The sequence below is a fragment of the Camellia sinensis genome, chromosome 8, assembly GCF_055761805.1.
Source record: "Camellia sinensis isolate YWXY chromosome 8, ASM5576180v1, whole genome shotgun sequence".
NCBI classification, from domain to species: Eukaryota; Viridiplantae; Streptophyta; class Magnoliopsida; order Ericales; family Theaceae; genus Camellia; species Camellia sinensis.
Genome location: NC_138968.1, coordinates 70,889,870 through 70,961,958, shown reverse-complemented (window position 1 = coordinate 70,961,958; position 72,089 = coordinate 70,889,870). Strand labels below are relative to the sequence as shown.

At 38.5% G+C, this 72,089-nt stretch overlaps 1 pseudogene; it reads left to right on the top strand.

Annotated features, from left to right (window-relative positions):
• The first annotated feature begins 33,779 nt into the window (after positions 1-33,779).
• On the top strand, positions 33,780-45,324 carry LOC114268020 (equilibrative nucleotide transporter 3-like; annotated as a pseudogene).
• Positions 45,325-72,089: the final 26,765 nt, after the last annotated feature.

Genomic DNA, 72,089 nt, shown 5'->3' with positions numbered 1-72,089 from the left:
GAGAGGAAAAGTGAGAAAATAGCTTTTTAGAGACAAAGAGATTGAGTGCCAAAATGATGTGAGAATCACAAATAAGAAAGGGTGGGAAACCATACCCGGAGAACCAAGCTTCTCGTAAACCGAGAGGTCTCTTGCCTTTGTAACACATTCGAGTGTTGTGCTTGTTGTTTTTGTTTGTCCCAATTCTTGTTTTGAGTCATTTTGAGTGTCAATGTTGGTGTTTAGGTTGTTTTACCTTCGTTTTCTCTTTGTTGAGTCGTTTTGACTGTGGTCAGTCGTAGGCTCAATACCCAGTTAAGAACTCATTTCTCAATTTCAATTTCAAAATAAATCATTTTATGCTCATAGTGTTGTGCCATTCTCCACATTTGTGCAAAACAGGATTTGTTCTTTCATAAAACTGTAGGGTTCAACCCAGGTCATGTGAGAACAATAGAACAAGGACCTATCTGAAGCTATATAGGTTCCTGACTGCGAAGCAAAAGAAAAGAGGGAAAATCAGAGCATCTGAGTTCATTTTACCTTCAGAAAAGTTTCGAGATTGCATTCCGAATGTACCTCATCAGGTCTTGTCAATGCTCTGAAGTATGAGTGTACCTCTACCTCAAGCTCAAGCTCAAGCCTGCTTCAAGCTAGAATGGCGATCAGAAGTGCTCTCCCTGAGTTCCATTCCATGCCAAGGGCATCTTGGTGTGTTTGCAATGAGTTCCTAAAATATCAACTACGACAGTGGAAACTAGAGTTCGAATGGCGATGCCTAGAACGCAAAGGTTCGGAATTTCGGAGACTAAAGTTTGGTTTAAATACCCAGGGGTGTATCCTCAACTTGAAATCTATATGACAGCCCCGTAGATTGAGATAACATGTGTGCGCCTCAATTCTAGATACTGAACCAACCTAGTCTGTCACCCCATTGGAGAAGAGAGAAAGTTGTGAATGTGATCATGAAGAAAAGTGGGATCCAAAGTGTTCTATGTAAAGAATCCTTGTCAGCGTTTCAGGGCCTTCGAACTATGAGTTGAAGGTAAGCGTTCGAAGAACACAAGGGGAGATCTCTGTTAGAGTAGTGCGGTTCATTGCCACTCACCCCGTGAGGTGCTTTTTAAAGCGCCGCTTTATTTGTTTATTGCATTTGCTAAGCATCATGTACTACATTGCTTGTAACATGTATCATATCATCGCACTTATTGCATTTATTTGCATCGTGTGTTATTTGTATCATTTATCCTTTTACGCTGAGTAGCATTTACGATCGTTGTCCCCGGAGCTATCTCAGGATGCGTAGAACGCGCTCCCGACGGCTTGTTTTTGGACATTTTCTCACGATTTCAGCGTGGTTAGAGTGTTCTTTTCCTCACACAATTTCAGTGTGTTTGGAATTTATCTCAGGATGCGTGGAACGCGCTCTTGATTGGTTTTTCTTTGAATCTCTTCTCACGATTTCAGCATGGTTAGAGTGTCCTTTTCCTCACACGATTTCAGTGTGTTTGGGATTTGTTTGTCCTCTTCTCACAATTTCAGCATGATTAGAGTGTTCTTTCTTCACACAATTTTAATGTGTTTGGGATTTGTTTGTCCTCTTCTCACGATTTCAGCATGGTTAGAGTGTTTTTTTCCTGACACGATTTCAGCGTGTTTGAAATTTATCTCAGGATGCATGGAACGCGCTCCTGATTGGTTTTTCTTTGAACCTCTTCTCACGATTTCACCGTGGTTAGACTGTTTTTTTCCTCACACGATTTCTGCATGTTTGAGATTTGTTTGTCGACTTCTCACGATTTCAGCGTGGTTAGAGTGTTCTTTTCCTCACACAATTTCAGCGTGTTTAGAATTTATCTCAGGTTGTGTGGAACACGCCCCTGAGTAATTGTTTTTCGGTCCTCTTCTCACGATTTCAACGTGGTTAGAGTGTTCTTTTCTTCACACGATTTCAGTGTGTTTGGAATTTATCTCAGGTCGCGTGGAACGTGCCCTTGAGTAGTTGTTTTTTGGACTTCTACTCACAATTTCAACATGGTTACAGTGTTTTTTCCCCCACTCGATTTTGATATGTTTGGAATTTAGCTCAGGATGTGTGGAACACGCCCCTAAGTGGTTATCTTAGGATCTCTTCTCACGATTCCAGCGTGGCTTGAGTGTTCCTTTCCTCACACGATTTCAGCGTGTTTGTAATTTGTTCATCTTCCTCTCACGATTCCAGCGTAGTTGGTGTATGTCCCCTTTTGCATCTATTGCACTATCTGTTACGTCCATTACATCATACCATTTTATCGCCTGCATCCTTTCCATGTTAAGCTTAGTCTGGCATGTGCTCATACATTTCCTTTGTTAAAGCATGGTTCTGTGATAGTGTGTACGCGCCTATTCCACTAAGAGAGTTGTGGTCTGAGGGTTTCGACACCTTTTCTGTGTTAGACATGCTTTGTTTTGTGTCCATGCCTTTTCTAGGAAAAATGCGGTTCAGCCTGCGTCTTATTCACTGCATCCATTGCATCGTATTTTGTTTTGTTGCATTCAGCATGTAGGATCATTATTTTTCCTCAGCAGATCATTCCTCACTTATATCATCCCACCCAATTACTTGTATTCTTTCTGCGAAACACATAGTTCTGCATGTGCACACGCCTATCCCATTAAGAGAATTGTGGTTTGAGGGTTCCGGCACCTTTTCTATGTTAACATAGTTTGATGTTGCATCTCCATCCCTTTATGATATTTGTGTGGTTTTGCACTGCTTGTGGTGTGATGATTAAATTACATACATTGCATATCATTTGCATTGTTTCGTTGTACTGTATATCATTGCATTGTTTTGTTATATTGTATCATTTTGTATCTTGCTCCGGAACTACGCTGGTTTGATTCCTTGCAAAGGGATACGTAGGCAACCTTCGGGTTCCACAAACTGCATATGTATTTTGTTTGTTTGCCCAAGTCTTAAGGCCTTGTCAAAATGGGTTGTCTCTGGGCGTTGACATTCACTCACATTATTTCATGACTCTGAGATCTGTCAAAGAGGAGCAACTGTCGACACCCCATTTTTGACCGCCCTTAAGACTTGGGCGCCATTGATTGCTTACTTGGTGATAAAAGTCATGCAGTGCAAAGGTTCGATTTCTTCGACAAGAGGAGCTTCAAATCCCAACCTTACATCCCTTTTTGGACCAAAGCTATTTTCACCAAAATGATTTTAGACTTTAAAACCTTCTCTTTCAAAATACTTTTAAAAAAGTTCCTACGATGTTCCAAAGCTCGCATTTCGTTAAATGTTGCGCTTTTCGGTAAACTGAGAAAGGACAAAGTGGAAATAGATGAAAGAGAGATGAACTCCATGAAAAATCTTTCAAAACATCTTATTTAGGGGTTTGGGGTTGAAGAAAAGAGGAGTGGAGAGAAGAAAACTAGTTTGGAAGAAGTTGGGCGTGAATCCGGTTAGGACCGAAGCTGAGCAGTCTTCACTAAAAGGAGCATATCTTTTTTCACATTTAGAATTTTTATGTGAAGTTTCCACCATTGGAAAGAAGACTTCCGGGGTTTCAATTTAGGCTCAAGAATGACCTGCAAAGGAGTCCAGATGAAAAATATATGCCCATTTGAAGTTTGACTCGGAGAGCATATTTTTCTACTGGCCACTGGTGAAGTGTGCCGGCCATAGATGATGCATTGCCGGCCATTGATGATTAGTGCTGCCCACAAATGATCCTTGCCAGCCATCCATGATCCCCTACTGGCCACTGGTCTCAAAAATTAGATTTTTGTAGATTTTTACCTCCAGTTGTGTCCAGATTGCTCCAGCTATCCATTTTATGATATTTTTGACTTGAGGTCATATATTTCTATATATAGAGGCCATTCTCTATTGTTTTGAGGGTTGGAAATAATTTTGGGAGCCTCTCTCTCTAGAATCCTCTCTCTATACAATCCCCTCTCTCTAGATTTCTCTCTCTCTCTTGAGCTTTTGTGCTTAGAAGCTTGCATACTTCAAATTTTAACCTATCAACCCTTAATCAAAGAGGTTCATCTTTCGGCTGAGATTCCTTGGGACCTTCTTTGAGCTTTATAAGCTGATTTTTGCTTGATTTGGTGCCTCATTTGTGCCTAAAGTGTGCTTGGCTCCAAGAGGTATAACCTTTACCCTTTAAGCTTGTCTTTCATACTTATTTTTGCCATCATTTTGTACTATTTTTGGGGTGGTTTTGAAATGAAAAAATCTCTATTTTTATGGTTTAAAAATGGTAGTTTGAGGTTCCTTTTGAGTTAGGGGTGGTTCACCTTTTTGTTCCTTGGTTTGTTAAGCTTTTGTGCTATCTTTCCAACACTTTCAAATCAACTTTTTTGGACCTTTTAACCACTGAATTTCAGAGGATTTTCAATGGTATAAACCATGTTTTGAAGTCCCAAATAGGAGGGGTTAGCCTCCCCTCTTTATGTCTTGTTTGCATGCCTAGTTAACTCCATATGTTAGCATATTTTTGTAGCTTAATTTAGCTTATTTCCTGTATGTTTTTGCCTCTGATTTGGGCTGCTTGAGCTCTGTTTTGAGCTGTTTGTGTTGTATGAGTAGTCTTTTGCATGGTTGTAGTGTAACCCCATGTTTTAGCTTATTGTCTTAGCTAGTTTTGTCTTCATTTTAGCATGTCTTTCAATTGATTTTGGGCTATAAAAACTCTGTGTTTTTGGGTTGAAGCTTAGGTTCGAAGGCCATTAAAGATTGAGGGGTTGATAGCTGTAGACATCCCATTTTTGACCGACCTCAAGACTTAGACGTCATCATTTGTGCACTCGATGATTGTGTGCTTGTTTGTGCTCGTTTTGAGTGCCCGAAGTTCTCAGCGAAATGCCTTGTCTTTGAGCCTCTAAACCCTCTTTGTTTTGTGCTTGTTTTTGGACCAAACCTTGGTGCCTTTTGCCTGGAAGGAGGAGGGGGCCTTGTCGGCCACTTATCCTCTTTGTCGACCACTTTGTGTGGTCGGTCCACTAGGTAAGGTGGCCGGCCGGCCACCTAAACTGGCCGACGGCCATTTTTCTCCTTTTTCAGATATTTTCTTAGCCAGTTGTGCTAGCTATTGTTCAATGAATGCCATCTCCATACACGTGTATGGAGGGATGAATGCAAGCCTTTGGCTTGGATTTCTATATAATGGGGGTTCTCTCCCCCATTTGAAGAGGTTAGATAATTACTGAGCAAATTTCCTCTCTTTTTCTAGAATTCTCTCTCTCCCTATTTTGTGCTTGAAAGTGAGAATTCTCTACACTTTTGCACTAAGACCCTTAACCAAACATCTTCATCATGGAGCTGAGTTCTTTGAGGCTCAGTTTGAGCTTCTAAGGGTGGTTTAAGCTCAGAATTGTGACTGATTTTGTGCTGTGCTTCAAGAGGTAAATGACTTACCTTGTAGGCTTTGTTTTAGTCAATTGAATTGCCAACTTTTTACACTATTTTTGGTCTAGTTTTCAACTATAAAAAACTTTAATTTTTCTACCTTAACATGTTGGTTTGAGATCATTTTGTGCAAAGGGGTAGTCCACCCTTCTTGTTGCCTAATTGTGAAGCTTCATGCATAATCTTTTAGCATATTCAAGCCAGACCTTTTGATCCTTTAAACCACTGAAATTTAGAGTTATTTCAATTGTAAAAAGTATGTTTTGAAGTCCAAAAATGGAGGGGGTTGCCTCCCCTTCTTGTGTCTCACTTGTATGCCTAGTTAGCATCCTATGGTAGCATGCTTTTATGGCTTAACCTAGCTTAATTCAGGCATGTCTTAGGCTTTGATTTAGCATGATTTAGCTCTGTTTTAGGTTGCTTTGATCATATGAAGCATGTTTTGTATAGTTATAATGCAAATGCCTTCACTAGTTTAGTGTTTTAGGCCTCTAAACATGTTTTGCTTGAGATGATTGCATGTTGTAGTGTCATTTAACATGTAATTTCAGTGTATATAGCTCTGTCACATGCTCATTTGTTTCACTCTTTCATTGCTATTGAGAGTTGTGTTTTGAGTCTTGTTTGCAAGCTAACATGTGAGCATGTTTTTCTAGCTTGTTGTATCTCAATCTCAACAAGTTTTAGCCACTGTTTTGGCATGTTTTAACTTTCTTTTGAGTTGGTTTGATCATATGAGACTTGCTTTGTATGCTTGTAGTGCAATAGTACTTGATAGCCTAGTTCGTGCTATGTGTTAGCCTTTCGTTCTAGCTATTCTTGGCTTGCTTCAAGCATGTTTTAGGATTCATTTTAGGCTGTCTTAGGACTGTTTTAAAGTGTTTGCACCTTTTGAGCGTTGTATTGCATGGCTATAGAGTAATTGGCTTCACTAGTTTGGTGATGTAAGGCCTTGGATACTACTTGCATATGTTGGCTGCATGCTTTAGTGTCATTTTTCATTCCATATCAGCACTGAAATGTCTGCAACCTCCCTCTATTCTTAACTCTTTACTTTGTTTTGAAAGTGGCCTTGAGCCCCTTGTTGGCTTGAGTGCGGAATTGAGGCTCTCATGTCTAATGGTTTTAATCCTCCCTTGAGGGTTTCTACTAACCAACAGGATAAGGCCTTTTCCATGCACAAGGCCCTTGTGGCTTAGGCCCTCTTTCCAATTAGAGGACTCTTACTTTGGACTAAATCAATTAAAGGACTAATCGGTAATGTAAAATGTGTAAACAAAACATAACAAGTAAAACTTGAACAAGTTAAACATGTTGTGTTATATTGCATGTATTTGGATTGGACGTTAATCCAAACATAAGAAAAATGGGATGTGTCATACTCAAAGTGATGAAACGTGGCATTTTTCTTGGTCACTATCACCCTTGATCATGCATGATAGGGTGGTGGTCCTTCGAGTCTTATTTGTGCATTCATTAAGCTTGTGCAAGCTTGACTCTTTGGCCATCATGCATTGAAAATGCTTGATTGGTGGCTTGAGAGCCAAGTACTACACTCTTTTGAGCTTGAGAAATGGCAATGAGGGTGGTAGTACACACATCCCTTGAAAAATGCATTACTTTGCCTTTGTTGCTCTCTGTTGCAGCAAAAACAGAAGTCTGGAAAAAGGGGTGGCCGATCGGCCTCCTGAAGTAGCCGATCGGCCATTTAAACTAGCCGACCAGCCAGTTAAGGTGGCCGACAGCCACTTTTTGTGGCCGACCGGCCACCAGTCAATTTTTGTGCAAATGTGTTCTTGTGTTGGAGCAGAGGCAATCTAGAAGTTGGTGCAATGTTCAAAAGATCACAGTAAGTGCAAACAGAGGCAACCAATGGCAAGGTGATGGATTTTCGGGGAGGAAGCTAACCGAGTATGCATGTCTCCCTTGCCTTCGAGGCCATTTACCTGCTTTATTTAAATTGCTTTAGTTAGTTAGCGTAGCTAATTATTCAATTCAAGTGTTGTACTTAATTAGCTTAACATAGCTAGTTATTCAATTCACTTTGTAATAATTAGCTAGAATAGTTAATTATTGTGACTTTGTTTGGTTCCCTATAATCAATACATAATCTCATACACCCATCATTCTTCTTCACAAACAATGCAAGTGCTCCCTAAGGTAAGACGCTAGGCCTAATAAAACCTTTGTCTAGAAACTTCTGTAACTGAGTTTGTAACTTTCCCAACTCTAATGGTGCCATTCTATAGGACGCTTTAGAAATAAGTGTTGTGTCAGGGATCGAGATAATGAAAAATTCTACCTCACAATTTGGAGGAAGACCAGGTAGATCCTCTAGAAAAACATCAAAAATTCCCTCACTACAGACAACTCTTCTAACCTCTACTCTGGCTGTTCGGTACTCACCACACAAGCTAAATAACCATGACACCCTCTTCTCAACATTCAGTTAGCCTGAAGGGAATAAATAAAACTGATAGAAGACCCTTTCCTATCTCCTTGAAAGAAAAATTCATGTTGTCCCAGCACAACAAAAACTACCATTTTTCTAAATAATCAACAGAGACATGATGCTTTGTCAACCAATCCATCCCCAAAATCACATAAAAATCCTTCATCTCTAAAGAAATCAAATCCACTGCAAAAATCATATTATCCATGTTTATCTCACAAGATCTACAGACATCTCCCAACACTACTGTTTCTTTTAATGGATTACACATGGTAATACAAACATCAAAGGCTCACGAAGAATAGACAATCTGTGTAAATATCTAGGTGCCAACTATTAACCTTTAAAATGAAATTAAGAAAGATTCAACACTAATTGAAACAAAATAACTTAACCACACACTAAGAAGGACTCAAGGGACTCGAACCTCGTCTAAATGATGAAATGCAAGATATGTAACTCGATAAACTACTGCTCTGATACCACAAATGTCACACCCCAAACCCAGGAATGACCGACCGTGGTCCACAGGGACTAAGCCCAAGGCACACGTAAGCCTAAACATGAACCTAAAATCGCAAAGAATAAATGTAATGATAGCCCATAAATAAATAAATCAAAACCCAATCCAATGACATGTCACAAGTATAAATGGTAAAACTAGCCATAACTAACTTCCAAAAATATATGCTAAATGGGACATAAATTGCCCACAAAATAAAATAATTCTAAATCAAACCCAACCACAATGTATGCATAAAACCCAACATAACAAGCTAAAACAAAATAAATGAATGTCCTAGAGGTCCATGCAATTGAGTCCTTGCTACGCCATAAGTCCACTCTAAATCCTTCTAACACCTGGAAATGATAAACAACTAAGTCAGCTGATAGCTCATTGAGTAGCAACATGGATAATAAATACAATTTTGAAAACAGGGTTCAATTCCAAAATAAGATATATATCACAGAAACTAGATTGGCATACAGTTTGGTAAAGACAATCTGTTTCAAAAAGAAGGTTCCGCAGTTCAACAGTTAAAATACTCATGTCTCTCAAGAACATGATAAATGATATTTTCTACTTAAAACAGATTACAACATGAATACCAATAATTTTCTGGGTACCAAGAAAATAACAAGTAATATGCCACACAGTTCTCAAGGCTATAAGCCCTGTTGGATCCAATACCGAACTAAGAGTCATCCTCAGGGTGGCAACCAGGGTCTTTTCTCTAAGACGATCCGATTAAAGGTCACCTAGCTTAACCTAGGTCTTTTCCTTACAATCGTTGAGCACTAGAGTCATCACGGCCCAACCCGGATTTGTTCCCTAGTGGCCTGAGTCACCACACACAGTGGAATAATTTCCCTGAACTAAATACACATATGGTCCCAATAATCATTACACATCAGTTTCGCAAAACATGGTAGTTCATCATTATAAACGTGAGACCAAAACAAATAGTTTGCAGTATGCCAAGTTCACACATGTTTTAGAAATAATTTGATTCCATTGATAATATAATAATTTATCAAAACAGTTTAGTCCTGAAACAACAATTTAATTTTCCAACAGTTTAGCGTAGGAGAACATTTATAAAAATATGTAGCATGAAACTACTCACCTGAGAACGGAATAATGTTATCCTCGAATAAAGTATAAAGTCCAACTAGTGCCCTGAGCCAAGTATGAAAACTACACGTCACTACTAATTTAAAAATACTAAGGAATAAGAACTAAGTAACCCCAAACTAAAGCGCACTAACACGGCTTAACCCAACTCATTGTTACTCTTAAATAATACGTAAGTTCATGTTCTTCAAGGTCTAAAATTAGCCAAGACATGGGTTCCGACCAAAACTTAACTAAAAGGGACTTTAAGATAAAACAGAGTTTTAAACAAGTTTTCCCAATCTATTCGCTAACTTTGAAAATTACAAAACCCACTCCATGCTATTCGAAAAATTCCGAAACCCTCCAAATATCAACTAATATATCCTAAGTTTCAAACCCAATTGGTTTTAGTTGATTTGCTTATCAAAATAATTATCTATAATTTAATTATACCCAAACAGGTTGTTTTCTGCAGCACTTTAAAGAAATTAATGGTTCTCTTACTATCCATGAGCAATCAAAGCAAGGCCAAAAATGAACGAAACTAGACTCGTAGCCAGTTCTAATGATGCTGATTTGATAATTTTCGGATTTATACCCAAAAAGAACAACACTCCCGAATTTACTGTTTAAACTAGTTTTCTGGACAGATTTGAACGCATCAGTTTATATGGATTTTGACTCCCAAAAATTATGAAAAAATTTAGATATGCAATTCAATATGTAATTGATCTACTGTAAAAATTTCAATTCAAAATTCATTCATTTGATATGGTTTCTTGATTTTTAAAGTTTGTGGTTCTGTACAGAATTTTTAAACTAAGAACTTCTCCCATTCTTTATACATAAATTTAATTCCTCAGGTTTCTTAACAGTGTATATATGCGAAATAAATAAACCTACAACCTCTCCATCAATGAACTAAATAATAATAGAGTAAGGATAAAGAACAAAAACAAAAGGAAAAAGAAAGATAAAGACCTACCACACACCCAAAAATCCTTCCTTGTTTGCAACCCTTCTTTTCCTTCTTCTTTTCTCAAACTCTCTCTCTCTCTCTCTCTCTCTCTCTCTCTCTCTCATGTGGCTGTTGATGCTGCTATATAAATTGTGTTAGGCTGCTGCTGCTATAGTGTTGTTAGGAACCCTAGGGTTGTTATATATATATATATATCTAAACAAAACTCTAAAAAATTATCCTTTGTTATATATATATATATATATTTTTCTCTCACCATTAATTTAAATAAATATGACTATTATTATATCTAAATAAACTTACTAACTTGCCCCTTATTTTTTTTTTATAATAAATCTTGCCTCTAAATTAAAGACTTCCACCATAAATTTATTTTAGGTTTAAAATTAATTAAAAGATCTTCCAAATATTTAATTTGCACTTTAGGATTCACCACCAAAATATTTGAGATTATAATATTATTATTATTTAATTATTTACTTAATTTTTATATTTGGGTTCTCACATTAGGCATTTTGTATAGTTAGAATCATGCATAATTCTAACTAGCGTTTGTTTTGGCTTAGAGTACTCGGTAAGCTTTTTACACTTTAGTATATTGCATGAGTGTAATGGCCATAATACCATGTTTTGCATGCTTACCATGATGTTATGTGCTTATTTGCTTAACTACATGAATGCCTGTGGATGAAGGCTTTGTTGCTTGAATTGGAACAATTCATCAAGTGTGAGTTTTAAGCCCACTTTGCGAAGCGGCAAATCATGTTTTAAGCCCATCATGTTTGATGGCAAATCCGCATTTTAGCCCACTTGAGGGTGGCAAATTCAAACCATTTTTGAAAACAAACATGAGTTGATTTGTTCCAAGTCTTGCAACTTAGTCTACATTTGATCGTGTGTGCGTCACATTGTAAAATTAGCTAATAATCGGAATAAGAACACATGAGGTTTATAAAACAACATATCATGTTTAGTAGAAACCAATCTTTTGATCGGGTGAGCGGGGGGACTCATTTTAAGACCTTCCCCTCTCGTAACCAAGTTCCCGATCTAAGGTAACTTTGGTGATGACGGACAAATGGCCTTTGGCACGAGTTAGGGTTTCCTAAATTTCCTAAAACAAAATATTTAGGTGGCGACTCTGTAATCTGGCAAAGCAGTGTTTTGGCATTATTTTACTTAAAATTGATTTTCCAAAATGATTTGCCGGATTGGACTTTTTGGTGTTTATCAGTCTCACATTGCACTTTGTGAGATTAGATTCAGAATCGTGACAAGAGTCCGAACTGTAGGACCAATTCGAGCTCTCCGAAAGGGGGCGCGAAGAAAGTCGAGCTACAATAGCCTTTCTTTGTACCTTGTTTTGGAGGCCTTTGCCCTTGTGTTTCCCACCCTTGCATCATCTTTTTAAGAGCTTTTAAACACTATTTTTTAGAGCTATTTTAGTGGCTAAAAACATGTTTCAAAGTCCAAAATTGGAGGAGGTAGCCTCCCCTCCTTGTGTCTTGCTTACTAGTCTAGCAGCTTCATGTTTTAGCCTATTATTCTAGCTGGTGTTAGCTTAATTTCAGAATGTTTTAGGCTATATTTTGGGCTATTTTACCTCTGTTTTGGGCTAGTTGTTGCTTTTGAGCCTTTTGTGGCATAGTTGTAGGGTTAATTCCTTCACTAGCTCATTGTTTTAGGCCTTTAAACATGAGTTGTTTGAGTTGGTTGCATGTTATAGTGTCATTTTGCATGTAATTTCAGTGTACATAGCTTTGTCACATTCTCATTTGTTTCTCTCTTTCAATTGTTTTTGAGAGTTGCTTCAAACTTAGGATTCTTTAAGCTTGAGATTGAGATTTGTGCTTAATGGTTTTAATCCTCTTTTGAGGGTTTCTACTAACCAAGGGCATGATCTCTCTCTTGCCTTAAATCATCCTTTGGTTGATGCTTCTTTCTCTTTAGAGGACTCTCACTTTTGGATTAACCGGTTAAACAATGGATCGGTAACTAAAATGAGTAAACAAAAGTGATAAGTAAAACTTGAGCAAGATAAGCATATTGTGTTGCATTGCATGTGCTCGGATCAAACGTTAATTCGAACACAAGGCAAATGGTACATTTCATACTCAATAGTGATGAAATGTGCCATTTTCCTTGGTCTCCATTGCCTTTGATCACTCATGATAAGGTGGTGGTCTTGAGTCTTGTTTTTTCACATACCATGAAAATGAACTCCTTGGTTCCTTGGCAGTCATGCATTGAAAATGCTTGGTTGGTGGTTTTGGATCCAAGTGTGCCACTCCTTTGAGGATTTGAGATGATAAGGAGAGGTATAGTACAAATAAACCCCTAGAAAAACCTTCATTTTTCTCTGTTTGTGCTCTGTTGCAGTGTGGTGACTCAGAGCACCAGTGGCTGGCAGTGGCTTATTGGTGGCCGGCAGGGGGCCGATAGCCACCATTCATGGCCGGCAGGTCACTGGTTCAATCCTCAGCAAGTTTTTGGTAAGGTGGAGTAGAAAGATTCTTGAGTATGGTCAACCCGACAAACAGATCCTCTCAAGAGCAAAACCGGAGAGCTTTTCGGGGCGAAAACTGAGTGCATGCATCCTCTACTTCTCAAAGCAGAGCTGAGGCAGTGTTGTTTAAATATTTCGCATAATTAGTTAGTGTACATTTGCTTCAATTAACTAGTTTGCTAATTAGTTAAGTGATGTAATAATTAGCAATTAGTTTGCTAGTTATTCATTTGATTTGTAATAATTAGTCTAATTAGTTTAATTAAATTAGTTTGATTAGCTTAGCTTAGATTAGCTTAGCTCTTATTCATTCGGACCCTTCTTCGCGAGGGCACAATGTCGTAATAAGTGTGCATGTGTGTGTGCATGTCTTCCAATCCCACGTCTTTCTCCCTTTTATTTAACCGCTTTTGATGGTTAGATTAGGGACATTTTCAATTAGCATACCATATGCTTGCAAGTTTGCATCATTCATTTGTCTTGCATGCACCGAGGCTCGACGCATCATTCAAACTGCATTGTCAATTAATTACTTCTTTGAATACGTGTTTCAAAGCATGCTATCAAAGTGTTGCAAATGCCATATTAGTAGCCGAGCCTATTAATTTCATATTGCATGTGTTGCATTAGGCACTTTGTATAGTTAGGATCACGCATTTTTTCTAACTAGTTTTTTTTGTTCTGGCTTGGAGTACTCGGTGAGTTTTATGTTTTGGCATACTTGCATGAGTGTGATTTCCATGTTGCCAGGTTTCGCATACTTGCCATGAGACTATGTGCTTATTTTCTAAACTACATGAATGCTTGTAGATGAAGGCTTTGTTGTTTGAATTGGGACGATTCAACAAATGTAAGTTTTAAGCCCACTTTGCGAAGTAGCAAATCATGTTTTAAGCCCACTTGAGGTGGCAAATCCGCACTTTTAAGCCCACTTGAGGGTGCCAAATTCAAACCATTTTCAAAATCCAACATGAGTTGAATTCGTTCTAAGTCTTACGACTTAGTCTATAATTGCATGTATGCGTCACATAGTAAAGTTATCTAATAACCGGAATAAGAACACATAAGGTTTATAAAACATCATATCATGATTAGTAGAGGCTGATCTTTGATCTGGCGAGTGGGGGTGCTCATTTCAGGACCTTCCCCTCTCGTACCCAAGTTCCCGAGCCAAGGCAACTTTGGTGATGATGGACACGTGGCCTTTGGCACAAGTAAGGGTTTCTTAAATTTCCCAAAAATAAAATATTTAGGTGGCGACTCTGGAATCTGGCAAAGCAGTCCAGTTTTGGTATTATTTGATTCAAAATCGATTTCCAAAATGATTTGCCGGATTGGACTCTTTGGTGTTTATCAGTTTCACATTGCACTTGTGATACTAGATTCAGAAGCACAGGTAGAGTCCGAACTGAGAGGGCCTTTCTTTCCAAACCCTTTCTAAAAGGTGCGGGGGCACGAAAAAAGGTGAGTCCTAAATATCGAAAAAGACATAGATCATTATTAATATCATTTCCCTAACATTGACTACATGTATCTCTCCATAACCTGTAGAATTAAAGAAAAAAAGAGGAAAAAATCATTGCATATAATTAACAATACCTATTCTTAGAAATGCAGTAGCACATCTTTATATATAAAAATAAAAAACCACTGCTTGTAATATAGTACAAGATACACATCTTGGAAATAAACAAAGGTACCCATGTTGAACAAGACACATATGGGCATGGATGTTTAAAAAATGTCCATCCAATATATATTTATTAGGCATGCTTAAGAAAGGAGGACATATTCTTGGGTGTACATAGTAAGTTCAAAGAATCCCAAGCAAAATTCCCATTTTTATATTATATTGAAACTAAGTAGGAAACACCTATGTTCATTGTGTGCTACACTGACATTTATTCTTAGGGCACACACAAGAATGTGTTATATGATGGTAGGTATTAGGCATCACATTAAAACTGTGTGGATCATGAATTGAGTTCTTTTATAGCATAAATGATTGTTCTTTTCTGTAGCACTACCTAGATAAAGTCATTTTTGTAAGTTTAATAAGTGATTTTGTTTTAATTATCAATTTTATCATTTTGGAGATGCCTTCGTTTTACTTGACAAAGTGGGATGAAAATTAAAAAGAATATCTTCATGAATTACATGGGATTTAAGACAAATGAGGAAAAATATATCAATATTGCAAAATGAAGACATCATATTCAAAATAAAAATAAAAAATCATCATCATTGATTAAATGCCTTTAGGAAGTATTATGAGGAATAAAGTCTTCTTAAATGTAAAATTGATATAGAAAAATAAAAAGAAAAAATGAAAAAAGAGGGACCTTCCTAGATATTATGCAGAATAAGAAGATCAGTCCTGTAGCTCAAAATTTTCACAAAAGTTTACAAAATTCAAGTTTCACCACTCCAACAAACAATTGAGTGCATGGGTACTATTTGTTGGGTATTATAGCAATAGTCATAAGCAAATTAGCAAACAAAGGAACACAAAGAATTACAATGTATTTAAGTTAGGAATCATAGAAATAATATAGTAATAAAAAAATTACAGATGTTTCTTCTCATTAAATTGCCACAAACCCTTGATTAGAAAACCCTTGAAAACCTATAGACTTATTAGAGCTCCACTGCCAAAGGGGAAAGAGTCATTAATTGGAAATGAGATGAAATCAATGAAGTAACAGTAGATTAACTGAGCATAAGAAGAAACCTGGGTAAAACTATGTTTATGTTGAAAACAAGTTGGATATATAAACAACAAAAACTGTGAAATTGAACCAAAAAAAGAACAAAAAAATAAAATAAATGGTAAGGCAATAGCAAATAGAGGTTCAAATCATAATGAACCGTCACAAATTTACCTCAAACTCTGTCTTTTTCCCCTCTCTCTCTCTCTCTCTCTCTCTCTCTCTCTCTTGGTTTGATACACTCGTTTGATCGATCTCTATTTTGGTTCTGGTTTTGGTTTGGTTTCACACTTTGTAGAGAGAGAAACTTGTTGGTGACTCAAACCAAGGGTTGTTCTTGTTTTTATTAGGGTTTGTGATTGAGGGTAGAGATTACCGGGGATCGATGCCTGATAATCGATAGGTTCAGAGCAATGGAGTTGTTTCCAATTCTTCACCAAATAACCAACAGTGCTGCGGACCCCCAACACCCCCACCTCCACGTGGGGGGTTGTGAGAGCAAGACTAAAAATAAAAAAAAATAATAATTTTTGAGCCAATCAAAAAACAGTGGGGGTGGTGGGGGTCACCCTCACTGGGGGTCCAAGGCATTTTTCACCAAATAACCTTGAAGGTAATAATATATGCTTGAGTTTCAAGCAACAATGATCTATACACTATAATCATCGCTTTCTGTTTGTTTCGGGAAAAATGGATATTGAGTGAAAGGAGAGAGGGGGAAGAGCTCTTACGCTCCATCGATAGAGTGAGAGAGAGAGAGAGAGAGAGAGAGATAAAAAGCAATAAGCGAGTGAGAGAAGAGAAAAGACATACCTGGTGTTGGTATAGATGGTTGCTGGAGGCTGAATCGGTGTGTGACAAAAGTGGGCAACGGTGAGCGACAGAGCTGAGAGAGAAGGAGAGAAAAATGGACCTTTAGGTCTGACAACTTTTTTCTCACAGTTGAATGAAAAGGGTTGGTTGATGTTTGGCTTAAAAAATGACAGCATTTTTTAGGTAAGAAAATGATTTGGTGACCAATTTTGGCTTATTGCCAAAGATAAATTTATAGTGACAAATATATTGGTTGCCAAAGATAAAAAAACAGTCACCATAAATTTTCCCTCTTCCCACGCTTACTTTCGCCCGGCGCCAAAAATCTTTGGTGACCAAATATTACAATTCGTCGCCAATTCTTCACCTTTGGCGACAAGTTGTAATTTGGTCACCAAATTGCTATCATTGGCAACTAAAACCAATTTGGTCACCAAAAATGTCGCCAAATGTGCTTTTTGTTGTAGTGTGAAAAATCTAGAAATCCCCTAGATGTTGATTTGTGATTATGTATCAATTGTAAGAGAATATAACAATCCCAATCAAACAATCAAGACAAAGAAACACAAGCGATTTCACGTGGAAAAAACCACAATTGGACACCTCCAACTGTGATAAAAAAACCACGGGCAACAGCTACAAAAACAATCCACTAAGAAGATTTAAAGGAATTACACAGGTATACTCTCAATTACCTAGCGAATCCACACCTAATTGAACCAACCTCTATGTGTCTCTTCCAACCCCGTCTTCACCTCGGAATTGTCTTTACGATGAGCCACTCCGGAATCCACCAAAGCTTCAGGCTCGAATTCTTCAGAATCCACCGAAGAACAACTCTATCTCTTCTGTAGAACTTGTAGAACAAACCAAACCTTTGATGTACTCTCTTTAAACCATGAGTTGAATACTCAATAAAAACATCAAAGAAAACTAACAAAATATCCCCAGATATAAACCCTAGAAACCAAAAAGAAGATCTGGAGTAGTCCCTCTAGTGTTGGGAGAAAACCAACTATTTATAAAAAACCAAAACAATCCTAGTTTCAAAAGAAAACCAACTCCTTAACAAATCTGGAAATCTGGGATCGCGGGGTCCGCTCGAGCGTGGGTCTTCCCACTCGAGCGGAGACTTCAAATTCTGTGATTTCATACAGGCTCCACACTCGAGCGTCGGTTTTGACGCTCGAGCGTCGAATCACACCATCCAGTACTTTTTCAGGCATAGTAGATATACTGTGAGCTTGTAAACCCCGCTCGAGCGCCCTTTTCCCCGCTCGAGCGGGAAGGCCAAAATTGGAAAAACTGGAAAAATATAACATGATCGGACAGGCAACTTTGAATGCATTTTTGCATTTTGCTTCGGGCCGCGAGCTGACCGAGCAGCTCGACCCCTGTAATAATCAGCGAAGTGGCAAACTTGTATACATTGACATCACAAGCTTCTCTGCAAAGCACGATTCGGGTTGGATTCACCTCTAACAACTCATAGCCTCACTAGAATATAAATGCGAATAAAATTACAACTCAAAGGAGTTTTGTCAAACGGGATTGCCAAGAAATAAAACCTAACAATCTCCCCCTTTCGCAATGCCGTGACAAAACACACCTAACAAATAAAATCCTAAACACCCCAACCCATTACAGCCAACAAAAGCCAACTTCTTTCTCAAGGTCATGATCTGCAAAACAGGCATTAGTGCCACAATCTCCAAAACAACTATTAGTCCCACAAGAGTATATGAAAAAACAATAGACATATGACACAGTTATCTTGAAACAAGAATAGATGAAAACTAAAACTCATGAAAAACACCTCTCAAACAACAAAAGCTAGATCATAAACCACACAAGTAATGATATGATGATGTAAATATCCGGAGCATGCAAGAAGGAAATAATTAGCAAACAGTGCATAGCAACTTGCAAAACAATTAAAGCCAATCTCCCTTACCAAACATAACAAAGTGTTCATGCTAACAAACTCTTACAAGGATAAACCAAACTCCCTTACCAACCCAAAACAAGATGAACCAAACTCCCCCTCACTAAAAGCAACCACAAACACTGAAAACAATGAACAAGAAGAAAACGACAAAAATAATATGGTGGAGCAATCCAGAAATTTCAGATTAGTACCTTAAAACACAGAAGACTATCCAAGAAGCACAATTACTAGTAAACACAATGTGCACAGTCTGTCGAAGATTCCTCATGAAAGAAAGTGATGCATTATGTGAAAAGCATAGATCCCATGAGAAAAGTGTGTGTGTGACTCTTGGAGTTCGACAAATACTAGATTCAATCCTAGTAGTGATATGAAAGCTGGACCTCCGACAAGAGAATCTTAAGCATGACAAAGGAAAGTCAAACCACTAGGAATCAAGGGGTATTTGGTGAGTAAAGGCGGAGGCTCCCCCTCAATCAATGAATCTTTTCCTTATTTTTTTCTTTCTTTTGCACATTTTTTTTTCTTTTTCTTTTGCATATTTTGTCTTCTTCTCTTTCTTTTTCTTTTTCCTTTTTTTTTTCTTTTTCTTTTTCCTTTTTTTTTCTTTTTCTTTTTCTTTTTCTTTTGCACAATCATTGGTGGCTGACACGCTCAAGAGTATGGAAACCGAACCAGAGAAGCATGGATATAATAAGGATGGCCTGGTTGGTGACTCTGAGGTAGCCTTTTCCTCATGGCTAGACTGCAAAGAATTAAGGGGAAAGCCATGGAGATGCAAAAGGATGGTAGGTGGTTAAGAGACTCAACATCACCCAAGATATGCTAGTATAGGTCAATTCCTCTAGAAAAGCAAAAGATACAATGACAGAAGTCCATAGAGAAAAAATAATCACTAAGGCGGAAGACTCCAAAATTTGCTAATCCAAGAGTGTGTACAGAATGAGACATACTAATCAAAAAACACACACTCCAAAATGAGTAATGACCACAAAAAGCACACATATATTAACATGTAATGGATATTCTCATCAAATCCAATATGCACCAAGGACCACTCAAAAATTTCAAGCTTGCAAAACCATACTAAGAAAATCTTTTTGGGATTTTTATTTATTTATTTATTTATTAAAAACACCACACAAAAATCCAAAAGCTAAAACAAATAAACAAATTAACACAAGTCAAGTTTTCTCACCCAAACTGCTTTAGTACGAACAGAGTTGTGAGAATTGCAGTTCTTGGGTGGTGTCTTGACGTTGTGGTTCCTTTCCCCTACAATAGGAACCCGTCTCGACATGGTTTCCAACTTCCTATTCCTAGGTCTAAGCATATACACTCTCCCATGCAACTTGTAACAATAAGGGCGAATATGACCATGCATACCACAATGATAACAAATAAAAACAGGTTGTACCTTCTTTTCTTTTACCTTACCAACTCTAGAAAGTTTGAGAAGTCCATCCTTATGTTGAATTTTTTGTTCTTCCTTTCCTTGAGTTCTTGTATCATGAGATGTTGAAGCACTCTGTTTTTGCTCTTTCTTACCACCAAAACCAATTCCACTCTTGTCACAACTCATTTGTTGAGACTCAATGATATACTCTAAAGTCTTTGATCCTTTGTTCCAAAGACCAATGGTAGCCATAGCACACTTGAGCTCTTCTTCTTTCTTGATCATTAGTTCTTCCAAAGCAACTTGTGACATCTCGAGAGATTCAATCTTTTCTTCATACATGGCATGGGTTTGCAGTAGCTCATTCCTTTCTGTCTCACAAGTCAACAGTTTTGCAAAAAGAACTTGTCGATCATCAGCTACCTTGATGGCATCAATCCTGGCCTCGGAAATCTCCTCCTTAAGTTTGACATTCTCACTTTCACATGCTTTGAGTTTCTTTGTGAGTTTGTCATTCAATTTGAATAAGTTAAGAGATTCCCTATACAACTTTTCATAAGCTTGCTCAACCTCTTCATGATCACTCTCCGAGGATTCATCATCAGTGATATTCTCAACTGACATCTTCGGAGAATCTGTTTGTCCTTTAGCTTCAGAAGCCGCCATGAAAGCAAGAAATTGTTTATGTCCCTCTTCACCTTGATCTTCATTGTCACTTTCATCTTTATCAGATTCTGATTCATCATCCCAAGTGATAGCGAGGGCTTTCTTCTTCCTCAACCGAGTGGGGCATTCTTGAGCAAAGTGGCCAAATCCTTGGCATTCATAGCATTGGAGTCTTTCAGAGTTCCCTTGTATCTTTCCTTTCGCCTTCTTGGCTATGGAATTAATTTTGAGTTTATCTTTGCCTTTAGATTTAGGAGAATGAGTAGATTCCAAAAGATTAGGATTCTATTTCAAAAAAGATTTTTTAAATTGTTTAACAAAGCAGCCGTAATCTTGGAATCTATATCACAATCCTCATCAGAATCCTCTCTAACTTTATGAGCACTACTAAAAGCAATATCTTTTTATTTCGTTTTGAAATTCCTGTGTGCCTCATAAGTTTGGAGATTTCCAACAAACTGATCCAGCTTGAGGTTGTCAACATCTTGAGCCTCCTCAATAGCCGTAACTTTTGGTTGGAACCGATCGGGCAAGGATCTCAAAATTTTTCCCACAACTTTGGATTCTGGAATTTTTTCACCTAAATTGAAGCTGGAATTTACAATGTCACTCAACTTTGCATAAAATTCATCAAAGGTCTCACTATGTTTCATTGAAAGGTTTTCGAAACTAGATGTGAGTCTTTGAAGTTTTGAGCGTTTAACAGAAGGAGTGCCCTCATGAATAGTTTGTAAGATATCCCAAGCCTCTTTTGCGACTTCACAATTACAAATACGACTAAATTCTTCAGGTGTGACAGCGCAAAAGAGAGAATTGATGGCTTTACTATTCCAGCTACTATTTTGGTAATCAATTGTGTCCCACTTATCAATTGGTTTGGGGATTGTAACTCCATCAACGGTAATTGTTGGTTCAGTCCACCCATTCATGACGGATTGCCAAACTTTTTCATCAATAGATTTTAAAAAAGATCTCATCCGAGCTTTCCAAAAGGAATAATTGGATCCATCAAGAAGGGGTGGTCGAACCATCGAATTTCCCACACGAATTGAATCCATTATCACAAATCAAACAAGATCTCGTTCTAAAAGAATTTTTTTTTTAAAAAAAAATAGAACGACCTGCTCTGATACCAATTGAAAAATCTAGAAATCCCCTAGATGTTGATTTGTGATTATGTATCAATTTTAAGAGAATATAACAATCCCAATCAAACAATCAAGACAAAGAAACACAAGCGATTTTACGTGGAAAAAACCACAATTGGACACCTCCAACTGTGATAAAAAAACCACGGGCAACAGCTACAAAAACAATCCACTAAGAAGATTTAAAGGAATTACACAGGTATACTCTCAATTACCTAGCGAATCCACGCCTAATTGAACCAACCTCTATGTGTCTCTTCCAACCCCGTCTTCACCTCGGAATTGTCTTCACGATGAGCCACTCCGGAATCCACCAAAGCTTCAGGCTCGAATTCTTCAGAATCCACCGAAGAACAACTCTCTCTCTTCTGTAGAACTTGTAGAACAAACCAAACCTTTGATGTACTCTCTTTAAACCATGAGTTGAATACTCAATAAAAACATCAAAGAAAACTAACAAAATATCCCCAGATATAAACCCTAGAAACCAAAAAGAAGATCTGGAGTAGTCCCTCTAGTGTTGGGAGAAAACCAACTATTTATAGAAAACCAAAACAATCCTAGTTTCAGAAGAAAACCAACTCCTTAACAAATTTGGAAATCTGGGATCGCGGGGCCCGCTCGAGCGTGGGTCTTCCCGCTCGAGCGGAGACTTCAAATTCTGTGATTTCATACAGGCTCCACGCTCGAGTGTCGGTTTTGACGCTCGAGCGTCGAATCACACCATCCAGTACTTTTTCAGGCATAGCAGATATACTGTGAGCTTGTAAACCCCGCTCGAGCGCCCTTTTCCCCGCTCGAGCGGGAAGGCCAAAACTGGAAAAACTGGAAAAATATAACATGAACGGACAGGCAACTTTGATGCATTTTTGCATTTTGCTTCGGGCCGCGAGCAGACCGGGCAACTCGACCCCCGTAATAATCAGCAAAGTGGCAAACTTGTATACATTGACATCACAAACTTTTCTGCAAAGCACGACTCGGGTTGGATTCGCCTCTAACAACTCATAGCCTCACTAGAATATAAATGCGAATAAAATTACAACTCAAAGGAGTTTTGTCAAACGGGATTGCCAAGAAATAAAACCTAACATAGTGGATACTAATAATATCAGCAAGTTGAAATTTAAAGTGATACCAAACCTGTATTCATAGTCACCAATAGAAACCAAAGAAGGGAGGGATAAATCAAGCACAAGAAAAAAAGAATGCAATTGTTTGCCATCTCCCACTACTATAAACGTGAATCATTTTGCCATTCCACGTTAAAGCCTGACAATTTTTCCTGCTAATTTTCAAGTTAGAGGTCACAACAATTGTATGTTAGGATGGATACAATATGATAGATAATTATGTAAGCAATTACAACCTAGAAGTTGTATAGCATATCAGGCTCAACACACAAAAAATGGAACCCCAACCATTCGGTAAATGTAGACGTCCCCGAACGTCCCGGGAAAATCTCGTTTTGTTCATTGGGCTTACTACAGTTTGGACTCAAATGTCACGGTTCAGGATCTAATCCCGCAAAGTGTAATGCGAGACCGATAAATTACCAAAGAGTCCAAATTCGGCAAATCGTTTTGAAAAATAGATTTTTAGAAAGAAGTGCCAAACATGGACTGCTTTGCCAGATGCAGAGTCGCCACCTAAATATTTTGTTTTGGGGCAATTTAGGAAACCTTGACTCATGCCTGAGGCCACGTGTCCGTCATCACTAAAGTTGCCTCGGCTCGGGAACTTGGGTACGATTGGGGAAGGTCATGCAATGAGCACCCCCGCTCGTCCGATCAAAGATCGGCCACTGCTAAATATGATATCTTGTTTTTGAAAACACATGTGTTCTTATTCCGGTAATTAGCCTAGAATTACTATGTCATGCGCACAAGTATAGACTAGATCACCTAAGTTGGAACAAAAAATCTCATATCCATTTATTTTGAAAATGGATTGAAGTTTGCTACTCGCAAGTAGGCTAAAACGCGGGTTTCGACGAATTATTCCAACTCAAGCAACCCAACCGTCACCCACAGGCATTCATGCAGCTATATCACATAAGCACATAGCCTCATGGTAAGCATGCTATCATGGCAATCACTCACACACATGCAAGGATGTGAAAGCATAAACACTTACCGAGTATTCCGAGCCAAAGAAAGAAGCTAATTACAAATCATGCATGAATCCTAACTATGCTAAGAATGCCTAATGCAACACATGCAAAAATTCAACTACAATAGGCTCGGCTATTCTAAGATGGCATATGAGATGCAACAATCGATACATGTATTCAACTTGGAATTGAAATACAATGCAGTTAGCATGATGTGCCGAGCCCGGCGCATGCAATACAGATGAATGAATGCAAACATGCGAACATATAGATGTTAATTGAAACATGCCCTAAAACTAACCATCATAAGCTGGTAAATAAAAGGGAGAAATATGTGGGGTTGGAAGACATGCATCACACACACGCACACTTATTACAAAGTTTGCCTTCTCGCGGAGGGTCCGAATAAATAATACAGAACCAACTAGCTAATCTAAGCTACTTAAACTAGTTATTACACAACCGAAATGAATAACGAATTACAGCTAAATATTACATAACATTAATTAATTAACAAATTAAACTAAGGAAGCAAATAAATTAGCATGCAAGCTACATGAAATGGACTGCCTCAGCTCTGTTCCGAATGATAAAAGATGCATGCATGCTCGAGTCGCCTTGTCGGGAAATCCATCGCGATGTCTCAGCTCGCCTTTGTTTGCAATTGAACTCAGAAACTTGCACAAAGCTCCAAGGAGATGAAACTCCACCTTGGGAATCTAGGGGAAGGCTACCGACCAGCTATAGGCATTGGAGACCACCTATCGACCACCCTTGGTGGTGAAAACCAGAAAAGGTGGTCGGCCTGCCAGAAAACCTGGTCAGCCAGCTTGTTTCTTCTCCTGGTTTCTGCATTTTCTGCAACAAAGGAAAAAGAGAGAGAGGCAAAGTATTTTCAACATATATGTGCCCGACCACTCTCCCCGTCATTGCATAAGCTCTAGGGAGTGTAGTCCTCGATCCTCGTGCCATCAATCACGCCTCTCGATGCATGATGGCCGAGGAGTCGAATTGCACGACTCAATGTGAAATGAATGCACATGTAAACACCTAAAGCCAACAACTCTATCATGGATAGTCAAGAGTGTCGGTGACCAAGAATCGAGGCACGTTTCGTCACTTTGAGTACGAAATGTCCCTCGTTTCTCGTGTTTGGACTAAACCCTATTCCGAACACAATGCAACAAACAATGTATGGACAAATGCAACTCTAGCACGCGATCTAAATGCAATATGCAACTAAGTGATGCGAAGATGCACGGAATGACATGCAAGCATGCAAATGGCATACACAATGCTATGAACTAATCAATGGCATACTCAATGCACATGGATTATATGGCATGCATACACAATGCACTAGCATACGCAATGTTATGAACGAGGCATACGCAATGCAATGATCAAACATGCGATAACATGGACTATAGGGCATACACAATGCCAGATGGACTTAGACCAAGATGGATGGTCCTCGGCCACACCCCAAATCAGTGGCCAAAATGACGAAAATGAGGCAACAGGGTACATGCAAACATGCACAAATACAAGGAACCAAACCTAAGGAACAAAGTGCGACTCTACCAAAGCATGACAAGGATGAAATATGGCATACAATGACACATGTTCCAGCTCTGAAATGACATACAAGATGGTCCCGGATCAATGGCCAAAACAACATGCAATGTAAGCTAGTGAGCATGGTTTACAATACAAGCATGTGAAGCATTCAAGAGGCCACTAAACCAACAAAAGACAGAGGTATGACATGCCAAATAATGACCAAAAACCCACTGAAATATGACCAATACATACAAGAATGACATGCTCCTTTGATAAGCTATGAAGAGGATTATTCTACACATGCAAGAGGTAAACATGAGGTGACCAAACCAGCCCTAGACAGAGCCTAGACAGGCCCTAAAAGTCACTGAAAAAGGCCTAAAACAAGGCTTGGAGGTGTGCAAATGAAGGCTCCTTTGATAGTCCAAAGTGCAAACAAACAAGATCAAAAAGAGAGAGGGTCACCCCTCTCTGATTTAGGACCTCAAAACTACATGCCAACAATTGAAAATCCGTTGGATTTCAGTGGCTAAAAGACCAAGCAAGGACTAGCTCAAAGGCCCTATGGCATGGCACAAAACAAGGCCAAATGAGGCATGCAAGAGGGTAGAAGACCCTCAACACCAAAAGGGCCTTAAACAAACATCATAAGAACCTCAAAACAAGACTTTTTTTAGTTTACAACAAAGCTCAAATATGCATGCAAATAAGGCTAAGAGATGAATCAAAATAAAGCTTAAAATAGGAAAAAAGTGTGTTACCCTTGAAGCTCAGCAAGACAGCAACTTCTGGACCCAAAACCCAACTCCTTAACCGTTGAAAATGGCCTCCTAGAAGCTCCAAGCAATGGTGGAAGGCTTAGGCTATGAGGTGGTGTGCAAAGGTGCAAGAACAATACACTTTTTGAGCCAAAATAGAGAGATATAGAGGGAGATGTATTGTATGCCTTCAACAAACTTCTGAACCTTGACAAAAGAGGGGGAGGCCCTCCTTTATAGCCAAAAGGGACCAAAGCTTCTCAAAGAAGCTAAAAACCAAGGTTGAAGATCCTCTATACACATGTATGGAAGATCCAGTCTGTGCCTTCCAGCTGGCACAGCTGGCAACAACTCACAGAGACAAAACTGGGGGAGGCAGGCCGACCAGTTCAAAAGGTTCAACTCAATGAAAGGTGGTCGGTAGCCCCATTTGATGGTCTCCACATTGAATGCAAGCTAGTGGTATGGTGGGAGACCGGTAAATGTGGCTCAAAGACCAAGGAGACCAGCTTCCTGACAAGAAAACTAGTTGGCGGGAGAAAAGTAGTCTCCAAGGAGAAAAGGTGGTCTCCCACCCTTGTACCGCCTCCCAAAAAATGAAAACAAGGTCCATGCCAAAAATGAACCAAGACGGATGCAAAACGAGAGTTCGGGGGTCAAAACGCGTAGCCAGGTGCCCCGAAAACAGGCTGTTAAGCAACGCAAGTGGCGTGCGACCACTAAGGTGGTCTCCTAGGCCACAGTGTCCCTCTAGATAGACAAAACAAGGTGTGTTCAAAAAACCGGGGCAAACGGAGAATGTTAAGCGGTCCTGAGCCGAGGCGCACGGCCGATGGCCCCGAAAATCGAAAACTAGTCTCCAAACGAAAACAGTGGCCTACGACCATGAAGAGTAGCCTACGACCACTGAGAGATGGTCTACAGGACCTCTCCCTTCCTTTGGGAAGAGAAAACAAGACCTGGTCCGCAAACCGAGTCAAAGCACAAAAAGTTACGAGGCCCGAAGGCAAGGCTCTCAGCCGAGAACTCCGAAACCTCAAGATAAGCACAACATGCACCATCATCGAGCGCTCAATCGATGACGTCTGAGTCTTAAGGTTGGTAAAAAATGGGGTGTCTACAGTAAAGCCTGATGGTTTTTGCTCAAGCAAGAAAAGCAAAAATAAATAAATAAATAATGCCCAAATTCCTATCTTTTTTATCATAAATCTTTTTTTAAAAAATAAATTTATGAATGCATTTATGAATCAAAGTTTCTAAATGATTCTTGTTCGCTAAACTGAAAAAAAAAAAAAAAATCAGCTTCTTCATTGATTTTGATATTTAATATCAAATTTTTTTCTCTGTTAAACCCATAAACCCTACATCAAACCCATTTTGTGCATCAAACCCAATTTTATAGAAATCAAACCACATCAACCAAACCATTTAAGAAATCAACACAAAATTAAACTAAAAATATCATATAAAACCCTAGCATGTGTGAGAAATGGAGAAATAGAGGAACGGAGAGAGAGAGAGAGAGAGAGAGAGAGAGACCGAGAGCGACAAAGGGAGAGAAAAACTTGTGATTTGCAGCAGTAACGGTGGTGATTTACGGCGGTGGCGGTGGTGGTGCGACGTGTGATGGGGGCAAGCGACGGTGGCCAGCGATGATGGGGTGGTCAGCGGGGGTGAGGTTTGGTGGTGACTAATCTATATATGAGAGAGTTGTGTGTGTGAGAGAGAGAACACAGATCTTGTGTTTGTGTGAAAGAGGGGCGCAAGCTTGCTTTCCTGTCAATTTTTTTTTTGTTTCCACCTTTAGCAGCTAAACTTATATTTGTCACCAAACAATAATCAATACTGACTAAAATTTTTGTACCCAAAAGTTTGTTTTAGCTACTATTTTATTTTTTTCATCGGCAAAAATTGATTATGCAATGACCAAATTTTTTTTGTCACCAAAAGTTTATATTTGCCAACAAAAATATTTGGTCACCAAAGAGTAATCCCAAAAATAAGACTGTTATTTGGCAACTAAACTTTTTTTGGTCGACAAATGGTTGTATACGACGACTAAAATAAGAATTAGTAGCCTAAAATGTAGACTAATGTTGACTAAAACTTCTAATACATCATCTTTACCGACCAAATTTTTTTTTAGTAGCCAATAACTAATATACAACTACTAAAAAATTTTAGTAGCTAAAATATAAAACATTGCTAAACAAAAAAAATTTTAGTTGCCAAAGGTCTGACTTTTAGCAACTAAATTCGTTTTAGTCGCCAAATTTGGTCGCCAAAAGTGAAAATGGTTGTAGTGAGAAAAAATTCAATGATTATGGATTGAATGTGACATTTTGTCTTATTGACTATTTTTGCCTATTTGTCTTTATTGGCTATTTTAGCCAAATAACATCTAGCCAAACAGGGCCTTTATTTTGTTTATTTCCTATCTCACCTTTTTAGTCTCCATTTTCTCGATTAGTGCTACCGCCATTATTATCTATAGAGATTAAATTCACCTCGAATTGAACAAACAAAAGATCTCCTCTATCTGATTGCCTTTTTTTTATATATAAATAATTTGTGTTAGTTTTATTAATAAAAATATACCTAACATATTATGTTACATATCAACTAGGTTTCAATTGCAACTTCAAGTCCCCCCACACACTTTTTAAAGAGATGACCCACTACTAGAAAAGGGAGCTTTAGACATGAAACCTTTTGTTATGGTTTGAAAATCGTCGCAAAAATCTTGTTTTTGCCACGGCAAATGAAGCCATCATCAAATTAATTTTTTTGTGATGGAAAATCTAAAATTGAGACAAAAAATAGTATTACACGCGACGGTTTGTTGTCCGTCTTTTTTTTTTTTTTTGTGTGTGTGCAATTGTTTTAATTTTTTGCAAAGCCTTTTGTTCCTCCATCACAAAATGTTATATTTTTTCTCTCCCTCGCCCTCTCACTTTTCCCGCTCTTCCCTACCCTTTCGGTAACCCTCTATCTTCTCCCTCTGTCTCTTTCGCTTTCAATCATCTCTTTGTCTATCGTAGCCCAAACACCACCAGCATGGAAAGAGTTCTAGGTAACCCTCCTCTCATCTCCTCTTATTTCCTCTCACACTCGCTCGCACAGACCGTAACAATCTCTCTCTCTCTCTCTCTCTCTCTCTCTCTCTCTCTCTCTCTCTCTCTCTCTCTCTTTCTCGCTCTCGGTCCTGCGTTACCCTCACGGATTGCTTGTAGCAGCAGCAGCGGCGGCAGCGACTTTCGGCTGGTTCTCCCTCCGGCATCCAAGTATTTTGTCTCCCCTGCTCTCCTCTGCTCCCCTCGCCGGTGTTGCTGGTTGAAATATTTTTTTTCGTTTTCTTTTTGGGTAAAAATTAAGGATCTCTTTAATTGAATAATAGAATGTAGTGTGTGGAAATATTGTGTAATGCATGCTTAGCCGTTGAAAAGTAGACTACTACTGCTTGGAAACTTAGAATCACCATGGGATTTTCTCCTTCCTGTAATTCCCCCTTTTGGAATTGGAATTTAGAGCTATATTATAAAAACTTAGGCTTATAATTTTGGGGATTTCAAAGGAACAGAACAAGATGGAGAAAAACCCTCTATCCCTTCTCTCCCTTTTTTTAATATATACACAAATAGATTAATAGTATATTCGGTTTTCAATTCAGCCATCTTTGTTTCCCTATTACTATATCACATTCAGATATAGTGCCCACCTATGCAATAAAATGGATTCTGTGTTCCTGAAATTTTCTTTCTGAATAGTGAATTTAGTTATAGAAGTCCTGTTTGTGCATTCTTACTATTGGTTCGTAGAATTTGGAATATATCAATAACTATCAACCTGAAGATAGTTCATAGCCAAATGTAGCAGTTCCTACTTTTGATATCTCTGTTTGTAAAATTCCTCAAAAGCTGCTAAAAAGTTTCAAGGTGTTTCTTCTTTTGACTAGAGCCATGTTTCAATAGATATTTTGTTTTGTTTTCTTAAGTGTTTCAATTAGAATGAGCTCCTTGTAAGCCTATAGGAAATGTTTAAGTTTTAGAGTATATGTTGATGAAAAATCTAAAAATTCCCGAAATATTGATTTGTGATTATGTATCAATTTTAAATGGTAAATAACAATCCAAATCAACACAACGATTTAACGTGGAAAAACCACAATAGGAGCCCCTCCAATTGGGATAAAAAAAATTCCTGGGAAAAAGTCACAAAACAATCTACTAAAAAGACAAAAAGGAATTACACAAGTGTACCCTCAATTATCTAGCGAATCTATGCCCCGAATTGAACCAACTCCTCTGTGCCTCTTCAACCACCAACTTCACCTCAAAATTGTGTTGCCCAACGTTGAATCCACAATGCTGATGTTGAATCCACGATGATAAGCAACTCTACAATCCACCAAAGCTTTAAGCCCAAGTTCCACAGAATCCACCAAAGAACAACTCTCTCTCTTTTTGAATAAACGAAAACAAACAAACCGTTGATGATGTTGATAAGAAGTTCACGGATCAATTATTACTCTTAAATCATCAAGGAAACACTCATAAAGCACCCTCTCATGTAAAACATTTTGTATGTTGTTCATATCTAAAAATTTGGATGGCTCAAATCTTAGAAACAGCAAACAGTGCACTTTATAGAAAACAAAATCGCAAAGACCGCTCGAGCGGTAAAACTTTCTTTCAAGAAGTTCAGGCGCTCTAAAAAAATATTGGATGATCTGTTTCTCTGCTTGAGCGGTCAAATAACTTCGACTGCATTTTTGCTTTTTGCTCCGGGGGTACTACCCTTCGATCCTACTGTGGCGCTGCCCTGGATCCCTGCGAGCTAACCGGGCAGCTCGATCCCCAACAAAGTCAACGAAGTAGCAAACATGACAGTATTAAGATCACAAACTCCTCTGCAAAACACAATTCGGGTTGGATTCACATCTAAATGCTCATAACTTCAATGAAATAAAAGATCGAATAAAATTACAACTGAAAAAAGTTTTGTCAAACGGGATTGCCAATTACAAAACCTAACAGTTGAGATCAATATTTTAACCTCAATCTCTTCATAAATTCAAAATGCAAACACACTAGAAAATGTGCTCACTAATGCTTCTCAAAGCATGGCCACTGTGAATTGTGGAATCCAAACTATTCTATATTCAACAACCTAATATTGTTGAAATCTCAAACTGGAAAATTCCAAATAATTAGGAGCACATATTCAAACTTAGCAGGGCTAACTTTGTGACTCTCTGTCCCTAAATCACAATGAATTCTTAATATTCACATGTTTTAAGATTTTTATATGATCTAACGATTACGATTGCATTAAAAGTGGGAGGATAGAGAGATTTGGCATAGAGGATCTTTAACCCTGAGAGATACACAATGCATACCACATGAAAGAAAAATTATTAAATGCATCTAAGCATCGGGTCCACGACAATCACAAATTGAAATCTCGCATATTGTCTTTTCAAATATTAACACAAAAAGTAACAAATTTCACTATATAAATCAATCACATTCAAATTAAAACTTAAAATAGCAAATGCCTAGGACCACCACTTCTCCACATGAAGAGGTGAATTAACTCCAACCCCTACACAAAAGAGCCCCAAGTTTGCACTACAACATTGTGTATTTTTAAAGGTTGTTATGATTGGATTCTCCTTAGGACAACCGTTTTTATAGTTGGAGATAACCAGCTCTTCAAAGTATTACAAACAGATTTGAAAACCCAAACTATATTGGTTTTTTTATTTTTTATGTTATTTTTATTGACCACAAACTATATTGGTTTGGTTTAGGTCTAATTCTATTTTCATACGTGGGGGTGTAATTTTGGCCCGTGGCCCGCGGGCGGCCCGAGGTGGGCCTGGCCCATTAAGGCCCAAGCCCAGCCCGATGCCTTAGACTAGGGTCTGGGCCATCGTTTTGAAGCCCGGCCCGACCCATAGGCCAAGCCCGCTTGGCCTGACCCATTGGCCCGCTCAAGGTCCACCCAAAAGCCCGGCCCGCCGGGCCCACTCGATGCCCAATTTTTTTTTAATGGAAAATAATAAATTTTTGGTGGAAAAAATTTAAAAAAATTTAAAAAATTGTTTAGGCTCGCCCAAAGCCCGAGCCTAGGCCCAAGCCCATGGGCCCGACCCACTGGCCCGCCTAAAGCCCGAATACCCCTGGGCCTAGTTTTCTGGCCCAGCCCGGCCCGATTTTTTGGCGGGAGCTCGCAAGGCCCGAATGGCCCGGGCCGGGCCAAAATTACACCCTTATTCATATGTTACTAACCAGTTGTAAGACAACACAGATACAAATGTCTAACTCTAATATATTTTACATTTATTATTATTATGTTTTTTCTTTTCTTTCTTTTTGTTTGACATAAAGTCTACTTCTTTGACCTGATCCAATGATGTGTTTGGTTGACTTTTTCAAACAGTATATATTAGTTTATCATTTGTATGTGCAAATTTTATTAGTATTTTTTTTTTGGAACGCAAGTTCAAAAGTAGTAATATCGGTAGTTTTTATTTCTATAAATAATAGACATGAAAATATTCCTCAACAATACAATATATTCAAGAGATATTTTTAACCAATTGAAGATACTTCACAAAGTAGCTTAAAGATAAGGTGGACTTGGGATTGTTTTGGGATTATTTTTATCTTAGATATCACCATTTCAGATTTTCAACTCGGCCAACTTTGTTTCCCTACTACTATACTGACTTTATGTTCTTTTGCTTGCTTCTAGTGTTATGGGACTGATTTGCTTGCCAAGCTTCTGAATATCATCTAATATGTAATCAAAGCATTGGTGATACATCAACGACATTAAAAATTTGGTCACCGTATCATTATTTATAACTTCAATGGTTGTATCCCATTTTCTTTCTATTTATTTTCTTAAAGGTTGAGGAACAAAAAAAAGTCAAATCTAGTGATTCTCTTGAATTTGAATTTAAAACTGAGTGCTGAAATTTCTTTAATTGGAATAACTAATGATTTTCTTGATATGTTGATGAATTTTAGCCATGTCTTTGTTGATGTACCATTGACCACACGGGGTTATATTTTTATAAACTACACTTATTTAAATCTCTTTATTAAATTATTGTCGTCAAATTCAAATATGTTGGCTCGCCATATTTACTTCTCTTGAATTTTATCAAACCATGATGTTTGACTTTTGAATAATTTCCAAAGCTGACTTGAGTTATTAGTTAGTTAGGGGCATATTTGATGAAAAAGTATTTTTAAATATTATTGTTATTGATGTTGCAAAAAATTTAACAAATAATTTATGTCCTTTTACAGAAATGTCATCCATCAAGGGTCCTTACTTTTGTATATCAACCATTGCACTTGGGACACTTGCAATCATAGTTCTAAAAACTGGCCGATACACTACGTATCGGCCGATATGTATTGGAAAAATAGGGTACCGCTACGGATATAGGTCGGTATACCGTTGAGATTGAAAATCGCGGATGTATCGGCTGAGTCCCGGTACGTATTGGTCTGTAACCATTACACAAGCCGTTACACAAGCCGCAATGGGCCGATACACATCGGTTTGGACCGGTACGGGAAAGAAAAAGCTGAAAAAGCTGTGAAATGATTTTTAAAATATCACTGTCGCGATTCCCGATACGTACCGATTGATACTGCCGATACTCTGCGATCGATATCGATACGTTACTCGATACCGCGATTTAGAACCATGCTTGCAATATTGACATACAAAGAGGCAAAAGCAATACCAGAAGAAGAAACCTATTTGGATATATCTTTTTTTTTCATAAGTGCTCTTGTTGTTCTTGTTGTAAGTACCATAATTATATGTATTACATCTTCAACTTACTCCTTAACTGTATGGTTTTGTAGTAACATGTTTTAGTAACTCAAATTCAAATTATTAAGCATACAAGTCCACTTTGATTTCAGCTTTCATTGTATTGCCACAACTGGATTCAGCTACATCTGGAAAAGGAGAAATTGGGACTTATATTGGAATATGAATCATTAGCGGTGCTTTTGGAGTTGCAGATCCTCATGTTCAGGATGGAATGGTTGGAGATCTATTAGTCATGCTACCTGAGTTCATGCAAGTTAGTATTTATGGTTAGCTTATTATCTGATCTAGTTTTGAAGTTTTGATATAAGCTTTCTTGTTTTTTATTCTTTAAGTCTTTTCTTTCTGGTTTGGTTGCATCGGGGGCTCTAACCTCTAGCTTGAGATTGATTACAAAAGTAGCATTTGAGAATTCCAAGGATGGCCTGCTCAAAGTAGCTAGTACGTTCAAATCCTTTTAGCTATTTTTCATAAATTTTGTAGGAAATACGATTCAATAAGTAATGCTACATATTGGGGTTATAATTTTCTAGTTACTGTTTTGTGAAAGAGAAACTCCTCAAACTTATGTTAACATTTAAGCCAATGACTCAAAGTATGAACGTAAAGGAGATTAAGTTTAGGTAGGTAGATAATGACCTTTTTTGTCACGACCCCATTCCGTCCCTAGTAGAATGGTGCCATGATGGCCAGTAATCCGAGATTACCAAAGGCCAACTTACAAGGATTCACACACAATCAGAGTATACATATGGGGCTTACATGTGCAGAAAAAATAAATTTAAATCCAAATAGTCCATAACAGCTGTGCATAGATCAAATGAAGTGACATACATTTTAACATGGTCTACAACCTGGATACAAATAAAATAAGTACATGTTACATATTGATCAAAAGGCTTCTCAAGCCGACATATACAAGAGAAATGAATTATAAAGCTAAGAAACATAATCTTCAAGATGCTAGCAAAACATGAATCCAAAACAACTTGCAAATAACATCTAGGCATCACCGCCTTCTTGCTTGTCACCTACATATATATAAGGAGAGGGTGAGCTTGGATACTCAGTGAATGATATTAGTAATAAAGGTTTGAATGAATGATATTCGAGATCTTTATCAAAACAATACATAGCATATCTTGTACAAAATCAAGGGATGAACCAAGTTCATCTATCAAGTCTTTCAAAGCTTCAAGGGATGCTTACTAGCATCAATATAATACAAGGGATGACATTCCTGACAAAACAAGGGAATAATCAACCTAGAATCGATTAGACAAACCCACCCGTACAAGACAATCGGTGGCAAGGGAGATATCTCAAACAAGGGTACTAGTTGCATTATAATCCCCTAGCCCTAAGGACTTTCCAAGAATGTCATCAAAACAAGATAATACTTGATACAAAACTAGGAATAATCATTCATACTTGAACAAACACTTTTCCAAAATGAAACAAGCAAAGCTTTTATCAAAATATTAGAACATAGCTTTATTAAAAATACCACTCACATAGCTCTTCAGGTGTAGGGCTTAAGACAAGAATCCAAGACCTACAAATACATGGAAAAGTCCACTGAATGCATTTCAAGAAGACAAGAAGTAATGCTCAAAGATGGTTGTGCAATGCATCCTTAAAACAAGCTCTACATGAGCGTAAATGATCCTGACATTTCTTTCAAAACTAGGTCAAGACAAAGCAAAACATGTGCTGGGAGTTAAAACACTATTTTTCATCTCAGGAAGCATGCTGGGTAGTAACCAGGTCTTGGCCGAGGTGTGGTCCCGGTGACCACATTTAGGGAAATAAAGTCTGGAAAATCTGGGTTTTCTTTTAAAGAGCATGAAAAATATGAACATGAATGCTAAAATCGTAACTTCTTTATTCAAACTCTGAGATTTCATGATATGAGTTCAAAAACATGGACCTGGGTACCCATACTTGAAGATTTCATGAAAACAAACACAAAAACATGGATCTTGATACAAACTTTCGGATCAAAACGTAGGTTTTTCTTGAAGAACACAAGAACAACATTTTCTCTTTATAAAACCAAACTTCAAATCAATGCATGGCTCATGAATCATGCAAGATCATGCAATGTGATCGGATCAATATAAAGAACAACAAGAGTAGATCAAGAATCTAACCTCAAAACACGGATCAAACGGTTTAAACTCTAAAGATCAAGCTTGGGATCTAGCTCTCTCACTCTAAACTTCTTTTCCTCTTCTTGGAGCTTCTCTCTCTGCAATGGAAAATGTATGACACAAAATGACATGGGTTCTCAACTAGTACTTGACTTAACCCTCTGCTGGGACACATGGCAACACCGGATTGGATCTCCTCGAAAAGGTGACAGAATGACAAGACAAGAGTATGACAAAGTGTGTATAACAAGCAAGGTGACAAAGGCACTCTAACAAGGTAATGATCTCGGATTAGGACATAGGCTTCGGGCGAGAAAGTTTCAATGATCTCGGCTAGGAAGGACAACGCTTGACCTAGCTGTGCCACACCTCGGCCTAGATGTGCCACACCTCAGTCTAGGTCATACCAGTCCAGGAACAAGATCACTAGGTGCAAGGATCAAGGATGTTGGTTGCCAAGATGATAACATCTCGGCCTAGAGGATACACATCTCGGCCTAGGTGATGCACACTTCAGCCTAGATGATTACATCTCGGCCAATATGCCAGGGTGATGGCGGAGGTCAACCAAAGTGGTTCCAAGATGGTCCTAGGTGTAACAGGTTCAAGGGTGTGACCTAAGCTACACACACCAAGCAAGGAACAAAGCATACAAGCAATACTCAAGCAAATCACATAAGCACAAAACAAGACAAGGACCTTTACTTTAGGCAAAACAAGTCAAAATCTACAAATGCAAGCTTAAAAAAACAAAATCATGCAGATGCACATGAACATAGCTAAGACGAGGATGAGAGTCATTACAGTCTACCCCCCTTAAAGAAGTTTGGTCCCCAAACTTAAGTTACCTTGCCCTGAAAACAACTCCGGATAATGGATTTTTACTTCCTCTTCCATTTCCCAGGTAGCCTCTTTGCCGTAATACTCATTCCATTCAATTTTCACCATCGGTATCGACTTATTCCTCAACTATTTCACTTGCCTATCAATAATTCTCATCGGCTTCTCCTCGTAGCCTAAATCTTCATTAACCACAATTCTGGAATAATCAATCACATGCAGTGGGTCCCAAATATATTTCCTCAACATCGAAAGATGAAACACATTGTGGACTTGGCTTAATTCTGGCGACAAAGCAAGCTTGTAGGCAACGGGGTTAACCTTCTCAAGAATTTCGAATGGCCCAATGTATCGGGGTGCTAGCTTACCTTTCTTCCCAAATCTTAAAACTCCTTTCATCGGCGAAATCTTCAAGAATATATGATCTTCAACTTCAAATTCTAACTCCTTTCTTCTCTGGTCGGCATAACTCTTCTATCGACTCTGAGCAGTTTTGATTCTTTGCTGAATGAGCTTAATCTTCTCAGTTGTCACTTGAACCAGCTCGGGGCCAATCAAAGCTTTGTCTCCTACCTCGGTCCAACATATCGGCGATCTGCACTTCCTTCCATGCAAAGCTTCATATGGCGCCATGCCAATGGTAGCTTGAAAACCATTATTGTAAGCAAATTCTACTAATGGCAAATGTAATTCCCAACTTCCCTTGAAGTCCAATACACATAGTCTAAGCATATGTTCAAGTGTCTGAATTGTTCTCTCTGTTTGCCCATCGGTTTGCGGGTGAAAAGCTGTGCTAAACCTCAACTCGGTTCCCAAGGCTCTTTGTAGACTCTGCCAAAATCTAGAAACAAACTTCGGGTCTCGATCTGACACAATGGACATTGGCACTCCGTGAAGTCTAACAATCTCATTCATATACAATAAAGCAAGTCAATCGGCATTAAAGGTAGTCTTAACGGGCAAGAAGTGAACTGACTTAGTTAATCTATCAACGATAACCCAAATCGAATCCATACCTTTTCGTGTCCTCAGCAAACCAACCTCAAAATCCATGGAGATGTGTTCCCATTTCCACTTTGGAATTGGCAAGGGTTGAAGAAGTCCTGCTGGCCTCTGATGTTCTGTTTTCACTTGTTGACAATACAAATACTGGGATACAAACTCGGCTATTTCCTTTTTCATATCCGGCCACCAAAAAGTCCGCTTCACATCTTGGTACATCTTGGTATTTCCTAGATGAACGGAAAACCTGGAACTATGGGCTTCCTGCAAAATCTTCCTTTTCAACTCTGGGACGTCGGCCTCGCACAATCTTCCTTCAAACTTAACTGCTTGATTTTCAATGGTATATCCTGGCCTCGGCTTAGTGATAATCTCGTCAAATACCTTCTTCAAGAATCTGTCCTCCATCTGCTTGGTCTTCACTTCCTTAATAATAGTCGGCTCCACTGAAATCATTGCTAAACATGCCAAACTCCCAACTAATTTCCTGCTCAACGCGTCGGCCACCGAGTTTGCTTTACCTGGGTGATACTAAATCTACATGTTATAGTCTTTCAATAACTCAAGCCACCTTCTCTACCTCATGTTTAATTCCTTCTGGGTGAACAAGTACTTCAAACTCTTGTGATTAGTGAAAACTTGGCAAGAAGCTCCATGCAAGTAATGACGCCAAATTTTCAAGGCAAATACTACGACTGCTAGTTCTAAATCATGGGTAGGATAATTCTTTTCATGGGGTTTCAATTGCGAGATGCATATTCCATGACTTTACCCCCTTGCATTAACACACAACCCAAACCCTTACATGAAGCATCACTATAAATTTGAAATTCCTTCTTGCCTGACGGTAGTACAAGAATCGGTGTTGTGACTAACCTCGTCTTTAGCTCCTGGAAGGCTGATTCTCTATCCTGGTCCATTCATACGCCACTCCCTTCTGAGTTAGTTGTGTCAATGGTACTGCAATCCTTGAGAAGTCCTTCACAAACTTTCTGTAGTAACCTGCCAAACCCAGAAAACTACAAACCTCGGACACATTAGTCGGCCTCGGCTAGTTCACAATGGCTTCAATTTTGCTAGGATCAACTGAAATACCTTCTTCATTAATCACATGACCCAAAAATGAAATGCTGGAAAGCCAAAACTCACACTTGCTAAGCTTGGCATACAATTTTCTATCTCTCAAAATCTGTAAGGAAAGTCTCAAATGCTTCCCATGCTCATTACTACTCTTGGAATAGATCAATATATCATCGATGAAAACAACCACAAACTCATCTAGGTATGGCTTAAAGACTCTGTTCATCAAATCCATGAATGCTACAGGAGCATTAGTCACTCCAAAAGGCATTACCAAAAATTCATAGTGGCCATACCTTGTCCGAAAAGCAGTCTTCTCAACATCCTCGGCTTTAACCTTGAGCTGATGGTAGCCCGACCTGAGATCAATTTTAGAAAAGACTTGTGCTCCTTGCAATTGGTCAAGCAAATCATCAATCCTCAGCAATGGATACTTATTCTTAATGGCTACCTTGTTCAGTTCTCGGTAATCAATACAAAGACGAAGTGTACCATCCTTTTTCTTAACGAATAGAACTGGTGCTCCCCAAGGTGAAGTGCTCGGCCTAATAAAACCCTTATCCAACAACTCTTGTAGTTGCAGTTTCAAATCCTTAAGCTCGGCGAGGGCTATCCTATAGGGTGTTTTGGAGATAGGCTGGGTTCCCGATATAACGTCAACAATAAATTCTATTTCCCTATCGACTAAGTGGCCAGGCAAATCATTTGGGAAAACGTTGGGGAATTCATTAACAACTGGGATATCGGCCAATTCAATGTTTCCATTCAGATTACTTAGTACACTACACAAATAACCTTGACACCCTTTTTGGATCAACTTATAAGCCTTCATGGATGAGATCAAGTAAGGTGGGGATACTACTCCAGTATCCTAAAACGTAACCTCGGCTTGGTGTGGGGGTTTCAATGTGACACTTTTGGAAACGCAATTAATGGATGCACGATTTACTACTAACCAATCCATTCCCAATATAACATCAAAATGAGCCATGTTCAACGGCATCAAATCAACTAATAATTCAGCATCCTCAATCACAACAACACACGTCCTATAAATGGATACAACAGTCATAGTTCTCCCAGATGGAGTAGACACAGATAACACATAACCAAGGGGTTCTAGTTCCCTATTTAACTTCTCGACGAACTTAGCAGATACAAATGAATGTGTAGAACCCAAATCAATCAATATATCTGCATCTTGAGAGCAAATTGGAAGAGTACCTGACACTACTGTCTCGGCGCTCTGAGTGTCTCTTGGCACCAATGCAAAAACTCTGCCCTACCTCATCTGTCCTTTCCTGACATTACCTTTCTGTGCAGAACCCGAGGTACTCCCACTTTTCCTATTATCATTAGCCTTTGTCTTGGGACAGCCTTGACACGATGGCCCATCTCTCCGCATTCGAAACAATCTCCAGACGCCCAACGACAAACCCCGAAATGTGGCTTCCCATAACTTGAACATGTCGACCTAGTATCACCTTCCTTATTCGAGTTGCTAGAACTGTCCATACTCGCCTTCTTCTTGGCACCAAACGGTACTCAGCGATTGTCATAATTCTGCCTCATTCTCTGGCTATCCCCTGAACTCTGATATCTATTTAAGTTAGCTTCTGCCAGAATGGCTTTATCTAACACTCCGGCATAAGTCGGCATGTTGAGCATATTAACTCGATCTTGTATTGGTCCTCAAAGTTCACTCTCGAACTTCCTAGCTTTCCTGTACTCATCATTGACCATGTGAGGCGCATATCTCGCCAACTTGGTGAAAGCACGGTCGTATTCAGCCACTGTTTTGTTACCCTGGGTCAAAGTCTAGAATTCTGTGGTCTTGCGATCTCGGACACTAAGAGGAAAATGCTTGTCATAAAATAACTCCAAAATTTTGGCTCAAGTCAAACTGGGATTACCTTCTCGGATCATCATCCACCACTTACGAGCATCGTCGTCTAATGTGAATGCCGCCAATGACACCTTCTGAGCGTCGGCGCTAGGAAAGATCTCAAACAACTTCTCCATTTCCAAAACCCATGCTTCAGCTTTCAATGGCTCTATACCCCCATGGAACTTCGGCGGATTCATCTTCTTGAATTCTTTGATCAAAGTTATCGTGTCGTCCCCGTACAGAGCTGGCTGTGGAGGCACCTGCGGTACTGGAGGAGGTGCAAGTGGAACCGCATGTCAGCCATTCGTATGCTCGGACTGAGCAGAGGTAGTACTAGCGTTTTGCTGCCTTGCTTGCCTCAACTCATGGGCCAAACCCTCTACCATCCTTTCTAATATGTCCAACCTGTTCTCGGATTGATCTCGACTAACTGGAGGTCTAGCCCTTCTCATGATGCTAGGAGTATGCAAAATGCGACTTTAAAACAAAATGAACAAGTAGACATGTATGCAAGTACCAAATAATCATGCCGAGATGATGCACATCTTATCAAGTAGCAAGCAATATGATGCAACCCTAACATCATTCTAAGGGACATCCTACGCTCTTTGGGACTCAAGTGTGAATAACGTACTATAAGGAATTGGTGCACTAATACCAATCTGTCACGACCCCATTCCGCCACTAGTAGAATGGTGCCATGATGGCCAGTAATCCAAGATTACCAAAGGCCAACTTACAAGGATTCACACACAATCAGAGTATACATATGGGGCTTACATGTGCAGAAAAAATAAATTTAAATCTAAATAGTCCATAACAGCTGTGCATAGATCAAATGAAATGAAATACATTTTATCATGGTCTACAACCTGGATACAAATAAAATAAGTACATGTTACATATTGATCAAAAGGCTTCTCAAGCCGACATATACAAGAGAAATGAATTATAAAGCTAAGAAACATAATCTTCAAGATGCTAGCAAAACATGAATCCAAAACAACTTGCAAATAACATCTAGGCATCACCGCCTTCTTGCTTGTCACCTACATATATATAAGGAGAGGGTGAGCTTGGATACTCAGTGAATGATATTAGTAATAAAGGTTTGAATGAATGATATTCGAGATCTTTATCAAAACAATACATAGCATATCTTGTACAAAATCAAGGGATGAACCAAGTTCATCTATCAAGTCTTTCAAAGCTTCAAGGGATGCTTACTAGCATCAATATAATACAAGGGATGACATTCCTGACAAAACAAGGGAATAATCGACCTAGAATCGATTAGACAAACCCACCCGTACAAGACCATCGGTGGCAAGGGAGATATCTCAAACAAGGGTACTAGTTGCATTATAGTCCCCTAGCACTAAGGACTTTCCAAGAATGTCATCAAAACAAGATAATACTTGATACAAAACTAGAAATAATCATTCATATTTGAACAAACACTTTTCCAAAACGAAACAAGCAAAGCTTTCATCAAAACATTAGAACATAGCTTTATTAAAAATGCCACTCACATAGCTCTTCAGGTGTAGGGCTTAAGGCAAGAATCCAAGACCTACAAATACTTGGCAAAGTCCACTGAATGCATTTCAAGAAGACAAGAAGTAATGCTCAAAGATGGTTGTTCAATGCATCCTTAAAACAAGCTCTACATGAGCGTAAATGATCCCGGTATTTCTTTCAAAACAAGGTCAAGACAAAGCAAAACATGTGCTTGGTGTTAAAACATTATTTTTCATCTCGGGAAAGCATGCTACGTACCAACCAGGTCTTGGCCGAGGTCCCACACCTCTTGGCCGAGGTCCCACACCTCTTGGCCGAGGTGTGGTCCCGGTGACCACATTCAGGGAAATGAAGTATGGAAAATCTGGGTTTCATTTTGAAGAACATGAAAAATATGAACATGAATGCTAAAATCATAACTTCTTTATTCAAAATCTGAGATTTCATGATATGAGTTCAAAAACATGGACCTGGGTACCCATACTTGAAGATTCCATGAAAACAAACACAAAAACATAGATCTTGATACAAACTTTCTGATCAAAATGTGGGTTTTCTTGAAGAACACAAGAACATCATTTTCTCTTTCTAAAATCAAACTTCAAATCAATGCATGGCTCGTGAATCATTCTAGATCATGCAATGTGATCGGATCAATATAAAGAACAACAAGAGTAGATCAAGAATCTAACCTCAAAACACGGATCTAACGGTTTAAACTCTGAAGATCAAGCTTCGGATCTAGCTCTCTCACTCTAAACTTCTCTTCCTCTTCCTAGAGCTTCTCTCTCCACAATGCAAAAGGTATGACACAAAATGACATGGGTTCTCAGCTAGTTCCTGACTTAACCCTCTGTTGGGACACGTGGCAATGTCGGATTGGATCTCCTTAAAAAGGTGACAGAATGACAAGACAAGAGTATGACAAAGTGTGTATAACAAACAAGGTGACAAGGGCACTCTAACAAGGTAATGATCTCGGATTAGGACATAGGCTTCGGGTGAGAAGGTTTCAATGATCTCGGCTAGGAAGGACAACACTTGACCTAGCTGTGCCACACCTCGGCCTAGATATGCCACACCTCAGTCTAGGTCATACCAGTTCAGGAATAAGATCACTATGTGTAAGGATCAAGGATGTTGGTTGCGTAGATGATAACATCTCGGCCCAGATGATACACATCTCGGCCTAGGTGATGCACATCTCGGCCTAGATGATAACATCTCGGCCCAGATGATACACATCTCGGCCTAGGTGATGCACACCTCGGCCTAGATGATTACATCTCAGCCAATATGCCAGGGTGAAGGTGGAGGTCAACCAAAGTGGTTCCAAGATGGTCCTAGGTGTAACAGGTTCAAGGGTGTGACCTAGGCTACACACACCATGCAAGGAACAGAGCATACAAGCATTACTCAAGCAAATCACATAAGCATAAAACAAGACAGGGACCTTTACTTTAGGCAAAATAAGTCAAAATCTACAAATGCAAGTTTAACAAAACAAAATCATGCAGATGCACATGAACATGGCTAAGACGAGGATGAGGGTCATTACATTTTTTTCTCTTAAGTTTTTTGTTTATAAATATTTATGGTTATTGTTTTCCACCTAAACTACAAATAATAGGCTATCATTGTCAATCTTTTTAGGTAGTTGATTCTGATGCATTTTGTACTCTATTTGACTTCTGTTTCCAAACCAAGTATTTTTCTTGTGCCCTATTTTGTTGAAATTAATGAAATGTTTGTACCGGATATTGGCAGCTAACATAATCCAATTGAATATCTATAGTGAGCTTCATAATGGAAAAACACAGATGTTAAGGTAAGATAATGATCAAACTAATTTGGATTGTAGAGTTACAAAATGAATTAAAAATTTTACTTCATGACAATAGAATCGATTTCACTAATGGATATGCTTTCTTTAATTCCATACAACACTAATATCTGTTCTTTAATTTCAATTGCATTGTCTTAAAGAATGCTGAGATAGAGTACTATGATAGCATGTAATACTAGTTTACTAATTTTTATTACTTACGGTTCATTACAGTTTTATTTTTTGCTATCTCCGAATTTTTTGAACTACTCTGCATTCTTCTCTATGCATTGGTCTTTTCCAAAGCTACCAATTGTAAAATACTACTGCTCAAAGGCAGCCTTATAAGGATCCAAAACTATTTCAGCTGACCTTGTCGCTGGTAGCATTCATGCAGAACCAGGAAAACAAGTATGTTTCGTTCACTTTTAATTATGATGATTATATGGAGCAAGATACCCCTAATCCGTAATCATGCTCGACCAATCTTTTATTAGAACCTGAGTAGGTTGAGGAAGAAGACTCTAAACACATGAAGGACTAAGCACAAAAGAATTGTTGTTTCAAAACATAGATTTCACATTTGATATGTTTCTCATATACGCATTGACATTGTCATTTTTCCCTAGATTTCTATCTGAATATACCGGATCACATAGCTTGGCTTCATGGTTAGTATTTCATAACTACTTAACAAATCTCATTTTTAAAATTGGCTATTTTTATTGTTTCTCCTTAATAATTTAGAAGAAGAAGAATATCCATTTAAATTTATTTGGATCTTCTTTTCTCTATTTCACAAGTTTTTTTATTTTTAGAATCGGGTTATACTGCAGGTATGCACTTATTCTAATATCAATGTATAACGTATGGGATCTTATTGGGAGATACGTACCACTATTAAAATGCATTAAGTTAGAATCACGAAAAGGACTTATGATAGCAATTGTTTCTCGCATCTTGCTCATCCCAACATTCTATTTCATAGCCAAATATGGCGGCCAGGGATGGATGATATTGCTCTCATCATTATTAGGGCTAACTAATGGTTACCTCACCGCCTGTGTCCTTACTTCTACTCCAAAAGGTTATAAGGTTCATTGATTTAGGGGTTGTTTGGTTTAGCTTATGGAGCTACTTAATAGTTTTTTATTTTTTATTTTTTATTTTATTTTATTTTATTTTATTTTTAAGTCTGCTAGTGTTGATGCAACTTTTGAGGCAACAATAGCTGAAGTACTTTTAACTTTTGTTTTATGAACCGGTTGACACACTAAAATGGTTAAACATCGTCAAATGTCAACGAAACTTGACACACAAAACTAAATAGGCACAAATGACTTGTAGGAAAAGACGGGGATTCCAAAACGGATTCTCGATTTTGAATCTAGAGCCTAATTTCTATTTGTGAAAACTTGTCCTTTAGAAACTTTTTTTCAGAATCGGTTGACATACTAAATTGGTCAAACGGCGTCGGATGTCAACAAAACTTAACACATACGACTAACTAGGCACAGATGATTTGCAAGGAAAGATGGGACTCAAAATTGATTCTTGATTTTGAATCTGGAGCGTAATTTCCGTTTGTGAAAAGTTGTCCTTTATAAATTCTTTTTTGAAGAACAATTGGAGAAACTCTTGGAAGATACATTGTGTGGCGTTTGATTTATGTATATGTTACAATCTTATTTATTTATTTATTTATTTTATGAAATAAATATAAAATGTTTTACATATTTTGTAAGCTTGAAATTAATTATATTGTAAATAAATTTTTTTTTTTTGTTTGTTTTTGCAGATGCTACCCTTTTGAGTACGTGATGATAGCTTCACATATCAATATTGGAGCTTACTGTTGATACTAAAATAAGCTGTTAATATATATGTTTTTTTTATTTGTATTGTTGATACTTTGGTTTTGTTTTAGATACAAATTTGAGTTTTTGAATTATCAAAAATATTAGTATTATTGGAGGATGTTTTATATATTTTTGTAAAGAATGTTTGGTTGACACTGTACCATTATAGCCTTACGGGGTATATATATATATATGATTATTCGTATATATGATTTTGTGAATGTGAATGTGGATGTGAATGTGATTGTGGATGTGGATATGGATGTGTATAAATAATTTATATAAGGAATGAATTAATAAAATATATATTTATTTTATGAAAAAAAATTGCGACAGTAATAAACTGTCGCTAATGGAATCATCATTTCCTTGCATTTTATTAGCTACTGGTTAACCTGTCGCATATACATATTAGTGCCATTGTTAGTGACGGTTTAAACTGTCACGAATACATTATTGATTTAATTCTATTTTTTTGCGATGTTTAAGACCGTTGCTAATAATGCTTTTCGCGACAACAACTACCTTCTCTAAAAAAGTTTTTCGTGACGACATTCTAAACTATCACTAAAAGTGATGTTTTTTTCCTTTTTTGTGTTAGGTTAAATCGTCGCAAAAACTATTGATTTACCATTGCTACAAGAAAGCGACTGTTTGTAATCGTCATAAATACCTTTTGTCACGCCCCCTTCTGCCGCCCCCATTTCTCGTCCCTACTCCGTCGCAAAAAGTCTTTTGTGACGACATGTGCACCTTTTGCGATGTTTAGGACCATTGCAAAAACTTCAGGTCTCAGTAGTGCTACATAACGACTTGCAGAAAAACATGAAACTCAACCCTTGTAAACATGAAACACAACTGTTGCACTGATCGAGAGTAGGTGAGAGTGGTTCACAAAAAATAAAAAATAAATAAATGAAAAATAAATTTTTTTACTTTTTAATGAGTTGAAATTTTTAAAATTTTTTGACTTTTTAATAAGTTTTTGACTTTTTAACTAAACTAACCACTTGCAAACATCCCCTAATTTTTTTTTTATTTTTTATTTTTTGGTGTATAAAATTACATGACATGATTTTTAATGCAAATAAAAAAGAATTAAAAGAAGTCAAGTGAGATTAACATTTCTCATTAATTAAAGATATCTGTTTTTGCGTAAAGATTAAATTTTAAGATAGCAATAGCTAATGCTCCTTTGTTTTTGGTGTTTTTTAAGTGCATCATGCATGGCAACTACCAGTCTAACACACATGATGAATTTCTTCAAGCCTCTTTTATTCATGATTTTTGGTGTTTCTTAAGTGCATCATGCATGGCAACTACCAGTCTACCCCAAATGATGAATTTCTTCAAGCCTCATTTATTCATGATTGGAAATTCTAGAAATCCCCTAAATATTGATTTGTGATTATATATCAATTTTAACCAGTAAATAGTAATCCCAATTAAACAATCAAAGACAAATCGACATAACGATTTTACATGAAAAAATCATAATTGGAGCGCCTCCAATTGTGATAAAAAAAACCACGGACAAAAGTCACAAAACAATCTACTAAGAAGACATAAAGGAATTACACAAGTGTACTCTCAATTACCTAGCAAATCTACACCCAAATCGAACCAACCCCTATGTGCCTCTTCCAGCCCCGTCTTTACCTCGGAATTGTCTTGCCCAACGTTGAACCACACAACGCCGATGTCAAATCCACGATAATGAGCACCTTCAGAATCCACCAAAGTTTCAGACGTAAGTTCCACGGAATCTACCGAAAAACAACTCTTTTTTTTTTTTTTTGTACTGAACAAACTAAACAAACCCTTTAATATAATTCACTCAATTCATGATTAACCTCTCACAGATATCAAAGGAAACAAGCAAAGAAGCTCTAGAAGAAAACCCTATACCCAAGAAGAAGATCTGAAAGTCGTAACGCTAAACTAGGACTGAAACACATATTTATAGAAAATAAGGCCGCGATGTTCGCTCGAGCGTATGAATGCTCGCTCGAGCGAGGAGACTAAAATGCATGTTTTTCCAAGAGTCTTTGCTGGAGCCACCAAAGTGTCGCTCGAGCGAGAAAGGAATCTTCTCTGTATTTTTACAGTCAGTAAAAAATTCTGGGACTAAAGATTCTTCGCTCGAGCGACCAAACAATTTCGACTGCAATTTTGCTTTTGGCTTTGGGGGCGCTGCTCCTTGACCCCCGACATAGTCAACAAAGTGGCAAACATGATAGGATAACATCATAAACTTCTCTGTATAGGCGCAATTCGGGTTGGATTCACATCAAAAACTCATAGCCTTACTGAAATAAAAGATCGAATAAAATTTCAACTGAAAGGAATTTTGTCAAACGGGATTGTCAAGAATAAAAACCTAACAATGATAATTGGACTATCAAATTTGGATTGGGCCTTTTGAAAGAAATTTTAGACTTTTAAATTTAAGTGGGCCTTTTTTTAAAAAATAAATTATACTTTGCCCCTATATGTTTGGTCGCTTTCTCACTTTAACTCTTAAAATTATTTTTTTGTCACTTTAACCCTTCATATTTCAATTTGTTTGTTCAGTTTACTTCTAAAATTGATCTCTGTTAAAAATTAGATAGAAAATGACACATTGACGGTCACGTGATATAAAAACATTTTACTATGTATAATTCACATTTGTTACAAACTCAAACCTCAATAAAGTAACATATTTTATATTATGTGACAACTTTGGTGTCATTTTCTATTTAGTTTTGAACCGAATTTGATTTTATGTGTAAGTTAAAAAAAAAAACTTGAAACATAAAGGATTAAAATAGAAAAAATCAAAATTTAAAAGTTAAAATCACTACAAGAAAAGTGGGCTTAAAAGACGGAACTATTTGCGACGGCACATTTGCCCTCTCAAAAAGTCACTTTTTGCGATGGCAGAAAATGCCGTTGATTACATGCTGAATTTAAGAAACTTAGTTTGAAAAATAATTGTCAAAAGAAAGTAATTTCAAGTTTATTAAAACAAAATGATTCATTGACTTCCAAGATAAATGTTTTAGAAAATGAAGCCATGAAAAAGGAAAATGAGATTTTAACTCGAAAAGAGTCTTCAATTTCTGAAAAACATTTAGCCTCCGTTTGGGAAGTGGGTTGGCTTTTTGGCTTTTTGACTTTTTGGCTATTTTAGCCTGGTTTGGGAAGGGCTTTTTGGCTTTTTGACTTTTTTGACTTTTTTTGTGAGAGGGGATTGTAATGATTATGGATTGGATTTGATGTTTTGTTTTTTGTGGCTAAAATAGCCTATTTTGTTGTTTGTGGCTATTTTAGCCCCAAACCAAGTTCCCAAACAAAGCTTTAGTTATATTGCAAAAAGAAAACGAGTCTTTAAAAAAGGAGCAAATTATTTTAAAAGAAAATATTAAAGACGTGAAAACTACTCTTTCAAAATTCACCCAAGGTAGAGAAACTTTAGATAAAATCCTTAAAAATCAAAACCGTACTTTTGGTAGAGCCGGAATTGGATATAAACCTTTTTCAAAAGTAAAAAATGTCAAAAATGGCTTTGTGTATGCATCTTCTAATCACTCTCATCTCACATGTCATTTTTGTGGTACAAAAGGTCATATTTCACCTTCATGTCCTGTTAAAAGAAATCTTTTTGCTAAATTAAAAAAGATGTGGGTCCCTAAGGACAGTTTAAGAGTACCAAATTCTAACTTTTATGGACCCAAGAAAAAATGGGTACCAATAGAAAAATCAAATTTTTGTAGGTATGTTTCAAGACAAAATCCAGTAACGATAGATGGTATCTCGACAGTGCATGTTCGAGGCACATGACTGGAAATAAAAACTATGTTCGCCACACTTCAACCAAAGGATGGCGGATATGTGACTTTTGGCGACATTAGCAAGGGTAAAATCATTGGTGTAGGAAGTATTGGTAAAAATCCCTCTCCTATTATTGAAAATGTTTTATTTGTTGAAGGTTTAAAACATAACTTGCTTAGCATTAGTCAATTATGTGATAAAGGTTATAGAGTTATTTTTGAGAAAACTCATTGCACTGTTGAAAATACCCTAGAAAACAAAACTTTATTTGTAGGTTATAGACATGAGAATGTATATGTGTTTGATTTACATGATTTATCTTCTCATTTTAACATTAAATGTTTATTTGCTATAAATGATAAACCGAAATGGGAGGCCTCAGCCATGCCCCAAAACAGTGGCCAATAATGATGTAACAAAAGCACGAATCACACATGTAAGCATGCATGCAGCAAGGTGTATCACTTAAGGCATAAAAGAGGCAATTCCAAGCATACTTAAAGGAGACAAACATGGGCATTTTACAAACATGCAGAGCTCTGAAATCGTGCTAAAAGGAAATCCAAATCCAAACACACAAGTGAAACATAGCATGCAAAGGGGCCCAAAGCTTGAGACCAACCAAAGGGTTCAAACCATAGCCATACCAACCAAGCCTTAAAGAGTCAAAATGACTTAAATCAGTCCTAGGGCAGACCAAAACAAGACTAGAACATCTGTGGAACATGGCCAAAACATGCTAAGAAATAGGCACCAAAACAAAGGCATTCAAGACTACAAAGAGAGCACTCCATTACAACTATCACAACCAAGCACGACATGGGCTTTTCAACAAAAAACAGAGTTATAATATACCAAAAGGAGCCCCGAAACCCATGGATATGGCAGTTTGAAGACTTAAACAAAGAGGCATGCACAATGACTCATTTTTAAGGCACAAAAGAACAACTCTTCAAAGCATTGAGAGGATGGTAAATGCGAGCATACAAGCACAGAGTATGGACTAAAATAGCATGATAAGTGATTCCAAATCACTGAAATGGTTCAAATAAAGCATGCCAAAGAGTCACACACCCAAGGCGAACAAGTTAGATTACATGGTAGCTATGTAAAGCAATGCAAGCATGACCAAAAGGACCAAAATCAGAGCTTAATCATTTCATAACAAGGCTAAAAGCTTCAAGGAGTCAAGCCAAAATATGTAAGCATGGTAGTCCACGTGCTAGACATATGTTTAAAGCAAACAATGGGATTACAAGGCTTGTATATGATGCATGTAAGGGACCACTAAACCAACTTAAAACAGAGGTATAACATGACAAAATAACTCCGAATACCCACTGAAATGATGCTAGAAACAACTAAACATACATGCTACCATATTAAGCCAATAATACAAGCAAATGAGACAAAAGGGGAGAGGGGTGTCCCTCCCCTATACATGACTTCAAAACCACTTCTCCACCACTGAAAATCCTTTGGATTTCAGTGGTGAGAAGGTCGAAATAAAGGGGTCCCAAAGCTCAAAGAGAAAGGCACAAAAAGAGGCCAAACAAGGCCTAAAAGAGGGTGGACAACCCCAAACACAAAAGAGACCTGAATGAAACATCTTAAAGATGAAAAATCAGAACGTTTATCCGTTATACACAAAGCTCAAAACAGCATGCAAGATAAGTTAAAAGCTTGTACAAAAATGGGGAGTATAAAGCAATGGTGCTCGCCCTTGAAGAACACTTCCAGAACACCAACCCCAGCCCCTTCCACTGATCAAAACCAACCTAAAAACTCTGAAACCAGTCCCTCAACACCTCAGTAACCGAAGTATGGTGTAACACTAGGTGCCTTAGTGCAAAAATAGGAACAAAAACACACTTTTGAACACTAATACACACACAATCTAGAGAGAGGGGGAGATATAGAGAGAGAGTGGCATGTGTGATATATATCTCTGATTTTTTGCTCAACCCCCTAAAGGAGAAGGGAGGCCCTCTTTTATAGAACAAAAAGGGCCTAAGCTTCTTGGAGAAGCTAAGACAAATGGGTCAAGCTTCCTCAAGAAGCTAGAACAAAGGTTCAAGCTTCTTGGGGAAGCTAAGGCAAAGGTCCAAGATTCTTGGGGAAGCTAAGGCAAAGGTCCAAGCTTCTTGGGAAGCTAAGGCAAAGGGTTCAAGCTTTCTCACGAAGCTATATAAAAAGGCTGCGACGGGTGCAAATACTCGATACATGGAGGACAGGTAAGTGTGCTCCAGCTGGCACAGCTGGCATGCAAAATGCCTGAAAAAGGCAAAAAAGAAGTCCCGGCCAGAAAATATGGCCGATTGACCAAACAAACGGCCGGTCGACCAAAAATAATGCCGACCGGCCTCACCAATGGCCGGTAGCAACAAAACAGGGCCGGTAGCCTCAAGCCAAGGCCGGTGAGATGTGGGGATGACCAACAAGCCATTCTCTGTCCTCAGAAGCAAAAAAAAAAAAACAAGCTCTTGGTCCACGACCAAGCAAAAAACAGGCAAGTTAAGAGATCCTGAGGTAAGGCGCGTGGCCGACACCTTCGGGAACTCAAAATGAACACGAACATGGATGATCATCGAGTGTTCAAACGATAACGTCCAAGACTTGAGGACGGTCAAAAATGGGGTGTCTACAGTTGCCCCTCTTTGACAGAACTCGAAAGTCATAACAATGACGGGAGTGAGTGTCAAAGCCCGGAGATGACCCAATTTTGACATGGCCGAAGACTTAGACAAAGAATACAAACTACAGACGAAGATATGCACCCGAAGGCAGGGGCAAAATGAAAGAACAATGCACAAAGCCGAACATAACTTATGATCATGCAAAGAAAGCAGTAACAAAGCAAATACATACAATAAATGCAACAGTTTTAAGCAAGCCAAAAACCAAACTACATTACAATGCAAAAAGGATGTAAGAAAATTATGTAATTCTCGCTACGTTTGACGCGGAGAATACAATACATGTGCGGTTTGTCTGGTCGTGCCAGCTTCAATTGAACCGTACATACAATATCGTTCCTGTGTGGTTCATCTGGTCGTGACAACCTCAAATGAACCGTACATACAATATCAGGCCTGAAAAAAAAAAAGAGAACTTAACAGGTACAATATTGTTAGATACATGCATAGCAATGCAAGTGAAAAGTGCGTGACAACGTGAGTGAGAGGGTGCATGACAACGCAGGTGGGAGGGGTGCATAACAACGCGACCCGAGTGTGTGCATAACAATGCGATTTGAAACAAGCATAACAATTCTATGAAGGCACAAACACATATAAGTAAAATACACGTGACAACGTGTACAATGTGTGGAGGTGAGGAAAAGTATACACATGTAAGTAAAACACATGTGAGAACATGTACAATGTGTAAAGCGAAGAATAAAATGTATACATGTAAGTAAAGCACATGTGACAACATGTACAATGTGTGAGTCAATTGATAAGTATACACATGTAAGTAAAGCATGCGAGACAACGCATGCAACGTGTAAAGTAAGGAATAAAATGTACACATGTAAGTAAAACACGTACGGAAACGCATGCAATGTGTTTCGCAGGAATGAAATGTACACATGTAAGTAAAGCACATGCGATAACATGTACAATGTGTGAAAATAAAGGAACTTGAACACATATAAGTAAAGCACACGCGACAACGTGAGCAATGTGTATAGGAACTTGAACACATATAAGTAAAGCAATATGCGACAACGCATGCAATGTATATAATAGGAACTCGACACATGTGACAACGCATAAAAGAAACTTGAACACATGTGAGTAAAGTACACGCGACAACGCATACAATGTGTATAATGAGGAACTTGAACATATATAAGTAAAGCAATACGCGACAACGCATGCAATGTGTATAATGAGGAACCTGAACACATATAAGTAAAGCAATGCGCGACAACGCATGCAATGTGTATAAAAGAAACTCGAACACATATAAGTAAAGCAATACGCGACAACGCATGCAATGTGTATAAAAGAAACTTAAAGGGGTGTATAAACACATGTAAGTAAAGCATACGTGGAAACGTACACAATGTGTAAAGCAATGAAAAAAGGGTGGATATTCAACTGAAGCATAGTAAAGGCATGTTACTCATGATGTTGAGATGCAAATTCAAAACAAGACGAGACAGTGCTCAACGCAAGACGTGTAACGAGGGTGCTCTATTAAAGCCAAAATGAAGCAACATAATACAACATAATTGAAGTGATTTGCGGAATTCGCAGGATACAAAAAGGATACGAGAAAGGATACTCCTCGCAGGTACCGAGTGTTGCTCATAGAAGACACAGTTCGAGGTCAACACGAAGATCTATTAAGGTTTCAAGAGTTCAATTCCTTGCACTGTCCTGAGTAATGAAGGTGTCAAACCACATAATTGGCCTGAACAAGGGCGTGGGAGGTGCATCGACCACAAGGGGAGGCCACCGGTATTAATCCAGACACTCTGCTACTCCTGTCCCTTTTCGCTTTACTTTTCTTTTTACTGGTAGTTTAAGCACATTGCACTGCCTCAGGCAGGTTTCACCTTCTCAAAACTATGTACTTTTTACAAAAGACATGATGGAAATGAAACAGCTATTTCGTTCAAAAAGTGCTATATTTTATGCATCGCATCGCATCGCATTACGCAACAATGTAAATTAAATTTGAACCTTTGTTCGAAAAGTAAGCACTTGCCTCGTAATAATCAGGTAGTGAACCGAGTAAGGACAACAACAACTCGATAATCAAAACAAAGAGCTCGCTAGGTTAACCAACTGTAAATACAACTCGATAAGCAGATGTACAATAACTCGATAAACAAGACGAAGTAACAGGTGTTAGTTCGCAAAAACATTATCAGAAGGCATTGGAAGTGGCGTCAATCACCAGTTTTTCAGCATGCTCAACACCTATTCGGCTTAGAGCACAATTGGAGGCCATCGGCCAAGGGAGACATCACCGGCTTAAACCGAAATGGGAGGCCTCAGCCATGCCCCAAAACAGTGGCCAATAATGATGTAACAAAAGCATGAATCACACATGTAAGCATGCATGCACCAAGGTGTATCACTTAAGGCATAAAAGAGGCAATTCCAAGCATACTTAAAAGAGACAAACATGGGCATTTTACAAACATGCTGAGCTCTGAAATCGTGCTAAAAGGAATTCCAAATCCAAACACACAAGTGAAACATAGCAAGCAAAGGGGCCCAAAGCTTGAGACCAACCAGATGTTTCAAACCATAGCCATACCAACCAAGCCTTAAAGAGTCAAAATGACTTAAATCAGTCCTAGGGCAGACCAAAACAAGACTAGAACATCTGTGGAACATGGCCAAAACATGCTAAGAAATAGGCACCAAAACAAAGGCATTCAAGACTACAAATAGAGCACTCCATTACAACTATCACAACCAAGCATGGCATGGGCTTTTCAACAAAAAACAGAGTTATAATATACTAAAAGGAGCCCCGAAACCCATTGATATGGCAGTTTGAAGACTTAAACAAAGAGGCATGCATAATGACTCATTTTTAAGGCACAAAAGAACAACTCTTCAAAGCATTGAGAGGATGGTAAATGCGAGCATACAAGCACGGAGTATGGACTAAAATAGCATGATAAGTGATTCCAAATCACTGAAATGGTTCAAGTAAAGCATGCCAAAGACTCACACACCCAAGGCCAACAAGCTAGATTACATGGTAGCTATGTAAGCATGGTAGACATGTCATAACAAGGCTAAATGCTTCAAGGAATCAAGCCAAAATATGTAAGCATGGTAGTCCACATGCTAGACATATGTTTAAAGCAAACAATGGGATTACAAAGCATGTATATGATGCATGTAAGGGACCACTAAACCAACTCAAAACAGAGGTATAACATGACAAAATAACTCTGAATACCCACTGAAATGATGCTAGAAACAACTAAACATACATGCTACCATATTAAGCCAATAATACAAGCAAATGAGACAAAAGGGGAGACGGGTGTCCCTCCACTATAAATGACCTCAAAACCACTTCTCCACCACTGAAAATCCTCTGGATTTGAGTGGTGAGAAGGTTAAAATAAAGGGGTCCCAAAGCTCAAAGAGAAAGGCACAAAAAGAGGCCAAACAAGGCCTAAGAGGGGGTGGACAACCCCAAACACAAAAGAGACCTTAATGAAACATCTTAAACATGAAATATCAAAACTTTTATTAGTTATACATAAAGCTCAAAACAGCAGGCAAGATAGGTTAAAAGCTTGTACAAAAATGGGGAATATAAAACAATGGTGCTCGCCCTTGAAGAACACTTCAAGAACACCGACCCCAGCCCCCTCCTCTGATCAAAACCAACCTAAAAACTCTAAAACCAGTCCCTCAACACCTCAGTAACCAAAGTATGGTGTAACACTAGGTGCCTTAGTGCAAAAATAGGAACAAAAACACACTTTTGAACACTAATACACACACAATCTAGAGAGAGGGGGAGATATAGAGAGAGAGTGGCATGTGTAATATATATGTCTGATTTTTTGCTCAACCCCCTAAAGGAGAAGGGAGGCCCTCTTTTTATAGAACAAAAAGGGCCTAAGCTTCTTGGAGAAGCTAAAATAAAGAGATCAAGCTTCCTCAAGAAGCTAGAACAAAGGTTCAAGCTTCTTGGGGAAGCAAAGGCAAAAGGTTGAAGCCTCCTCAAGAAGCTAGATCAAAAAGGTGCAAAGGGTGCAAATCCTCTATACACGTGTATGGAGGACAGGTATGTGTGCTCCAGCTAGCACAGCTGGCATGCAAAATGCTTGAAAAAGGCAAAAAAGAAGTCCCGGCCAGAAAATATGGGCGATTGACCAAACAAATGGCCGGCCGACCCAAAACAATGTCGACCGGCCTCACCAATGGCCGATAGCAGCAAAACAGGGCCGGTGGCCTCAAGCCAAGGCCGGTGAGATGTGGGGATGACCAACAAGCCATTTTTTGTCATCAGAAGCAAAAAAAAAACAAAAAAAAAGTTCTTGGTCCACGACCAAGCATAAAACAGGCAAGTTAAGAGATCCTAAGGCATGGTGCGCGACCGAGACCTTCGGGAACTCAAAACAAACACAAACATGGATGATCATCGAGTGTTCAAACGATGACGTCGAAGTCTTGAGGACGTTCAAAAATAGGGTGTCTATAGTGAGGCATGGAAGGACTTTGATAGGCTGCATCCTACGTTCTCTGCGGATCCTCGGAATGTAAGGGTAGGGCTTGCCACGGATGGTTTCAATCCATTTGAAAATATGAGTACATCGTACAACATGTGGCCTGTAATCTTAATGCCTTGCAATCTACCCCCATGGAAGTGTATGAAAGATTCATTTGTCATGATGCCATTGCTTCATCCCAGACAATCTGCACCTGGAAGAGACATCAATGTTTACTTGCAACCATTAGTAGAAAAGTTAACTAATTTTTGGGAGCATGGTGTGCAAACATATGATGCCTCAAACGGCCAAATATTTACAACGAATGCAACAGTCATGTGGACCATCAATGACTTTCTTGCATATGGTTCCTTGTTTGGTTGGAGTACAAAAGGTTACTTGGCCTGCCCTAATTGTAACATGGATGCTTCATCTCAAAGTTTGCAAAGTAAGATAGGGTATATGGGTGCTCGGCGATACTTACCTAAGAATCATAATTGGCGAAGAAGTAAGCTATTCAACGGTGAAATTGAGAATCAGTCCAAACCTGTGGAGTTATTTGGAGAACAAATACTGGAGCAAATTAATTTGGGGATGTACCAGCTATATGGAAAGCATCCAACCAACCAAAAAAGACAAAAGACTGAAAATCCAACTCCAAACTGGACAAAAAGAAGCATTTTGTTCGACCTACCCTATTGAAAAACACTTAAGCTTTGACATAACATTGATGTCATACACATAAAGAAGAATATATGTGACAATCTGCTTGGGACACTATTGAGCATAGATGGCAAGAACAAGGACACGGACAAAGCACATTTGGATCTGGAGGACATGCGACTACGAAAGGAGTTACACTTGATAAGGCATGTGAATGCCTCTGTCAAGAAGCCTCCAGCACTGTACACATTGTCCCTAGCAGAGAGACAAGGGTTTTTTGATTTCTTGAAATTGATTAAGTATCCTGATGGCTATGCGGCAAATGTATCCAATTGTGTCACTGCGAATAGTGGTAAGTCAGTTGGCCTTAAGAGTCATGACTATCATGTGCTTCTACAATGACTTCTTCCCATTGGGATGAGAGGATACCTTCCTACCGAGATTGGGACCACATTGTTTGAATTGGGAACTTTTTTCAAACAGTTATGCTCAAAGACATCAAGGGTGACTGATTTGGAGAAATTAGAAGAGCAAATCATAGTTATACTTTGTAAGCTTGAGAAGATTTTTCCTCCTTTTTTTTTAGATGTCATGGTCCACTTGTCAATTCATTTTCCTTATGAGGCTTTGCTTGGAGGGCTTGTGCAATATCGATGGATGTATCCTATTGAGAGGTATAACTACGATGGGGGTGCTTTTTTCATTTAAATATAGTTCAATATGACCATACTAACGATCAGGCTAATGTTTACATGTAGGATGCTCAGACTTCTTAAAGGATTTATGGGCAATAAAGCTCAGCCAGAAGGTTCCATTGCGGAGGGCTACATCTCGAAAGAGTGTACGACGTTTTGTTCAATGTATTTGGATACAGTTAAAACGGTGTTTAACCGGGAAGAAATGAACTACGATGGGGTGACAATGCCCTGGGGTTGGCAATTTTCACTCAAAATATTCATCCTTTTGGTCAACTCCCAAGGGCAATTGATGTGTCCGTAGCTGACCGCGAATTAGCTCATTGGTTTGTCCTACACAATATTTTGGAAGTGGACGAATATCTAGAGTATGATTCCTCATCATATATGCAACATACATTTTCTACATGATTTTTATTTTTTAAAGTATTCATTATTCAAATTACTTATGAATTACATTGTATTAACTAGGGAACACAAGCTCGTGTTGCAACAAACATATGGTAGTTCATGCAACATTGCAACGCGACAATGCAAAGAATTTCCTAAATGGTTTAAAGATCGTATAAGCTAAAACTCATTAGTGTATAGTTTGCAAATAACGTTACATTATTTTAAGTTTGAATTAACATGACATACTTTCTTGTGTAGATGAACCAATTGCGAAATCAAAAGTCACCCGAAACAACCGATGAGATGTGGTCATTAGCCAATGGACCTAATGCCTTAGTGAACACATATTCGGGATGCATTTCTAATGGCGCCCAATTCCATACTATCGACCGTGATAACCGTTGTAAATGTCAAAATAGTGGGTTGGTAGTGGAAGGCGACCACCAAGGCCAATTGATAAAGTTCTACGGCTACCTTTGTAAAGTGTGAGAACTGACATATTTGTTTGGACATCGGGTTGTTTGGTTCCAATGTGAATGGTATAACACTGGTAGTAGTCGAACTTTACGTGTCGAACCACATGTGACAACTGTTGATGTAAGAAGTTGATGGTATAAAGATGACTCGTTTGTGTTCCCAAGCCAAGTTCAACAAGTTTTCTACGTTCATGATACGAAGTTAGGGCCGAATTGGCAAGTCGTAGAAAAGTTTCAACATCGACGAATTTGGGATGTGCCAGAGCTGAATATGCCAAAATTTGATGAAGTGTTGCAAGAAGATGAAACCACTACTGTTGTACCAATTGAGACTATTGATGATGATGTTGTTTTGCGTCGGGATGACATTGAACCTGAAATTCTTTCAATGGAAGTTTCTCAGTCCAAAAAGCGTGTACAACCCGAGGGTGTTATGGATGATGCTTTCATCTGTGATGACGATGATGAACTAACAATCGCAGGTGATGACGACGAAGAAGATGAGATAGAAAGTGATTTTGATACAGATACGGACCTAGAGTTTTAACTCACTTTGTTGAAAAATTACTTTCTGTGTTCTCTAAGTACATTGTTGATGAACTTTGTTTCTTTGTCCGGCTTGTTTTGTTCATGTAATAGGGCAATTAAGAATACGGTGTTTGTTCTTCTTGTATTACGTTGTAAGATGTTATGTACAATTCCTTAATTTTGTGCAATGTTCAAACTCTTAAATTGATGAACCTTGTAATTTGAATTTCAAATTCTGCTCTTGGTTATTCAGTAAATTAGCTTTAAATGTGAATAGACTAATTATGTCTTGTTTCTTCTTCTTCTTCTTCTTCTTCTTCTTCTTCTTCTTCTTCTTGTTTGGACCCCAATTTCTCAAGTACATTCATATTCTATGAACTTAATACACTTGCAATTAATTTCCTCTACGATTTCTATGAACTTTGGCCGAAAATTGAAAATCAAATTCATAGTCAAGTCAGATTTTCCATTCGGTCTACTGTCCCATTTGGCAGATTTTTCCATAATCTGTGGCAGATTTACTCATATGCTCTGTCTCTGGTTGCTGACTTGGAGAGTTTGCAGCTGTTTTTTTTCCACTTTGGCTAATTTTTTTCCACTTTGGCTGCTTTATGCTTGACTGCTATGCTTAGGTGCTAGCACATGGTAGGACGGTTGATTAGCTGAGTTAGGATGTTGTGTTGGTTGCTAATCTGTTGGTTGTTAATCTGTTGGTTTTCATGCTTGACTCTTTTTTTTTTTTTGGTTGCTTAATCTGTTGGTAGTCATGCTGTTGTACTTATTTTTTTCTATTGGTATTCATGGTTAATCTGCTGGTTGCTTAATTTTCGTTGTGTATTTTTTTTTACTTTTTAATTTTTATAAACTTAAAGTTAGGTCTTTCTTTTTGAATAATTCTATACATGCTACCAATCTTACTTTATTAGAAACTACAAATACAAGAGTCCAACTGTGATTGGTTGTCAAAAAAATAATGACATTTAAACATCTAATGATGTTTGGACATTTATGTATGTGAGGTATGTGTAAATGTATGTAAATGACGTATGTGAGGTTTATATAAATGTATGTAAATGATGTATGTGACGTTTATTACTCATGTATGTTTGTTATTTTTTTATGTAGGTACCATGGTTCCATGAATCAAGACGGGGTGTCGGAAGAGAGCAACAAGTGGCAACATATTATCAGCCTCTGAAGCATGTCCACCCGAGATTGGCACACTGTTGACGTTCTCTGATGAGACGCAGCCACTAGATGATACACAAACAGTGGTGGAGGAGACGCAGCCAGGTGGCATAGGTAAGAGCATTGAACTTAGTTGTTTAGAAAAAAAAAATTCTTTTTTTTAGGGGTGCATAAGTCAGGTCTTTAAGGCAATGAAAACCCCATAAAGAGAAAGAAAAACAAAGGAAAAAAAAATTACTTTACACATAACAAGGACACTTATACAACAAAGAAAAACAAAAACAAACAAGCTTCAAATTAGCTACAACAGAAGCAGCAGCCAACAGGCAGTTGCCCCAGCTAAACAATGTCTAGAGCTAACCGTATAAGATCCGTCCTGCCTATAGTGCCCAACCTTTCAATTCATTTTGTTGGAGATACAGATTGGTAAGGAAAAGGATCAGTTGTGCATGCTCATCCAATTATCTCCACCTTCCACCCATGTGTATTAATATTAACATCAATGAGATCTGCAACCATATGTACTGAACAATTTGGGGGTGGTTAGGAAATAATCCTGAAGGTAGACTTATGGGGAAGCAATGGATCTAACCACAGTTGAATGTTCATCCCATTTCATAGGCTCTAACACCAGCCCTTCTGAAGGAGGTCCCTAGCCCAAATCATATTGCACCATGCCCAAGAACTCTAACTTCCAGCTTTTTCTTGCTAAAATGAGGTGTTTGGAAAATATTTACCTTTGAATAGCCCTTTACTCGGCTTCCTTCAATTGAGTCAGTGAATCTTTCTCTCCTCTAATTTAGCCCCCACCAGAAACTTGGCTGCTGAAACCAAGAAAGGAAAGAGAATCAGATTTTTATCTCAAGTTTAACAAAGGCAACACATGTAATCTCTGGTTGGCCTATAGTTGGTTGAGGTGATATTATAGTTTTATTGTGCTTGAAGTATTTAAAATTCAAATATGTAAATTATGTTGTAGATAAAGTTCATTGATTTAGTTGAGTTCTAAACTTAAAAGAAACAAAGGGCTATACACTTATAATTAATAGTATTAGTTTAATAGTCACTTATTGTCTTTGTTGTTACAATGCTTTTTTGTTTACAAAGGCTTAAAAAAACAGGCTTCTATATGAAGTATACTGTTCGTTCATTGCTTTATTTCCATGGAGGGGAAACACCATGGGAAAATTTGAGGTATTGGCTGTTCACTAATTTAATGGTTAGAGAACTGTGACTTGTCATTCTTCATTGGTAACACCTCTGATGTGATTTTTTCTTTTTTCTTTTTTCTTTTTTTTTTTTTTTGAAAAATTGAAGCTTTTTAATGAATTTGACAAAATTTTTTAATGTGTTTCTTTTATACTGTACCAGACCTACATAACAAGTTTAAATGTGTTTTTTTTCTCTTTTTTTTTGAATGAAGCAGTAACCAATACTCTCACATCTTTCATTAGCAATGTTTGTAATTTGTGACTTGCTTCCCCTTTTGTACCAGGGCAAAAAAGGTCAACTCATGTACGAGGACATACATTAGGCAAATGAGTGCGGAAAAAAATAGCTAGGAAAAAAGGAGAGAAATTACATGTGTATGTCAATCAGGTGTTGAACGCAATCACATGAGGGAATGCCACCCCAGCGACGAATGAGTTGGAATTGCAAATTAGATGGTTATGCCCTTTTCAGAACGTGAAGTCATGGAGAAAAATCGATCAAAGTACCAAAGATGCGGTCGTCCAAGCTGTGCTAGTATGAGATTCATCTTGCCATAATGTCTTTATTATGTTATTTGTAATTGCTTAAATTAATTGATGTACTAATTCTCTTGTTATGTTTGTAGGACAAGTTTGTTATCGGCGATGATTTTGATAATGATGAACAAGCTCTAGAAATACTCGATAGACAGACATATTTGCTAAACAAGGATTGGAGGTACAATCTAAAGCAAGAGTTCCTTGAACCTGAGGAAAAAGGTGTTGATGACCCCTATAGTCATCTGCCTAGTGGAGTGAGCTTGGAGGACTGGAAATATCTGATTGATGTTGCTTGGAAAGACAAATCTCACTTGGTAACAAATTAATTAGAAACCCCATTCTTGAAATTAATTTATGTGTTAATATGTAAAAATTCTTTAATAATTCTTTTTTTTTGTAATTTTTTTTTTCTTGTTAGAAACGCTCTAAAGCTGGTAAAGCAAATAGGGGTATGCTCCCCTATAATCATACAAATGGATTGCGATCATTTCCTATAGCAATATCGCTTATGGTGAGAAGTTGTTAATTTAGTAATGTAATGGATGATTGATTCTTCTTCATTTTGAATATTACTATGTACAACTTCATCAATGGAATTTTTTCAAACCTAATAGGCAAATGAGGATGGAGATACAGATTTTCTTGAATTTTATAAGAAATCACACAAGTCCAAAATGACTGGAGACTAGATTGACCCCAAATGTAATGAGCTACATGTGAGTATTGAATGTTGAAACCAATTTTGTTGCATATCAATTAGTAAAGTTGTTTTCAATTCCTTCTGCCATCTTGACTTTATTGTTTTTTTGCCATGACAAGATGATATGGTGAATCTATAAGTCATAGCCACTAATGTGGGGTTGCCATTGACCCACGAAGAACTATCAAGGCAAGTGCTCGGGGCAAAAAAAAATTACTTGCATGGATGTGGGATATGCCCACAACCCTCTTCCACAACTTCTAGTGTGGCACGAGCATGTGATAAACATATGGAGTCAATGAGAGCAGAACTGGAGGTTCGTCGTGAGGACCGTCAAAGAGATCATGAGGAGTTGCTGAAGGAGAAAGAGGAGCGCCAAAGAGATCACGAGGAGCTATTGAAGAAGAAAGAGGAGCGCCAATCACGAGGAGCGCCAAAGAGATCGGGAGGAAATTATGAGGGAAAGAGAGGAGCTGATGAAACAAGTTGAAGAAGAAAAAAAAGCACGGGAGGCACAACAAGTACAACTCAATCATCTGAACGATATGGTGTCACGGCTCACAACCCTCTTGCAGGGTTCAGATGGTCATCCTACTATTCGGTAAACATAATTTTCTTAATAAGCTAATGCAAGTTCTACAAAAATATGGATCATATTGGCATAGAATTGTTTTCTAAAGTTGCTATGCAATTTTTTTTTTTTTTTTTTGTTATGTGCTTCGAATAGGTTTTGAGGCATAATGTGAGTAGACTTTGCAGCGAATGACCTGGTGTTTTGATACATCACATAAATGACCGTAATCTGATTTCCATAAGGTAACCACATGATTTAAATGAAATATTAAGTTTCCCAAAATTGGGTACGATGAGCCTATGAATATGAGGGCATCTACTTTATTAGGAGCCCCATCTAATTGAAATATTAAGTTTCCCAAAATTGCATTATTTTGCTGACACCGTTAGAGTATTTTTTTCCCAAACAGGCTACTACTTGGGTTGTCCTAGTTATGCATATTGAAGGGTATGTGGCGTAAATTGCAGTTATGCCGTTGGGCCATTTTGGCATTATGATTTCGAATACAAAAAGTTAAGGCAATCTGCCTAACACCTACTTCCTACTTACCTCTCTTACAGTGTGATGTGATATTCCTCTCCCAACCAATACTTCTTAAAGGTACAAAAAGGAATTGGTCGGTTTTAGTGTTAATAATAAAACCGAACTAAAAACTGATTTTGTAGAAAAGTAAAATGTTATCTGAATTTTTAAGTTAGAAAAATTCAGAAGGTTTTAGTCAAGTCAATCGGTACATATTTTTTTAACGCTTCTATGTACAAGGAACCTAGTCATTGTTTATAGGGTTTTGGGGTCTGTCACTGGACAACAATTACAATTGTTATATACCCAATTGTTTAACAATATTTACATTGCACAAGTATTTTGTTTGCCACGTCTCAATAATTCCACTATAAAATTGTAATTTATGTTGCCTAAAAAGGATGCTAATGCGTGAAATAAATTAATGAAAGCCTCATTGTGCATTAGGAGTTCTCAACATTGAATCATGGTTTTATTTGGGTTATAATCAACATAATTCTGGGTCTTTTTCCCCTGTCGGCCATGTTGAATCCATTGTTCCAATTATGAGCTTCATTATTGTCATATTGGAAAAATATATTAGTTCAGTTAATATTACATCTCCTAGGTTATTTGTTGTCTTACCAAAACGCCGTAAACTTAGCCGAAAAAGGCCTTCAAGGGCCAAAGATTGAAAGCAGCCCGCGAACCACTATAGAGATGGCATGGGTAGCTTCCTTGCATCAAATAGGGCCTGTGGGGACATACAGGACGTAATTAGCATGTATATGTTGCGAGCTGGCTTGAAAAACACCGTAAACTTAGCCAAAAAAGTCCTTCGAGGGCCGAAAATTGAAAGAAGCCCCCGAACCACTGAAGGGATGGAACGGGTAGCTTCCTTGCCTCAAATAAGACCTGTGGGGACATACGGGATGTAATTAGCACGTGTACGTTGGGGGTTGGCGTGAAAAACGCCATAAACTTAGCTGAAAAAGGCCTTTGAGCGCCAAAAATTGAAAGTAGCCCCCGAACCACTGTGGGGATGGCACAGGTAGCTTCCTTGCGTCAAATAAGACCTGTGGGGACATACGAGACATAATTAGCACGCGTACGTTGGGAGTTGGCATGAAAAACGCCATAAACTTAGCCGAAAAAGGTCTTCAAGGGCCGAAAATTGAAAACAGCCCCTGAACCACTGTAGGGATGGCACAGGTAGCTTTCTCATGTCAAATAGGACCTGTGGGGATAGACGGGTCGTAATTAGCACGTGTACATTGGGAGTTGGCGTAGAAAACGCCATAAACTTAGCCAAAAAAGGTCTTTGACGGCCAAAAATTCAAATCAACCCCCGAAGCAGTCTACGGATGGCACATGTAGCTTCCTTGTGTCAAATAAGACCTGTTGGGATAGACGGGACGTAAATAGCATGTGTACGTTGGGAGTTTGTGTGAAAAACGCCATAAACCTAGCCGAAAAAGGCCTTTGAGGGCCAAAAATTCAAATCAGCCCCCGAAGCACTCAACGGATGGCAAGGGTAGCTTCCTCATCTCAAATAGGACCTGTGGGGACATGCGGGATGTAATTAGCATGCATACGTTGGGAGTTAGCGTGAAAAACGCCATAAACTTAGCCGAAAAAAGCTTTCAAGTGCTGAAAATTGAAAGCAGCCCTCGAACCACTGTAGGGATGGCACAGGTAACTTCCTTGTGTCAAATAGGACCTATGGGGATAGATGGGATGAAAACAGCATGCGTACGTTGGGAGTTGGTGTGAAAAAGGCCATAAACTTAGCCGAAAAAAGGCCTTTCGGGGCCTGAAATTAAAATCAGCCCCCGAAGCACTCTATGGATGGCATGGGTAGCTTTCTCGTATCAAATAGGACATGTGGGAACAAACAGGAAAATAATTAGCACGTGCACATTGGGAGTTGGTGTGATAAATGCCATAAACTTAGCTGAAAAATGTCTTTCGGGGCCGGAAATTCAAAGCAGCCCCCAAAGCACTCTACGGATGCCACGGGTAGCTTCGTCATGTCAAATAGGACCTGTGGGGTCAGATGAGATGTAATTAGCACGCTGCCTTGTGTCAAACGCCAGAAAGCTTATAAATATATATATATTAAAGCTTATATATTACAGCTTATAAATATATATGTTCTATAAGCATCTCTATATATTTAGTTTTATGAATAAAATATATATATGTTTACACTTTAGACTAAGCTTGACTTGGGGCTCATGCCTGACTTGGGAAATTTCTTTACACTTTACACTGAACTTGAATAAACTATCAACTCAACCGAACCCATCTGAAGTGTAACCTATTTGTGACTTTTGATCACGATTGCCAAGATTTTGACAATACCAACACATTTAAGTAGACTTTGTTCTATAAGCCAACGTAAATGTTACACAGTACATACCTTTGCATTGAGTTTCCAAGTGCAGTAAGTTTTATTCTAATAGTACACAGTACATACCTTTCCACATTTTCACATAGTGTCATTGTGGAGATTTAGATCTTAGATTTTCTGTAAGACCAAGTGAGCACCATGTTGGGGTTGGAGTGTGAAAGAGCATGCACATATGATGGAGAAAGCTAAAATCCGAAGTGTTGTAAACTGATAATAAAAAGTTTATAATCCTCTCTCCATCTCATTTTATGTGTCCTAGTTTCAATAGTTAAAAACTTTTAACCATTACTTCCTAAATTCAAACTATATTTAAATACAATTTCAATTACAATTGACATCCTTGCAATTTGTGTTTTGTAGATGGTTGTAACTTCTTGATGAAAATTTTTGTTGTGTAGATGGCTTTTGGTATTGACATGTGGATCTTCTATTTTTTTGCTCGGAAGATAATTCATAGTTTTGCAAATTTGGGAAGTTTTTGGTCGTCCTCTACTTTTTGTGTAGAATTTGGATGACTTGCTCTGGTGATATATAGTATTTTTGGAACTTGTTTTAATTTCTCTAGTGATATATATAGATTACCTTTTGTCATGGTACATATTACCATGGTAATTTGTACCATGCCAAGTGGTCATTACAATGCATAGTATAGTAAAAATGTTGTGTATAGAGGACACTGTTTTGGTAACTGTAGACACCCCATTTTTGACCGACCTTAAGACTTAGACGTCACTGATTGAGCACTCGGTGATGTTACATATTGTGCTCGTTCTGAGGTTACGGAGTCTCGGCTGCGAGCCTTGCCTCCGGACTTCCGGACTCTTTCGTGCCTTACCTCGGTTTGCGAACCAGGCTCTGTTTTCTCAGTTTTCTCTTCCCAAAGGGAGGGAGAGGTCTCATAGATCATCTCTTAGTGGCTGTAGGCTACGTTTTGTGGTTGTAGGCCATTTTTCTCGTTTGGAGCCCGGTTTCCGATTTTTCGGAGCCGACGGCCGTGTGCCTCGGTTCGGGACTGCCTAACCACCTCTGTTTGCTCCGGTTTTTTGTACACACTTTGTTTCCTCCCTTTTGAGGAACACTGTGGCCCGAGAGACCAACTTCGTGGTCGAACGCCACCTCCGGTGCTTAACAGCTTGTTTTCGGGGCCCCCAGACCACGTGTTTCGGTCCCCGAACCTTCATTTTGCATCCGTTTTGGTTCATTTTTGGTGGAGACCTTATTTTCATTGTTAGGAAGCTTGTAGGAGGGTGGGAGGCCAGCAATTGTTCTGAAAAGCCAGCTTTATTTCTTCATCGCCCTCCGTCGCCTGTTTTCCTCACTAAAAAGCTAATGTTGACCACCCCGGGGCCACTTTCTTTAGCCCTAAACCCCATATTTGTGTTGTACACACCTAGGAGGCCACCAATATGTATAGACCGGCCAGTAATTGTCTCTGACCCTTTTGAACCCCTCTAAGAAGTTGGCTTTTCTCTCTCATGGTTCACATTTTCTGGATTTTGACCACATATTTCTGTTCTGCACACATGGGAGGCCACCCTTTTGGGGTGGCCGGCCAGCAATTTTGATTGACCCTTTTGACCCCTGGCCGGCCAGCTATGGGGGGTGACCGGCCGGCCACCTGAACCTTTTGAACCTAGCCGGCCATGATCCTCTCTCCAGGTACATTCCAGCTGTACCCTCTGTTTTCCCCCAGATTTTGTATCTGGGGGGCTGCCTTTTGGGGGGAAAATTTGAATTTGTTTTTTTCCGCCCCCCCTTTTCTCCACCCCTCTCCATCTATAAAACCAGCACTCTCCTCCATTTCTAAGGGTTGAAAAAACCAGCTGGGGCATTGCATACAACTCTCCCTCTCCCTCTCTTCCAAACCCTTCAAACGCTAAGGTTCTTGCCCCCTTTACTCCACCACTCATAGCACCACACCTCCACCCTCCACTCCAGCCCTTTGAAGATGATTTCCAGAGGCTAGGAGAACCATTTCTTGGACAAAAAGCTGCTGGAAGTTTGGACTACAAGGGTGAGCCTCATTTCTCTCTCTGTTTGCTCTATTTTGCATGCAATCTTAGCCTTTGTTTCTTCCATTTTTGGGCTCCGACCTGAACTGTAAATAGTCATATTTTGAGCTCCTTTTCATGTTTGATCAAGGACCTTTTGCTGTTTGAGGTCTCTTACTGCCACTTGCCTCTTTATCTCTCTTTTAGGCCTATTTTTGCATGATATTTTAGGATTATTTGTGAGCTGTTTTGGACTTGTTCATAAACTCTGAAATATCTTTTTTTGAGTCTCTCTTCTACTTTGTTGAAGGGCTCTCTTCTGTTTGAGGTCAGCTGCTACCACTTGCCTCTTTATCCCTCTTTTAGGCCTTTTTCTTGCATGCTGATTTAGCCTCACTTTTGTTCATTTTTGAGACTTGATGTAAACTGTAAAGTGCCTTTTTTTGAGCCCCTCTTCAACTTTGTTGAAGGGTTCTTTGCTATTTGGGGCCATCTGCTGTCCCTTGTCTCTAATCTCTCTTTTAGGGTCATTTTTGCATGATAGATTAGCCCTATTTGTGTTCAGTTTTGAGATTTGTTATAAACTTGAAAAAGGCTTGTTTTGACATCATCTTCATTTTTTATTAAGGGAATTTTCTTATTTGAGGTATCATGCTTCCTTTTATGCTTGATTGTCCCTTGTTTTGAGCCTTACACCTAAGCTCTTGTTGCATGCTTTGTTTGGCCTTCTAGCCACTGAAATATAGTGGATTTTCAGTGGCTAGCACACTGTTTTGAGCCTCCAAATCAGAGGGGTGTCACCCCCCTCTCACCTTGACTTGTTTGGTGGTCATTTTGGCCTTCCAAAGAGACCCTATCTTGCATGCTTTGAAGTCACTTTCCAGGGTCAATTTGGTGAGTTTTAGGACTACCATATTTGATTTTCATAGTTTTTTATGCCATGCTAAGTGTCCACCTTGTATGTGCTTAATAATACGTTGCATGGCCCTCTAAAGGAGCTCATCATTTTTGCATGTGTTGGCTTCGTTTCAGTGGTTATTTGGGCCTATTTTGACAAGTTTTGTTCACTGATTTTTTCTGGTTTGGTGAGATTACATTTGCTTCATATACTTGCCATGTAAACCATGTTTGCTAGTCAAGATTGCATGCTATTTTGTCCACCATGCTAGCATCTTTTGGCCATGCTTTGAACTGGAAATGTTCATGTTTTGGGACTTCCTTGGCTCTGTCTTCATGCTTCATGATCAAATAATGCATGCTTTGTATAGCTATAAGTCATTCCATGTGCCTAGTTTCGAGTTTCGGGTTTCATCTCATGCATCGGGTGCCATTTTTCCATGTTTCGGGGCTGTTTAGCATCATATTTCAGTGCTGAAATTTGTGAGTTTGCATGCCATCTTGCATCCCTTGCCATGCCTTGATAGAGTTGCATGTTATGCCTTAGGTTCGGTCCTCAGTTTGTGTACATGCGTGCACGCATTTCGAGAGTCTCATTTTCACCTAATGGCTACTGATGTGAGTGTGGCTGAGGTCCACTCATGTTAGTGTAAGTCCATTATGCATTGTGTATGCCATTTCATTTCATAGCATTGTGTATGCCTCGTTACATCGTGCAATGTGCGTGCCATTTCATAGCATTGCGTATGCTAGGTTGCATGTTAGGATTGCATTCATACATGTCATGCATATTGCATTGTGTTTGGGACAGGAGTTAGCCTAAGCACGGGAAACGAGGGACGTTTCGTACTCCGAGTGACGGAACGTGTCTCAATTCCCGGTCGCCGACACTCCGGATTATCCATGATGGAGTCTAGGCCTTGTTGTGTCCATATGTGCATTCATTTCATATTGAGTCATGCAATTCGACTTCTCGGCCATCATGCATCGAGACGCGTGATTGGTGGCACGAGGATCGAGGACTACACTCCCTAAAGAGTAGTCATGCATACATATGTGAAAATACTTTGCCATGCCCCTTTGGTGCTCTCTGTTGCAGCAAATCAGAAATCAGCAACCTTCCGGAGCCTAGCACGTATCCCGAGAATAATTGCAAACAGAGGCAAACCGGGGCATCGCAAGGGATTCTCCGCACAAGGCAACCCGAGCATGCATCATTCATCATTTGAAACAGAACTGAGGCGGTCCATGGATTTGCATGCCAATTTACTGCTTTCCTAGATTAATTTGTTAATTAATTAAGATTTTGTATTCATTTGGGACTGTATTATTTATTCATTTGGGACTATATTATTTATTCAGACCCTCTGCGCGAGGGCAATGTTGTAATAAGTGTGCGTGTGTGTGATGTATGTCTTCCAACCCCACGTCTTTCTCCCTTTTATTTATCAGCTTATGATGGTTAGATTAGGGCATGTTTCAATTAGCATACAGTATGATAGCATGTTTGCCTTCATTCTTCTGTCTTGCATGCATCGGGCTCGGTGCATCATACTAACTACATTTGTATCTCAATTCCAAGTTGAATACATGTTAGTTGTAGCATTTCACATGCCATCTTTAGAATAGCCGAGCCTATCTTAGTTGCATTTTGCATGTGTTGCATTAGGCATTTCTATATAGTTAGGATCATGCATGGATTTCTAACATAGCTTTTGTTTTGGCTTGGAGTACTCGGTAAGTGTTTATGCTTTAGCATCCTTGCATGTGTGTGAGTGACTGCCATGATAGCATGCTTACCATGAGGCTATATGCTTATGTGATATAACTGTCTGAATGCCTGTGGGTGAAGGTTGGATTATTTGAATTGGAATAAATGCATTGACTGTGAGTTTTAAGCCCACTAGATAGTGGTAAAATCATGTTTTCTAAGCCCACCCGAGGGTGGCAAATCCACGTCATAGCCTACTTGCGGGTAGCACCATCAAACCATTTTCAAATAAACAAACATGAAATGTTTTGTTCAAATTCAGGCGACCCAGTCTATACTTGTATGCCGTGCGCATCACATAGTAAATCTAGGCTAATAACCGGAATAAGAACGCATAATGTTTTCAAAAATAGATATCATGGTTAGTAGAGGCCAATCTTTGATCGGGCGAGCGGGGGTGCTCACGAAGTGACCTTCCCCAATCGTACCCAAGTTCCCAAGCCGAGGCAACT